Source organism: Ovis aries, chromosome X (genome assembly GCF_016772045.2).
Source record: "Ovis aries strain OAR_USU_Benz2616 breed Rambouillet chromosome X, ARS-UI_Ramb_v3.0, whole genome shotgun sequence".
NCBI classification, from domain to species: Eukaryota; Metazoa; Chordata; class Mammalia; order Artiodactyla; family Bovidae; genus Ovis; species Ovis aries.
The window spans coordinates 94,049,405-94,121,493 of NC_056080.1; positions in this window are offsets into that span (position 1 = coordinate 94,049,405).

Consider the following 72,089-nt stretch of genomic DNA (forward strand, 5'->3'; position numbering starts at 1 on the left):
CAGTAAGTGAGGTATTTTTTTTCTCTGCTCCAGGGTTATTAGCCTTATACAGCTCAAGTACAGCAGTAACTGCTGATCCAGCAAGTAAAGTGTGAAGGGAAATGAACCCTGTGGTCTCTGGGAGATTCTAATTCTTCCATTACCTGCCATTAGCAAAAGTAAGTTTTAAGTCTAGATTTGTTTAGTCAATTGGAGACTAATGGTGGGCTGTAGAGCTGCTTCTAAGGAGTGCCTAGACTGGTTATTGATTTCAAAGTAATTGAGGAGAACCAAGAGGAAAATTGTACTCCATTAACATTTTTCTCTCTCTACATGACCTTGGATAGACTAGGCATATTTTTTTGGACATATATAGGTTTGCAATATTCTAACCTAAGAGGTCCTAACTCGGACACACATGGTTCAAGAGGACAAAATGAGGCCCAGAGAACTTAACTGATTTGCCCAGTTAGTGAGATATACAGCTATGATAGGACTTGGATTTCTGGACTCTAGTCTAATCTTCTTTCCATTAGTCAATTTACTAAAAATGTATTGAACACAAATGATGTATCAGGCATTTCATTAGACATGTAGGGGAATACAAAAATGACCATTATGTTTCCTGTCTTCTAGTTGTTTCTGAAAGCAAAGTGTGTCCTAATCATAGTATGTCACTCAGAGTTTACATTAAAAATCCATATTGAATGTTATAGAAAGAAGAGAGGATGAGATTCAATTAAAAATGATTCTAGGAGTTCATATTCAAAGCTTCCCACCCCATAAAGAACAGTATGGAGGTTCTTTTAAAAATTAGGAAGAAATCTACCATGGCATACAGTATATGCATGTTCAGTCATGTCCAACTCTTTGCAACTCCATAGACTATAGCCTGCCATGAGATTCTCCAGGTAAGAATACTGGATTGGGTAGCCATTCTTCAGGGGATCTTTCCATTCCAGGGATTGACTCTGGATTCCCTGTATTGAAAGCAGATTTCTTACCATCTGAACTACCAGGAAAGCCCCAAACCACGATATGACCCAGCAATCCTACTACTGAGCATATGCCCTGAGGAAACAACTATTCAAGACACATGTACCCCAGTGTTCATTGCAGCACTATTTATAATAGCCAGGACGTGGACAAAATGTAGATATCCATCAACAGATTAATGGATAAAGAAGCTTTGTACATATATACAATGGTATATTCAGTTCAGTTCAGTTCAGTTCAGTTCAGTCACTCAGTTGTATCCGACTCTTTGTGACCTCATGAATTGCAGCATGCCAGGCTTCCCTGTCCATCACCATCTCCCGGACTTCACTCAGACTCACGTCCATCGAGTCAGTGATGCCATCCAGCCATCTCATCCTCTATCGTCCTCTTCTCCTCCTGCCCCCAAACCCTCCCAGCATCAGAGTCTTTTCCAATGAGTCAACTCTTCGCATTGAGGTGGCCAAAGTACTGGAGTTTCAGCTTTAGCATCATTCCTTCCAAAGAAATCCCAGGGCTGATCTCCTTCAGAATGGACTGGTTGGATCTCCTTGCAGTCCAAGGGACTCTCAAGAGTCTTCTCCAACACCACACTCAGCCATAAAAAGGAACAAATGTGAATCAGCTGAACTGAGGTATATGAACCTAAAGCCTGTTATACAGAATGAAGTAAGTCAGAAAGAGAAAAACAAATATCACATATATATGGAATCTAGAAAAACAGTACTGATGAACCTATTTGCAGGGAAGTAATGGAGACACAGACATAGAGAATGAACTTGTGGACACAGAGGGGGAAGGAGGGGTGGAATGAATTGAGAAAGTAGCTTTAACATATACACACTACCATGTGTAAAATAGCTAGTGGGAAGCTGCTATGTAACACAGGGAGCCCAGCCTGGTGCTCTGCAACCATCTAGAGGGATGGGATGAGGGGAGTGACACAGAGATTCAAGAGGGAGGATATATATATACACACGTATATATATATATATAACTTATTTGTGATGTTGTAAAGCAGAAAACAACACACTGCAAAGCAATCATCCTCCAATTAAATATCAATCTAAAAGAACAAAGCTTCCCACCCCAATTCTCACATAGAAATGAACGAGTTTTTATTTTAAATAAAAAGACATAACTGGCTTTTTTTTTTTTTAGTTTTTTATTTTTAAATTTTAAAATCTTTAATTCTTACATGCATTCCCAAACATGAACCCCCCTCCCACCTCCCTCCCCATAACAACTTTCTGGGTCATCCCCATGCACCAGCCCCAAGCATGCTGCATCCTGCGTCAGACATAGACTGGCGATTCAATTCACATGATAGTATACATGTTAGAATGTCATTCTCCCAAATCATCCCACCCTCTCCCTCTCCCTCTGAGTCCAAAAGTCCGCTATACACATCTGTGTATTTTTGGCTGTCTTGCATACAGGGTCGTCATTGCCATCTTCCTAAATTCCATATATATGTGTTAGTATACTGTATTGGTGTTTTTCTTTCTGGCTGACTTCACTCTGTATAATCGGCTCCAGTTTCATCCATCTCATCAGAACTGATTCAAATGAATTCTTTTTAACGGCTGAGTAATACTCCATTGTGTATATGTACCACAGCTTTCTTATCCATTCATCTGCTGATGGACATCTAGGTTGTTTCCATGTCCTGGCTATCTGAATGGGAGAAAATAATAGCAAATGAAGCAACTGACAAACAACTAATCTCAAAAATATACAAGCAACTTATGCAGCTCAATTCCAGAAAAATAAACGACCCAATCAAAAAATGGGCCAAAGAACTAAATAGACATTTCTCCAAAGAAGACATACGGATGGCTAACAAACACATGAAAAGATGCTCAACATCACTCATTATTAGAGAAATGCAAATCAAAACCACAATGAGGTACCACTTCACACCAGTCAGAATGGCTGTGATCCAAAAATATGCAAGCAATAAATGCTGGAGAGGGTGTGGAGAAAAGGGAACCCTCCTACACTGTTGGTGGGAATGCAAACTAGTACAGCCACTATGGAGAACGGTGTGGAGATTCCTTAAAATATTGCAAATAGAACTACCTTATGACCCAGCAATCCCACTTCTGGGCATACACACCGAGGAAACCAGAATTGAAAGAGACACATGTACCCCAATGTTCATCGCAGCACTGTTTATAATAACTGGCTTTTAAAATAAATAAATAAATCTGGGTACCACAAGTAGAACAGAAATATAGAGTGCGTATACCAGCTTGCTAGGGCTGCCATAACAGACTATGACAAACTAGATGGCTTAAAACAGTAGATGTTTATTTCCTAGATGTCTAAGATCAAGAAGTTAGCAAAGTGGTTCCTTCTAAAGGCCTCTCTTCTTGGCTTGTTAATAGCCATCATCTTCTGTTTTCACATGGTCTTCTCTAGGTACCTATCTGTATCTTAATCTCCTCTTCTGCTTACAAGGATGCCAAGCATAGTGGATTAAGCCTGGATCATTACCTAATTTTTATCTTAATTATCTCTCTTAAAGACAGCATTTCTACAAACAGTCATATTCCAAGATATTACGATTAGGGGGTTAGGATTTCACATATGAATTTACAGAAAACACAATTCAGCCCCATAACAATGGGGATGTGCCACTGAAGTCACAGAACAGGAATTAGACAGAGATTCATTTGATTTCCTTGAGGTGAAAAGAAAAACCCTACAAATCAGAACTACCACCCTGAATGAAGCTGGATCTGAGAGCGATCCCTTGCTCCAAGCAAGGTGCATGCGAAAACTATACCTGATACCCAACAAAGAACACAGATTCTATTTGTACTGAAAGGAAGAATTAAGTTTTAGACAATAAATAAGGACACAGGCCATGCGGATTCAGGCTTCCCTGAGAGTTCAGTTGATAAAGAATTTGCCTGCAATGCAGGAGACCCCGGTTCAATTCCTGAGTCAGGAAGATCTGCTGGAGAAGTGATAGGCTACCAATTCTACTATTCTTGGGTTTCTCTTGTGGCTCAGCTGGTAAAGAATCTGCCTGCAATGTGGGAGACCTGGGTTTAATCCCAGAGTTGGAAAGATTCTCCTGGAGAAGGGAAAGGCTGCCCACTCCAGTATTCTGGCCTGGAGAACTCCACAGACTGTATAGTCCATGGGGTTGCAAAGAGTCAGACATGACTGAGCAACTCTCACTTCGTGTGGGGATTCAATGATTTGGAGAACATTCTAAGATCTTTGTCTTGCATTGTAGGAGACTAGAGATATTGAGCAACTTTGGAACTTGTTATAAAAATTGTATATGTTACTGCAGATGCTAAAAATTTAAAGAAAACCCACCAGAAATACAGACATATAAGGTATAGTTCCTAAGGGAAAACAAAATTTTTTTTTACAAAAGCTTGATAAAAGCTTCAGTATAAATCAAGACAGTTGGAAAAAAAATGAAATAAAATGCATGATAAACAGAAAACATAAAAAGATGTAAATATTTCCAAATATACAATATCAGTTCAGTCAGTCAGTTCAGTCACTCAGTCGTGTCCTTTGCGAGTCGTGACTCTTTGCGACCTCATGAATCACAGCACGCCAGGCCTCCCTGTCCATCACCAACTCCCGGACTTCACTCAGACTCACGTCCATCGAGTCAGTGATGCCATCCAGCCATCTCATCCTCGGTCGTCCCCTTCTCCTCCTGCCCTCAATCCCTCCCAGCATCAGAGTCTTTTCCAATGAGTCAATTCTTCGCATGAGGAGGCCAAAGTACTGGAGTTTCAGCTTTAGCATCATTCCTTCCAAAGAAATTCCAGGGCTGATCTCCTTTACAATGGACTGGTTGAATCTCTTTGCAGTCCAAGGGACTCTCAAGAGTCTTCTCTAACACCACAGTTCAAAAGAATCAATTCTTTGGTGCTCAGCTTTCTTCACAGTCCAACTCTCACATCCATACATGACCACTGGAAAAAACCATAGCCTTGACTAGACAGACCTTTGTTGGCAAAGTAATGTCTCTGCTTTTCAATATGCTATCTAGGTTGGTCATAACTTTTCTTCCAAGGAGCAAGCATCTTTTAATTTCATGGCTGCAATCACCATCTGCAGTGATTTTGGAGCCCCCCCTCAAATAAAGTCTGACACTGTTTCCGGTGTTTCCCCATCTACTTCCCATGAAGTGATGGTGCCAGATGCCATGATCTTCATTTTCTGAATGTTGAGCTTTAAGACAACTTTTTCACTCTCCTCTTATGAATATTGATCAAATGTATTGATTTGATAAGAAAGATAATATTCCAATCTAAAAATCCAGCTCTTTATTGCTTACAAGAAATGCACTTATAAGCAAAATAGAAAACAGGAGAAAATTTGAAATTATTAAATATATAAAAAGATATGCCAGGAAAATACTAACCAAATTAAGCTAGTGTACCATACTAATACTGGAATATATTGAATTTAAAGTATAAAACCTTGATAAACATAAAGTATACTTCAACATGATAAAAATCATAATCTACCTAAATTCAACTTTTAGGAACTGGACAATGTAGCCTGAAAATATATGAAGCTAAATTTGATGACAACACAAAGATAAGTCAATAGGGTAGCTTTTTTCAATAGGGTAGCTTTTTAAAAATATGTTTCTCTTCAAAACTGAAAAAAAAAAATCAAATGACAAAAAATTTTGAACAATTTCATTACTATTCTTTTTTGAATTTGTGTTTGCGTCTCTGTGTATGTATGTGTGTGTATGTGTAAATAGAGACAGAAGGGAAAGAGAGAGAAAAGGGAAGCAAGAGAATTTTTACTTGCACACAATGACCATTTACAAATATCGACTGTGTTCTAGGTCATAGGTCTGTAAACTTTCTGCAAAGAGCCAGGTATCTGGTAAATATTTAAAGCTTTGTGAATTTTAAGGTCTCTTTCACAAGCATTCAACTCTGACGTGGTAGTACAAAATCAGTCATAGATAATACCTAAATGAACAAACATGGCTGTATGCCAAAAAAAAAAAAAAAATCTTTACTTAAAAAAACCCAAGCAGCTAGGTGAATTTACTCTACATGTCAGCTTGTCAACTTAACCCTTATTTCAGGTCATGAAGAAAATTTCAATACATTTTTAAGAATTGACATTTTACAAAATTCATTGCAAAAAAAAATAGCTAAAGTAGAAATCAGAAATTAAGGCTATTTTAAAAGTTTGGAAAGTAGAAAACCTGTTCTCACATCACTCATATGTCAATGTATGGCAAAACCAATACAATATTGTAAAGTAAGTAGCCTCCAATTGAAATAAATAAATTTATATTTAAGAAAAACAAATAAATAAAAAGAAATAAAAAGAAAAATAGCCATGATACTGGAATTTACAAAATGTTTAGATTAAATAACAAATCTATACGTGTAAAATGGATCTCTGCTTTCACTTAGGTAAGAGTTTGAAAAAAGATGCTTTGAAAAGATTAATAAACTTGATATATCCCTAGTAAAATAAGAATCAGAAGAGAAAATGTAAATTTCCAATGTCAGGAAAGAAACAGGTAAGCAACACCATAGGTCCTACTGACAGTAAAATGATATTGAAAGAATATAAATCCAACTTCATGTCAATAAATTTGAAAATCTATTAAATGAACAAATTGATTGAAAGACCCAACTTATAAAAACTTACATAAGAAGTGAAACATATATAGATATAGATGTGAATATAGATATATGGATAGAGATATATAATCTCACATATATTAAAAATTGATTTTGTAAATAAACAATATATGTATAACTTTTTTAAACACCAATTGTACACACACACACACACACACATACACACTCAGGCTGTTTAATTTTATGAACCATTTAAAAAAGAAGTAGTACCCAATTTATACATATTATTTCAAAAAAAGAGGATGGACTACTTCTCAACTCATTTTACAAGATCAGCATACCCCTAACTTCAAAATCTGTCAAGACTATCACTAAAAATCTATAGATCTATATCCCTCATGAACATAGGCACAAACACAAGTACAGGATACAAAGCAAAGTGAGCAAAGGAAAAAGTCACATGAGGCAAAGTACAGAGAAAATCCGGGACAAGCTTTGGAGAATCCTCTTCTACTAAAGTCACATAGGATATGCTTATTTTCTACAACAAGTTGAAATAAAATGTGTGAAATGCTGTCCACCAGAAAATCTCACTAAAGACTCAATTTCAAGGGATTTTTGTTTGTTAGTTAGTTTGCTTTTACTGTGGGTTGATTTTCTAGGCATTGTCCATCTAGCACATACATTCTGGACTCCAAAAAGGAAAGCAGATGTTCAGCATAACCACATTGTTTGCACAAACAATTTAAGCACAGGGAGCTAACCTTATCAGCTGGAGTGAAGAGAGCTCTCCCAAAATCCAAGTTGCCAAACACCAGCCTAAAGCAAACTGTGCAAGTAAGCCTTTCCAATGACAGCAGTCTCCAACTGCAATGTTAACTCTTTTCTGATCAATGACCAAGTGAGATATATCCAAGGAATAAAAAGATGATTTATTTGATTAAAATCAACCAATGCAATTTACCATGTTAACAAACTAAAATTTAAAAAGAACATATGATAATTTAGATAGATTCAGTAAAAATATTTCACAAAATTCAATATTCATTCATGGAAAAACCTCTAACAAAGCTGGACATAGATGGGAACTCTTCATACCCTTGCCCCCCCCCCAAAAAAAAAGAAAGAAAAAGCATGTATAAAACTATGGTTTCACACTTAACTCAGAAATATTGAACATATTCCATAAGGCTTCCAAAAAGAAAATGGATTTACTCAAGGCCCTAGCCAGTGAAATATAGCAAGAATATTTTTTTTTTAAGTTCTATGTTTGGGAATAGAAGAAGTAAAAAGTTCTATTAGAAGACAGCATGACGGTTTACATAGAAAATTCTGAGTTATCTATAAAAGAACCGTTAAATGGACAAGTAAATTTACAGAACAGCAAATCAATATAAAAATGTAGTTGTTAATCTACTAGCAACCAAAATTGAAAAATAAACTTTAAAATACCATTTCCAGTAGGATTGGATAGCAGGAAATATTAGACTAATTTAAGTGAAAAAATTTGTAGATCCCTACAAACATTGAGGGAGGTGACATCAGCAAAATGGTGGAACAGGAGATCCTCTACTCATATCCCCTCTCAGCAACAATAATTTGGTGGCAACCAGAGGACACAAGTGCCTTTATGGGAGCTTTGAGATTTGAGTAAGAGACTGTTTGCAGGAATGAAAATTTGAGTAGCCATTATGGCAGACAATATGGAGGGTACTCAAAAAAATTAGAAATAAAACAGCAATCTCACTTATGGGTATATACCCAAAGGAAATAAAACAAGTATCTCAAAGAGCTATTTGCACCTTCATGTGTATTGCAGTATTATTCACAATAGCCAAGCCAAGATATGGAAACAACCTAAATGTCTGCCAAAGGATGAATGGATAATAACAACTATATATAGAGAGGGGAAGTGGGAGGGAGGCTCAAGAGGGAGGGGATTATATATATATATATATATATATATATATGTATATGTATATGTATATGTATATTCCTGGTAGCTCAGCTGGTAAAGAATATGCTTGCAATGCAGGAGACCCCAGTTTGATTCCTGGGTTGGGAAGTTCCCCTGGAGAAGGGATAGGCTACCCACTCCAGTATTCTTGGGCTTCCCTGGCAGCTCAGATGGTAAAGAAACCGCCTGAAATTGGGAGACCTGGGTTCGATCCCTGGGTTGGGAAGATCCCCTGCAGGAGGGCATGGCAACCCATTCCAGTATTCTTGCCTGGAGCATCCCCATGGACAGAGGAGCCTGTGGGCTGCAGTCCATGGGGTCACAAAAAGTTGGACATTACTGAGCAACTAAGCACAGCACAGCATATATACATATATTCATATACTTATGGCTGATTCATGTAGTTGTACAGAAGAAACCAACATATTATAATGCAGTTATCTTCCAATTTAAATAACTATATATACATATTTATGTAAATAAATATATATAATATATTTTATTAGATGAAAGATTTTTTATATTCTATAGAGCTTTTCAATTTTCAAAAGTTTCACACAAATGATTTCATATATTGCCAAAGGAATCCTGACATTAACCCTCTATCCCCTACCTCCATATTGCTGCTCTCTACTTCCCTCTCCTCATAGATAACAATTAATTTGTTCTCTATATCTGTGAGTCTGCTTCTTTTTTGTTTTAGTCACTCACTCGCTGTATTTTTTAGAATCCACATGTAAGTGATATCAAACAATATTTGTCTTTCTGTGCCTGACTTATTTCACTTAGCATAATCCCTCCAAGTCCATTCATGTCGCTGCCAATGGAAAAATGTCATCCTTTTTTATGCCCAAGCAGTGTTCCATTGTGTGTGTGTGTATACACACAAATACATATATATATAAATACATATATATATATACACAAATACTTATACATGCACATGTTTGTATATATGTACCTATATGTGGATGGTTGCTGGATACAAGATACATGCACCCCAAAGTTCATTGCAACATTATTTACATATAAAATAGCCAGGACATGAAAACAACCTAAATGTCCATCAACAGGTAAATGGATAAATACAACAGAACACTCCTCAGTATGCCACTGTATATATATATATATACCTACATATATATATATGTGTGTGTGTATTAGTGAACAGTGTTCCATTGTGTATATATATATACACATACATATGTATGCATATGTGTATATATTAATATATCTATATGCACAATGGAACACTACTTTCTCTCTATATATATATATATACACACAACAGCTTCTTTATCCATTTATATGTTGATGGACAAACGTTGTTTTCCTGTCCTGGCTACTGTAAATAATGCTGCTATGAACATTGGGGTGCATGTATCTTGTATCCAACAACTATCCTGCCACAGACATAAATAAGCCCAAGTGGGAAAGAGGAATTAACCAAACAAATTCATCCAAAATAATCCAAATCTTAAAAGTGACATTTATATTAAGTTATTTTAATACCATTGTATTATGAGGTAGCTTTGTTGTGCAGCACCATTGTGTCAATAGAAAAATGAGACAGAAATTGGTATCAAAATAATATACCAGTACCATTTATAAAACTTAAAATAAAGGGCTGTCAGTGAAAACAGACATATGATCTCTGAAACTTATGTCTTTCATAAAAACAACAAAAATGCTGACATTATCAAAATCAGTGTTTACAAAACTATGTAAATTAATCAAGGCTTGTAGTAATTGAGTATTCATTAAGAACAAATAACTAAATCAGGAAATTAACAGTTAGTTTCCGCATTATAACTTTCTGTATTGCCACATCCTCTGCTTCAACTCCATGATAGTCACAAAAAATGCAAATCCACAACCACAGTGAAAATGAGCATCCTAGCAGTCACTGTAGAGAACAGAACAGAGTTAGAGATTTGTTATGACCTGAAGGGCTTCCCTTGTGGCTCAGCTGGTAAAGAATCCACCTGCAATGCAGGAGACGTCGGTTTGGTCCCTGGGTTGGGAAGATCCCCTGGAGAAGGGAAAGGCTACCCACTCCAGTATTCTGGCCTGGAGAATTCCATGGACTGTAGAGTTCATGGGGTCACAAAGAGTCGGACACGACCGAGCAACTTTCACTTTTCACTATGGACTGAAAGAATTAAAATCTGTACACTAGAAAATATCTACCTATCACAAAAGAATGCAGTAATGGGAGAACAGAAGAACAGAAATCAAATTACATACACAAAACAGCAATATGGCAGACTAAATCCTGTCTTATTAGTGATTGCTGTAAATATAGATTAAAAACATTAAGTATATGGCAGATGTTGGAAGAAATACATTTTAAAAACCCATAACTGAATCATTTACTGTCTACAAAAGACACACATTAAATCCAAAGATACAAAATTGAGTTGAATGTAAAAGTGAAAATATACACAATGCAAAAAATGACCAAAAGACAGCTAGAGAATATACCAATGTCAGACAAAATAGACTCTAGAGAAATAAACTGCTACTGAAGATAAAAATGGACATCTTATAATGCTATAAGTGTCAATTTGCGAAGAAAATATAAGGATTAAAATATATATGCACCAAAAAAGAGTCTGATAATAGGCAAACCGAAAACTGACAGAACTGAAGACATAAACAACACAGCAATAGTAGTTAGATACCAACATCCTTTATAAACACAGCACTCTCCCCCAAATCCTCAACAAAATGTTCAAACCAAACCTATAAAATGATTATGCACCATGACCAACTGAGATTTATCCCAGGAAGGAAAAAGTAGCTAAACATGAAAATCAATATATTAAAGTAAAAAAGAAAAGATTACCATCTCAATAAGGCAGAAAACACATTTGGTGAAACTCAATCTGCTACTGCTAAGTTGCTTCAGTCATGTCCGACTCTGTGTGATCCCAGAGACGGCAGCCCACTAGGCTCTCCGTCGCTGGGATTCTCCAGGCAAGAACACTGGAGTGGGTTGCCATTTCTTTATCCAATGCATGAAAGTGAAATGTGAAAGTGAAATCGCTCAGCCATGTCCGACTCTCAGCGACCCCATGGACTACAACCTACCAGGCTCCTCTGTCCATGGGATTTTCCAGGCAAGAGGGTAAAACTCAATATCCTTCATAAAAAGCTATTCAACAAACTAGGGATAAAAGTGAACTTCTTCAACCTGATTAAAGGCATCTGTAAAATCTCACAGCTAACTACAGTCATATTTACTGACAAAATCCTGAAAAAGTTCCCTCTAAGATTAGAAACAAAGCAAGGATGTTTACTCTTCCATTTCTATTCAACATTGTAATAGAGATTCTAGGCAGGGCAAATATGCAAGTGAAAGAAATAAAGACCTCCAGATTTTTTTAAAATTAAAATTTCCTCTATTTGCATATCAGTTCAGTTCAGTCGCTCAGTTGTGTCTGACTCTTTGCGACCCCATGAATCACAGCACGCCAGGCCTCCCTGTCCATCACCATCTCCCGGAGTTCACTCAGAGTCACGTCCATTGAGTCTGTGATGCCATCCAGCCATCTCATCCTCGGTCGTCCCCTTCTCCTCCTGCCCCCAGTCTATCCCAGCATCAGAGTCTTTTCCAATGAGTCAACCCTTCGCATGAGGTGGCCAAAGTACTGGAGCTTCAGCTTTAGCATCATTCCTTCCAAAGAAATCCCAGGGTTGATCTCCTTCAGAATGGACTGGTTGGATGCATATAGGACGTTCTAAGAAGCCTGAAAAGAAACTATTATAGCTATGAAGTTCAGCATGATATCAAGGTACAAGATCAATGTACAAAAATCAGTTGTATTTCTACATATCAGCAGTGAGCAATCTAAAATGAAAAGAAAACAATTTACATATGATAGCATGAGACATTTAGGAATAAATTTAACAAAAGTCTAAGATTTGTACACTGAAAACTATAAAATATTTCGAAATAAATTATACATAAAAACAAAAGGAAGTGAATCCTGTGTTCACAAATTTGAAAAGTAATCATTAAGATGTCAATACTTCAAAAGTTGATCTACAAAAAAAAAAAAAAAACAGTTGATCTACAGATTCACTGCAGTTCCTATCAAAATTTCAGCTATCTTTTCTTCAGAAACTGATAAAGTGATTCTAAAGTTCTTATGGAAAGGCAAAGAGCCCTTCAGCATCTTTCTAGGGATTTCATTTGTCTCTCTCTTGCACCGCATTTTTTTTTACATCCCACATCTTCCTCTTTCTTGGTTTACTTCTTACTTTGGGTAGAGAAAAATCTCCAATAGCTTCCTGAGAAAACTGCACAGAGAGATTAAATTTTTGAAAGTTCATAAATTTGAGAGTATCATTTACTTATACATTTAGCTTGTATATGTCTAGAATCATTTTCATTACAAATTTTCTAACCTTCATTCCATTACTTTCTGTTTTATATTGATGATATTGAAAGTTCTTAAGCCATTTTGTTTCTATTTTTTAATCCTCTGGAAACCTGAGGTTTAAATTTCACTTTGTTCCCAGTATTCTGAAATTTCACCCTGATGTATCTTAGCATGAGTCTGTTTTCATTAATTTTTGTGGGTGCTAGTCCTCTAGAATGTAAATAAACAACTTTACATTTTGCTAATTTTTCTTGAATTATTTTGCTGACATTTCTTCCCCCCATTTTATGAATTCATTTTTTATATTTCTAGAACTCATATTATTAAAATATTAAAAAAAATTTTCTTGGAGCAGAAGAGATAGACATAGTGATTCCAAGCTTCAATATTCTACCTAGCTATAGACGAATGAACATATGTATAAAAAGCTTTGGGATTAAAGATGAATAACCCATTGTCCCTGCCTTCAATGAGCTCCAAGTCCAAAGGGATACAAGTAAAAATGATATAGAAACAGAGTATTTAAAGCGCTATGGGCTATCCACTCCAGTATTCTGGCCTGGAGAATTCCATAGACTGTATAGTCTGTGGGGTCGCACAGAGTTGGACACAAATGAGCAACTTTCACTTTCACTTTCATGGGAACCCACATGAAGACAGAGTGTGACAGGAAACTTGGTTAAGGCAGTTGGAGACTAGGAAGTCTCAGAATGTGCTTCAACTGTGTCACATCTGACCATAAGCAAGAGGAACGGATTTTAATCTTTATGAGGTCACAATCATTTTGGGGGACATAATGAAATCTATGACACTTCTTCCAATAAAAATGTATATAACAAACATACACACACACACACACACACACACACACGTATATTTTTCTTCCTAACTCAGAACATGCACCATTAAGAACTCTTGGTATTAAAGGGCGAGTAGGAAAATTTTAGACAGACAAGAAGAAGAGAGTCCAAGCAGAGGAAACATCGTATCAGCATCCTATAGATGTAAAAAGCCTGTGCATTATTGGAGTGAAGGGGACTGTAAAATAATTGCGTATGATAGGAGCATAAGCTGGAAAGAGAATCAGGCATCCTATAAGATGAAGACAGAAGATAAGAACATAAAGAGGGATAAAGCATGAAGTATCTCAAATGTCAGTTATCCACTTTGTTTACTCAGAGACTAGATCATGATTGATAGAACTTACACAGGGTATGTCAATCCTCCCTTAACTCCTAAAAAATATAACTGGAAAAACTGGTGCCCAATGGAATACTAATTGATATTCTGTGACTTTGGAGTTTCATTCATATTTATTATAGGTGTTGAGTGTGCAGTACTCACATCTCAAGCTTACAGCTTTATGAGAGGAAAAAATACTGTAGTGAAACCAAAAGACCATGAATATCAATTATCTTACTCCTTAATAACCTACAGAGAAGGTCAGTCCTCGATAAGTTGTAATGGTTCTCAACACTGGCAAAAAATTAGATTTACCTGGGGAACTTCCAGATTTAAGCTGGATTTAGAAAAGGCAGAGGAACCAGAGATCAAATCACCAACATCCATTGGATCATCAAAAAAGCACAAGAGTTCCAGGAAAATATTTACTTCTTCTTTGTCGACTATGCCAAAGACTTTGACTGTGTTCAGTTCAGTTCAGTTGCTCAGTCATGTCCGACTCTTTGCAACCCCATGGACTGCAGCACACCAGGCTTCCCTGTCCATCACCAACTCCCAGAGCCTACTCAAACTCATGTCCAATGCATCAGTGATGCCATCCAATGATCTCATCCTCTGTTGTCCCCTTCTCCTCCTGCCTTCAATCTTTCCCAGCATCAGGGTCTTTTCCAATGAGTCAGTTCTTCGCATCAGGTGGCCAAAGTATTGGAGTTTCAGGTTCAACAATAGTCATTTCAATGAATATTCAGGACTGATTTCCTTTAGGATGGACTGGTTGGATCTCCTTGCAGACCAAGGGACTCTCAAGAGTCTTCCTTTAGGATGGACTGGTTGGATCTCCTTGCAGACCAAGGGACTCTCAAGAGTCTTCTCCAACACCACAGTTCCAAAGCAGCAATTCTTTGGTGCCCAGCTTTCTTTATAGTCCAACACTCACATCCATACATGACTACTGGAAAAACAATAGCTTCAACTACACAGACATTTGTTGGTAAAGTAATGTCTCTACTTTTTAATATGCTCTCTAGTTTGGTCATAGTTTTTCTTCCAAGGAGCAAGCATCTTTTAATTTTATGGCTGCAGTCTCCATCTGCAGTGATTTTGGACGCCCCCCCCCCAAAAAAAATCTGCCATTTTTTCCATTGTTTCCTATCTATTTGCCATGAAATAATGGGACTGGATGCCATGATCTTAGTTTTCTGAATGTTGAGTTTTAAGTCAACTTTTTCACTCTCCTCTTTCACTTTCCTCAAGAGGCTTTTTTCTTTTTTTTTTTAGTTTTTTATTTTTTTAATTTTAGAATCTTTAATTCTTACATGCATTCCCAAACATGAACCCCCCTCCCACCTCCATCCCCATAACATCTCTCTGGGTCATCCCCATGCACCAGCCACAAGCATGCTGTATCCTGCGTCAGACATAGACTGGCAATTCAATTCTTACATGATAGTATACATGTTTCAATGCCATTCTCCCAAATCATCCCACCCTCTCCCTCTCCCTGAGTCCAAAAGTCCGTTATACACAGCTGTGTCTTTTTTGCTGTCTTGCATACAGGGTCGTCATTGCCATCTTTCTAAATTCCATATATATGTGTTAGTATACTGTATTGGTGGTTTTCTTTCTGGCTTACTTCACTCTGTATAATCGGCTCCAGTTTCATCCATCTCATCAGAACTGATTCAAATGAATTCTTTTTAATGGCTGAGTAATACTCCATTGTGTATATGTACCACAGCTTTCTTATCCATTCATCTGCTGATGGACATCTAGGTTGTTTCCATGTCCTGGCTATTATAAACAGTGCTGCGATGAACATTGGGGTACATGTGTCTCTTTCCATTCTGGTTTCCTCAGTGTGTATGCCCAGCTGTGGGATTGCTGGGTCATAAGGTAGTTCTATTTGCAATTTTTTAAGGAATCTCCACACTGTTCTCCATAGTGGCTGTACTAGTTTGCATTCCCACCAACAGTGTAGGAGGGTTCCCTTTTCTCCACACCCTCTCCAGCATTTATTGCTTGCAGATTTTTGGATCACAGCCATTCTGACTGGTGTGAAGTGGTACCTCATTGTGGTTTTGATTTGCATTTCTCTAATAATGAGTGATGTTGAGCATCTTTTCATGTGTTTGTTAGCCATCCATATGTCTTCTTTGGAGAAATGTCTATTTAATTCTTTGGCCGATTTTTTGATTGGGTCGTTTATTTTTCTGGAATTGAGCTGCAGGTGTTGCTTGTATATTTTTGAGATTAGTTGTTTGTCAGTTACTTCATTTGCTATTATTTTCTCCCATTCAGAAGGCTGTCTTTTCACCTAACATAGGCAAAACACTCTCAGACATAAGTCACAGCAGGATCCTCTATGATCCACCTCCCAGAATTCTGGAAATAAAAGCAAAAATAAACAAATAGGATCTAATTAAAATTAAAAGCTTCTGCACAACAAAGGAAAATATAATCAAGAGGCTTTTTAGTTCCTCTTTGCTTTCTGGCATAAGGTTGGTGTCATCTGCATATCTGAGGTTATTGATATTTCTCCTGGCAATCTTAATTCCAGATGAAGTGCTTCATACAGCCCAACACTTTGCATGATGTACTCTGCATATAAGTTTTGACTGTGTGGATCATGACAAACTATGGAGCATTCTTAAGGAGATGGGAATGCCAGACCACCTGACCTGCCTCTTGAGAAATCTGTATGCAGGTCAAAAAGCAACAGTTAGAGCTTGACATGGAACAACAGACTAGTTCCAAATCAGGAAAAGAGTATGTCAGGCTGTATATTGTCACCCTGATTATTTAATTTCTATGCAGAGTACATCATGCAAAATGCCAGGCTGGATGAAGCTCAAGCTGGAATCAAGATTGCCAGGTGAAATATCAATAACCTCTGACATGCAGATGACAATACCCTTATGGCAGAAAGTGAAGAACTAAAGCACCTCTGATGAAAGTGAAAGAAGAGAGTGAAAAGGCTGACTTAAGACTCAACATTCATAAAACTAAGATCATGGCATCCTGTCCCATCACTTCATGGCATATTGATAAGGAAATAATGGAAACAGTGAGGAACTTTATAATCTTGGGCTCCAAAATCACTGCAGATGGTGACTGCAGCCATGAAATTAAAAGACGTTTGCTCTTTGGAAGAAAAGCTATGACCAACCTAGACAGCATATTAAAAAGTAGAGACATCATTTTGCCAGCAGTAGTACATCCAGTCAAAGCTATGTTGTTTTTTTTTCAATAGTCATGTATGGATGTGAGAGTTGGACCATAAAGAAAGCTGAGCATCAAAGAATAGATGCTTTTGAACTGTGGTGTTTGAGAAGACTCTTGAGAGTCCCTTGGACTGCAAAGAGATCAAACCAGTCAATCCAAAAAGAAATCAGTCCTGAATATTCTTTGGAAGGACTGTTGTTGAAGCTGAAACTCCAATACTTTGACCACCTGATGCAAAGAACCGACTCATTGGAAAAGACCTGGATGCTAGGAAAGATTAAAGGCAGGAGGAGAAGGGGATGACAGAGGATAAGATTGTCGGATGGTATCACCAGTTCAATGGACATGAGTTTGATCAAGCTCCAGGAGTTGGTGATGGACAGGGAAACCTGGTGTGCTGCAGTCCATGGGGTCACAGTCGGACATGACTGAGTGGCTGAACTGAACTGAAATGGGGAACTTTCAGAAACCATATCATGCCTGAGATCCACTGCAGACCGAATAAATTAGAATATGTAGGGTGGAGCCTGGACCTCTGAATTTTTGGATGCTCTCCAAATAAATTTAATGTGCAACTAGAATTGAGAAATACTATATTTAAAAATACCCCATAGAAGCAAATTCCTATCTACTAGTCTAGCCTCAATTCTATTACATCATTTCCATTCAATTCCAAAATAATGTTTAAAAAATTTTAAGTATGTGTTTGGTCAATTGAATTCCTTTACTAAGTTACCAAGAATGTCACATGAGGAACTATAGGGGTCATGAAGGGAGTCTGAACAGCGTGCTTAGATATCAACACGAGGACCTCCAAGCAGTCAGTCTCTGCTGGAAATGTTCACAGTGGGCTTTGCCACATTTTACTGTCTCATCTCCTTAGTGCGTTTCCTGAGGCTATAGCTCTCTTCATAACTTGCAGTTCTGTCTGCAAGAAGGCTATATGCATCAACAGTTTTTGTTAAGGGTCTTGTGATTAATTGGATAGCCTTTTAGTTGGACAGCTTCCAAAGAAAAGATTTTTTTCCCTATTTTGGCTCAGGAAGCCACAAGGATTAGTTGTGCAAAAATATTTAACATTACCAGAGCTAATAAGTCATCTATTGCCTTCAACATCATTTGTAGCATCAACTATTTTCATCTTAGTTATAAGTAAACATTTTATGGGTTTATAATCAATCAGTTCTTATATTCTGTACCTTGTTTGATCCTGAATATAGAACTGAAAGAAAAAGGTCATGCAATAATTTATATAACAAATATTTATAGACCTTACACAGGTGGCTCAGTGGTAAAGAATCTGCCTGCCAAGCAAGAGATGTGGGTTCAATCCTTAGGTTGGGAAGATCCCTTGAAGAAGGAAATGTCAACTCACTCCAGAATTCTTGCCTGGAAAATCCCATGGACAGAGGAGCCTGGAGGACTGCATTCCATTGGGTCATAAAAGAGTTGGACATGACTTAGTGAATAAACCACGAATAAATCAAGAAGTATCCTCAATGGTGAGATTAGAAAACAGCATGCATCCACTCTCAAAGTTCTCTAATTCTACTATAATGGTATGGTAATTCCACAATGAATCATAAAAGTTCCATAAGAGAGGTACCTCAAAAAAAATAAAATGTTGAATTCATGAGATATCATGATCATTTACAGCTGAGAGGGGTTAGATCCAGATCTTCAAAGGTCATAAATACCAGGATAGAAAGTTTAGGAAAGGGGAGGTTTCATTTTTGGTGGTTTTTGTGAAGGTTTTTTGTTTGTTTTTGTATTTGTATTGAAAAACAATAAAGCCCAAGACTTGGGAAGATTATAAAGTTAGCTGCAATGTATAGAATGGACTGAAGAGTTATGGGTTTTATTAAATGGTTAAAATAAAAGGTGATGTTGAGTTAACCAAGGGAAATAGAAGTAAGGATTGAAAGGGACAGATGCTAGAATCATTATAGAGATGAAATATAAAGGACATAGCATGCATTTTCAACTTGAGGTTACTAAGTAAATTATGGGACAATTAGCATTCATCTACATATTAAATCATTCAACAACTCCTTATTAGATAACTACTTCTGCATCAAGCACTGTTGTATTCTGGAGGTACAGCAATGAATATAGCAATGAACAGTCCTTGCTTTCATATATTAATAACTTCATGTACTAAGAGAGACAAATAAGTAAAACACACAATAATTTACAGTTAGTTATAAGTGCTGTGAAGGAAGTTTTGAGATGCTAGAAGAGAATATCAGGCAGTAGTGATTGATGGTTGGGGTGATGGACATAATTATCTTATGTTGAGCATTAGCAGAAGCCTTCTCTAAGGAAATGCTATTTCAGAGGAGATCTGAAGGGTAATATCAGAAAGAGCAAGCATTGAAGAAGCAGGGGAATTAAATGCAAAAGCTCTGAAATGGGACAATCTTGTTATTTCTGTGTTTGAAGAGGAAACTGATACTGTGTTTAATGAAGCTGAGAAGTTGAGTAAGATGAAAATGGTAAATTGACCATTGTCTTAGTAGCACAGATGCTGTGGTTGACCTTGGTGAAAGCAGTTCCCACTGACTAAGGAAAACAACAACAACAACAATTTGGAGTGAATTGAAAAGGGAGTGGGAAGAAATGAGGGAAGTAGATTGAGTGTGTTTAGTAGACAAAAGAAATGAGAGGGTAGCTGGAGAGCAATGAAGAACAGAAGAAATCCAAGTTCCTTAAAGTGATACAAGAATTTATATCTCATCTATATACTGAGCTGGTAGAGAGGGAGAGAAAAAAAACTGGGAGCAGGGGATGACGCCTTGTACACCTCCAGTTTACCCTCACCTTGTATCTGAGTTGGATAAATTACTTAAAATAGATTCTTTCCAAAGCTGGGCTCTATTGAGAGAAAGATGAAGTAGGAAAGAGAAGAACACAATAGACTGCACAGGGAAGTAAAGGAATTCAGCACCACAGAGGAAGGGAACAGTGGGGCAAAGCTGAGATCCGGATTATCTAACTACAGTGTAGCTTCATGTCAGACCTGCTCCAAATTCCAAAAGAACAGAGATAGTTTTATTTGCTCTAACAAAGTACTAAGTGGCAAGGTGCAGAGCAAACTTTTCTCTCTCCCTTTAAAAGTCAGATTTCATGCCAGTCAGAATGTCTGCGATCCAAAAGTCTACAAGCAATAAATGCTGGAGAGGGTGTGGAGAAAAGGGAACCCTCTTACACTGTTGGTGGGAATGCAAACAAGTACAGCCACTATGGAGAACAGTGTGGAGATTCCTTAAAAAACTGGAAATAGAACTGCCTTATGACCCAGCAATCCCACTGCTGGGCATACACACCGAGGAAACCAGAATTGAAAGAGACACGTGTACCCAATGTGTATCGCGGCACTATTCATAATAGCCAGGACATGGAAGCAACCTGGATGTCCATCAGCAGACGAATGGATAAGAAAGCTGTGGTACATATATACAATGGAGTATTACTCAGCCATTAAAAAGAATACATTTGAATCAGTTATGATGAGGTGGATGAAACTGGAGCCGATTATACAGAGTGAAGTAAGTCAGAAAGAAAAACACCAATACAGTATACTAACACATATATATGGAATTTAGAAAGATGGTAATAATCCTGTATGTGAGCCAGCAAAAGAGACACAGATGTATAGAACGGTCTTTTGGACTCTGTGGGAGAGGGCGAGGGTGGAATGATTTGGGTGAATGGCATTGAAACATCTATAATATCATATGTGAAACAAATCAGTCCAGGTTCAATGCAGGATACAGGATGCTTGGGGCTGGTGCACTGGGATGACCCAGAGGGATGGTACGAGGAGGAAGGTGGGAGGAGGGTTCAGGATGGGGAACACGTGTACCTCCATGGTGGATTCATGTTGATGTATAGCAAAACCAATACAATATTGTAAAGTAATTAGCCTCCGATTAAAATAAATAAATTTAAATTAAAAAATAATAAAAAATAAGTCAGTTTAGTGCTCCTAGAATGCAAGTGGGTTGGTCAAAAAGTTTGTTCAAGTTTTTATACCATCTTATGGAAAAACCCAAAGGAATCTTTCAGTCAACCCAATATTTCATAATTAAATACAATTTATAAAATATGTTGGACCTATGGACATGAATTTGCACTAACTCCAAGAGATAGTGGAGGATAGAGGACCTTAGCATGCTGCAGTCCATGGGGTTGCAAAGAATTGGACACGACCTAGCAACTGAATAAAAACAATAACATAAAATACGTTGGGGAACCATCAATGTTTTATTTTATCAACCAAGGACATTTTAGACATCCCTTCTTGTACATCCATCATCTCATAGAAGAAATAATATTTTAGGATCAAAAAGTAGAAAGAATCATAATATTGGGATTAAAAACAAGAAATGCCACTTCATAGAAAACTTCTCTACACTATTTTCTTATTTTATTTAAAAGCGTGTCATAGATTGGTGAAAATACCATCCCAGCCTGGTGTTAGTATGGAAATCAGCATTAGGAAATCACTGAACCAGATGACATAAAATCCCTTCCAATTCAAATTCTGATTCAGTTAATAGTAATGAAAAACTATTATATTTGAAGCAAAATAGTTTATTTTTCATGTTCTATTCAGTGATCTTATAAATAACTTTTCCCAAGTCACCTTTGCAGTTCTCCGAGCCTTATGATACTAAAACAATGCTCTGTCCCTTCTCCCAAGTCTTTAAACAGCCCAGAGCATTTACAACAACCACCCTGCCCAGCACAAAACATAAAAGCAGTTTCTACTGCTTTCCCTCAGCCCGAATTTTAAGACCTCAGTAATCACACTCCATTCTATATCAATCGAAAATCAAAACACAGATTACTTTTCAAAGAACTGAAAGTAAAAAATAAAAAAAAGATAAAGCTTCCTTGCTGAAAGAAAGCGGGGGAGGGGGGCGGGGACCTCACTGCCTAGCTTATTTGGATATTTTTATTTCAAAGTGTTCAAGTGTCCTAGTATTTACAACCACTCTTAAAGTGACACATTAAAATATTATATCAAACGGGATATTTTACAAGATGACAAAAAAAAAAAACCTTAAGTTATTTCAAACTCAAAATAGCAAAATAGTCACTCGCCTAATGAGAGCTCTGTTCTGTGGACATGTGCCTGATGATGCCTAATTCCACTGTAGGATCTGCTTTATTGAATTCCCTGCCTGAACTAATTCTATATATTTCCAATTAGCTGACCTTTAAAGCTGACATTGGAGAAAGAGAATTGTTTTCTGACAAGCTAACATTTTAAGGCTAATGGTTTTTAATAAGCAATTGGGTTTGCAGCATTCAGCTCTTGTTATGTTTTATTGGTTTTTGAGCTTTAATTTTGTATGTGTGTTTTGGCATGACTCCATGGCAGGTGCAATTTTAAAAATGGAATCAATAAGATTCACTGTGATGTATAATATGAGATTTCCAAGCTTAACTTTCAATACAAAATCCTAGACTTGGTTTATTCCAGAGCCCTGCAAAGAAAATGTGTTGATTCCTTGGGGCTTTCCTCACTGCAGCTTTTTGAAATCTTGTTCACACTCCTCAAATATCCAAGTATGGTTTCCTTTAAACAGCTCTCACTCAGAACCTACGGCCTCATCTACTCATTCTTGAAGAGATGAGGCTTATCTAGCAACACAGCATATGTACAGCTTTTCCTCTTTAAAATCTCTCTATTGCTTTCTAGAGTGTTGCTAATTAGTAAGGACTTAATAAATCTTTGTTAAATGACTGGTTGAATGAATTTTTCCTCCTTTATTTCTTCTCTGACAAAAAGGAGGAGAAATGCTTCTTTTCCATGATTAACATCTCTCTTTTTTTTTTAATTTTTATTTTTACTTTATTTTACTTTACAATACTGTATTGGTTTTGCCATACATTGACATGAATCCACCACGGGTGTACATGCGTGGTATAACATCTCTTAATGATACAGTTTATCTGATTGTAGCCCCTCCTGCCTTCTTCAAGACCTCACTTCATCATGTATTCCTAGTCTAAGTGTCTTTGATCTTGATTTCTCTATTGGTCACTTAGAGGCTGCCTGTAAGACAGACAGATGTCTCAAATTTGTTAAACTACAGTCTGAGGGAGAAGGGGAGTAGTAACTGAGACAGAGTACATGCCAGGGGTACTGTGTTGGGTGGCAATATTCTATTGCTTGATATCTGGGTGGTAGAGATGAAAGCCATATAATACCACCTTCTGTGCACTTTCTGTATTTATGTTCTATTTAACAATGAAAAGCTTAAAAGAAAAGAAAAAAATCAGCACAAGGGCAAGAGAAAAATAATTAGAACTACTGATAATCAGCTTGAGAAAGTGAGCAATTCTAATGTTGTTGTTGTTCAGCCACTAAATCGTGTCCATCTCTACGACCCTGTGGACTGTAGCATGCCAGGCTCTTCTGTCCTTCATGACCTCCGAGAGTTTGCTCAGACTCAGGTCCAGCGAGTCGGTAATGCTATCGAAACATCTCATCTTCTGTCACCCACTTCTCCCGCCCTCAGTCTATCCCAGTATCAGGGTCTTTTCCAATGAGTCGGCTCTTTGGAACAGGTGACCAAAGTATTGGAGCTTCAGCTTAAGCATCAGTCCTTCCAATGAATATTCAGGGTTGATTACCTTTAGGGTTGACTTGTTTGATCTCTTTGCAGTCCAAAGGACTCTCAAGAGTCTTCTCCACAACTTGAAAATATCAATTCTCAGCCCTCTTTTCATGGTCCAACTCTCACATTCGCATATGACTATGAGTAAAACCATAGATTTGACTAGATGAACCTTTGTCAGTAAAGTGATGTTTCTGCTTTTCAACATGCTGACTAGGTTTGTCATGGTTTTCCTTCCAAGGAGCAAGTGTCTGTTAATTTGATGGCTGCAGTCACCTCCCCACTTATTTTGGAGCCCAAGAAAATAAAATCTGTCACTGTTTTCTTGTTCTCCATCTATTCACCATGAAGTGATGGGACAAGATGTCATGATCTTAGTTTTTTGAATGTTGAGTTTTAAGCCAGTTTTTTTCACTCTCCTCTTTCACCCTCATCAAAAAAAGGCTGCTAGTTCCTCTTTGCTTCCTGCCATTAGAGTACTATATATCTGAGGTTGTTGACATTTCTCCCAGAAACCTTGATTCCAGCTTATGCTTCATCCAGCCCAGCATTTTGCATGATGTACTCTGCATAGAAGTTAAATAAGCAGGGTGACAATATACAGCCTTGACATTCCCAGTTTTGAACCAGTTCATTGTTCTATGTTCAGTTCTAATTGTTGCTTCTTGACCAGCATACACGTTTCTCAGAAGATAGGTAAGGTGGTCTGGTATTCACATCTCTGAGAATTTTTCAGTTTGTTGTGATCCGCACAGTCAAAGGCTTTAGCCTAGTCAATGAAGCAGATGTAGACATTTTTTTGGAATTCCCTTGCTTTTTCTATGATCCATTGGATATTGGCAATTTGGCCCATAATTTCCTTGATCTAGAAAGCATATTGGTAGTCTTTGACCTAAAAATCTCAACTCTAGGAATTTATCCCCAGAAACTCATTGAGTGGTGCAAAATCTATGTACAGTGGTCCCCCCTTATCTATGGTGGATGCATTCCAGGACTCCCAGTGGATGCCTGAAACTACAGATGGTACTAAACTTTATTTATATTACCTACTTTCCTATACGTGAATACCTATGACAAAGTTTAATTTATAAATTAGGAACTATAAGAGAATATCTGAATTGCCAGCATCATTACTTTTCTGCTCTGGGGCCATTACTAAATGATATAAGGATTACCTGGACACAAGTACTGTTGATACTGCTCCAGTCAATCTGATGCCCAAGTCAGCTACCAAGTTACTAATAAGCAGGATCCACTGGACAGAGTGATGATTCATGTCCAGGGCAAGACTGAGCAGGATGGTATGAGATTTCATCTTGCTACTCAGTATGTACACCATGTAAAACATTTGGATTTTTATTTCTGAAATTTTCTATTTAATATTATCAGAATGAAATTAACCACAGGTAATTGACACCATATAAAGCAAAAGAGGGGATAAGGTGGACTACTGTATGCATAAGGAAATTTCCCACAATGTCACTTGTGTTGATAATATCCAGGAAACCTGGAACAACCACTAATAAAAGGTTTATGAAGTGAATTATGGAACATATACTGCCATTATAAGTGATAATGTAAATCTGTATTTATTAATATGTGGATATATCATGCGATGAAAAGCAGGTTACCAAATAATATATAGTATGATTCAATATATGCAATAATTTATGAATATATGTATATAGGAAATCTTCCTTAAATTCTGTAATTATCTCACCCTCAAGGATTGGAATGAAAACTATGATACAGGTTCCAACTTATACAGGAGTTTCTCTTTCTGTAGATGTATTTTTTACTTCATTCCAACACAGTCAAAAGCAAGTGTTTAGATAGCAACAATGATTTGGCTAATTGTATATCATGAATCAAGATATTCCATTGTACTTGGTCCACAAGACCCTTCCATGAGTGTGTCCGATTTGTTACATTTGTCTCCCTATGAATGATAAAGTAGCTAAATCAATAGTTTTAGACACCCTCTGCTCTGCCTCTTAGGAGGGAATAAGCCAATAAGACACAACAGCCCTACTTCTGATGTGGTAATCTTCAGGAAAGAGCCCATTTACAGGTGTGGCTCTACTCTGAGTACATGAATATAATTCAGCTTCCCATTGGGAGAACTGGTATACATGTTTTGAGCCCTAGTAATAGTCTCAAGAATGAACCAAACAGTACTCCTCTTGATCACTGTGAGACAGAAAAGAAAGATTAGTAATGGAGATCCATACAACTGAACCATGTTCCAGAGTGAGACATTGACTTTGTACTAACAATAAATAGCATTAATCCCACTAGCAAGGATTTTCAATGCATGAGTTTTCTATCAAGGGCCAGTGCGTAGAGAGAAAGAATTAGTAGTGTGTGACTAAGACCGTTTCTATCTTTTCTTTTTCTCCATATGCCTAACAAATGGGGTCACATTCTAATGTCTGGTATTAAGATTTGAACCATACAGATGAGGTATGGAGAACTAAAACAAAATGCAAACCCCCCTCCCAAAAAAAAAAAAAACAACTAAGAATATAAGCATAGATAATTGTTTCCAAGTATGTGTATCAAAACAATAATGGTTATTTTTCTGCATTGTTGCTTTTATCTGTTTTTTCTGTTTTGTACATTTTTATATTTTTAATCTTTACAATAGTGAAAGTAGTGAAGTCGCTCAGTCATATCTGACTCTTTGTGACCCCATGGACTGTAGCTTACCAGGCTCCTCAGTCCATGGAATTTTCCAGGCAAGAGTACTGGAGTGGGTTGCCATTTCCTTCTCCAGGGGATCTTCCCAACTCAGGGATTGAACCTAGGTCTCCCACACTGCTGGCAGACGATTTTCCCACAAAATAAAACATAACATATTAAAGCTATTTTTTAAAGTTTTTCCTAAAAATACCACCACCTAGATCTATTTTTTTCTTTCTTTTTCTGATTCTTTTCCTCACTATTGACTCATTGTTATTCCATAAGACTCCCACTCTTACCACTCCACTGAAAATATACTCTCCAAGATTAACCTTTCCTTTACAAAATCCTCAGTCCTTATTTTCTTTGACAGCTCTCTCCAGCCTTCAGTATAGTCAATTATTCCAAGCTTTGCAAAATGTTTCCTTGGCTATTCATTCTCTTATTTTTCCCCTAACTTTATGTCTGAATCTCATCTGTCTTTTTGATTGGCTTTACTTCCTCTGCTAGCTGTGAAATGTAATCTTCAGGCTCAAGCCTGCTCCTAGCTATGTGTCAAAGCCATTGCAGCCTGCTGAATGACTGTTCAGACTGCACTCACCATTTCAAGTGTTCCCTGAACCCAAGCTCCATCTCTGCAACTGCCATTTCCACAGGGATATCTTGACATCACCTTAAACCCAACATGACTGAAAGTACATTTGTTGGCCCAAATCAGTTTTCCCTCTAGACCTTCGTCTTTCTGCCCACAAAACTAGGTCACAATTTCATTGCTTTGCAACAGTCTTTGGCCAAAAACAAAGAAAAAGCACACAGTGATCTTTACTTAGAGTGGAAAAAGCAAACAGAACAAATAGTCTGAATACAAGAAAACTTTTAAAGAGATGATTTCATAAAAGAAATCATTCCATACATCATCATGTCAATTTAAGTGTAGCCAAAAGAGTAAATTTAACTCCAGTTTTGGAATCAGTCCATCCCTAGAGAGAAATGCGCTCATTACCAATATCAACACCTTATCTTCTAAGCCCTGTGGGCTGAGAATCAGGAAGAAGCACTTCTCTTCTCCATCAGCTGTTTTCAAGTCTTTTTTCAGTGTCCTTCTTTGCCTGTTACCTTGTCATGCTCACAAAATATCTAATTCAGGTCTTGCTCATCTTATATCAAGATATTACAATTTTCAAATTTGTAACTTCATGACTGATACACTTTGCCTCCCATGTTCTGTTCCTGTTTTCATAAATTTAACCTCTAAAAAATTCTCTTTGACACTTTGCTGAATATAAGATAGAGTAGTCAGCAAAGCTGAGTATATAAGGTCTATAAAATCTGATCAGAAACTGCCTTTGTGATCTTATCCACCACTAAATTCCTTCACAAACTATATCGGATCAGTTTTTGATAAGTGTTCTGTATGAAAGAAATAAAAGCAGTGAATGGATAGGGGAAAAAAGAAAAACCTAGGAAGCAGGGATTGTGTTGTCATTCAGTTGTGTCTGGCTCTTTGCAACCCCATGCACTGTCCCAGCCCGCCAGGCTCCTCTGTCCATGGAATTCTCCAGGCAAGAATACTGGAGTGGGTTGCCATTTCCTTCTTCAGGGGATCTGCCCTACTGAGGGATCAAACCTAGGTCTCCTGCTTTGCAGGCTGAGTCTTTAACATCTGAGCCACCAGGGAAGCACCAAGGAGGGATTAGGTGGGATTTAATGAGTGTATAAAGAGATTAAAGAGCCTAGGACCAAGGTTTCAGGGTTGAATAAAGTAGGAACCAAAGAAAGAGCATAAGAAAGAGAAGTCAGTGAAGTAGAAGGAAAACTGGATCAAATGTGAAATTACAAAAGACAGGGGGAAAGATTTTAAAACAAAGATGGAATGACCAACTACATAAGATAAAGAATGATGGTAGATAATTAAGTTAGGAATGGGGAAGTCAATGCCAAAAGCAAGATCAGCAGATTGGACCCATGAAGTCTAGAGGAGGATAAGAAGAGATAGGAATTTTGGGAAGAAGAAACAGTGAAGGATCCAGAGCTCTTATATCTTATTACAGTGAGAATGACAGAGAAATTGGATTATAGACAGATAAGTAATGTGAAGGTGGAATATTATAGTATGTTTGTATACTAAGAGAAATGATCCAATAAAAGAGAAACTAATGTTGCAAGACAAAGAGGCTGTAATTGAAAGAGCAAAACACTTAGGCAGATGAAAGAAAATGGGACTGTGTGCAATTGTGGAGGGACTGCCCTTTGATAGTAACAGAGATACTTCCTTGGTTGTAAGAGAAGACAGAAGCTATGATAACATGGGGTGTGGAGATTTTGCAGTCAAAATGTGGAGCCGGCTCCTCTCCATGGCTTCCATGTTCTCAGTCAGGTATAGGACTTCCAAGAGAGAAGGTATTCAAATAAGATTTCAGAGAGTGAAAAAATTAGCTTGCTAAGAAACAACCAAAATTCAGGCAGTACTGAGACCTAATAGAGTTTTGAAAGCATTACTTTTTTTTTTTTTTATTTTGGCCTTATAGTAGAGCGGAAACTTAGTTTCCCAATCAGGGATGGAACCTGGAGCCCCAGCAGTGAAAGTGCAGAGTCCTAACCACTGCACCCCTAGGGAATTTTAGAGAGCATTACTTTATTTCTTTTATTATTTTTATTTTTTTATTTTACTTTATTTTACTTTACAATACTGTATTGGTTTTGCCATACATTGACATGAATCTGCCACAGGTGTACATGTTTTCCCAATCCTGAAACCCCCTCCCACCTCCCTCCCCATACCATCTCTCTGGGTCATCCTAGTGCACCAGCCCCATGCATCCTGTATCCTGCATGGAACCTAGACTGGCAATTCATTTCTTATATGATATTATACATTTCAATGCCATTCTCCCAAATCATCCCACCCTCTCCTTCTCCCACAGAGTCCAAAAGACAGTTGTATACATCTGTGTCTCTTTTGCTGGCTTGCATACAGGGTCATCATTGCCATCTTTCTAAATTCCATATATATGTGTTAGTATACTATATTTGTGTTTTTCTTTCTGACTTACTTCACTCTGTATAATCGGCTCCAGTTTCATCCACCTCATTAGAACTGATTCAAATGTATTCTTTTTAATGGCTGAGTAATACTGCATTGTATATATGCACCACAGCTTTCTTATCCATTCGTCTGCCAATGGACATCCGGGTTGCTTCCATGTCCTGGCTATTATAAATAGTGCTGCGATGCACATTGGGGTACACGTGTCTTTTTCAATTCTGGTTTCCTTGGTGTGTATGCCCAGCAGTGGGATTGCTGGGTCATAAGGCAGTTCTATTTCCAGTTTTTTAAGGAATCTCCACACTGTTCGCCATAGTGGCTGTACTAGTTGGCATTCCCACCAACAGTGTAAGAAGATTCCCTTCTCTCCACACCTTCTCCAGCATTTATTGCTTGTAGACTTTGGATTGCAGCCTTTCTGACTGGTGTGAAATGGTACCTCATTGTGGTTTTGATTTGCATTTCTCTGATAATAAGTGAAAAACATATGCAAAACACTCTCCTCCCCGACATAAATCACAGCAGGATCCTCTATGACCCACCGCCCAGAATACTGGAAATAAAAGTAAAATAAACAAATGGGATTTAATTAAAATTAAGAGCTTCTGCACAACAAAGGAAACTATAAGCAAGGTGAAAAGACAGCCTTCAGAATGGGAGAAAATAATAGCAAATGAAGAAACTGACAAACAACTAATCTCAAAAATATACAAGCAACTCCTGCAGCTCAATTCCAGAAAAATAAACGACCCAATCAAAAAATGGGCCAAAGAACTAAATAAACATTTCTCCAAAGAAGACATACAGTTGGCTAACAAACACAAGAAAAGATGCTCAACATCACTTATTATAAGAGCATTACTTTAAAATGAAACTCACTTTAACTTAAAGTGAAACCAGGGTGCCTGAAGGGTTAATTTTTTCCAGGTATGAAAGTGAAAGTAACACAGTCATGTCCGATTCTTTGAGACCCAGGAACTCTCCAGGCCAGAATACTGGAATGGGTATCCTTTTCCTTCTCCAGGGGATCTTCCCAACCCAGGGATCGAACCCAGGTCTCCTGCATTGCAGGTAGATTCTTTACCAGCTGAGCCACAAGGGAAATCCACATATAAGGAAGGGGTAATGAATACACAGGGAAGAAATGAGACTCACCCTCATGATTCATTACTCTAAAAAGAACATTATTTTCATTAAATTATTTTTCTAATTGTATTTTTCATATTCTCCTCTAGAAAAATCATAGGTCAGGTTATAATTGAAAAAAATTATTCTTTTTGAACTAAAAAGAAACCTGAAAGAATGGTAAGCAACAATACCTATGGGTAGAAATTAAAGGGGCTTCCAATATGAAACCATTTGTAACCTGTTTGCCAATCAGCATACATTTCCCCCTGTAAATATTGCAAAACGTCCATATGCTCACACTGCAAAAGCCCCCTTGGAGCCTTGTAATCAGGCCAGTGGACCATATTGTTATGCACAATCTAACCTGTTTCCTTCTCGGGCCCCCAATAAAGGACAGCAGGTTGATAGAACTAGAGCTAATTAGCACCTTGTTCATCTTGCCTTATGCTTAGACTGCCTAAAGGAAGCTTCTTCTTCTTTTTTTTTTTTTTTCCCCATTTGGCTGATGATAAAACAGAATCAGTTTCTTTGCTCTCTGAGCTAAGTCATTTATCAATCATAGTTCTGCAGACATACTGAAAATTAAAGAAGATATAGGTATACACACACATACATACATTGTTATGTGTAAAATGTGTTATGATATGTGTGTGTATTTGTACATATGTGTATTTAGCACCACAGTATAAAACAGGGGGGTGGGGGAAGTGGGCATAAATGGGGAGAGGTTAAGGGAAGAAAAGCCTAGAAACTGACTACAGCTATTCCTGGAGAAGCAGGGTAGAGTAGAGTTAAAAATGGACTCCCAAGTCAAACTTCCAGGTCAAATCCTGGCTCTCCCACTTATTAGGCACATGGCCCTGGGCAAGTAAATTGTCTTTTCTGGACTTCAGTTACCTTTCTTGTAAAAGAGGAATAATGATAGTAACTAAATCAAAAGGTTATTGGGAGGATTAAATGAGTTATTATTTATAGATCTGGCACTTATTAGCTGGTGAGCCTAGAGATATCATTTAACTATTTGAGATTCAATTTTCTTATCAATAAAATTTATTTGGTTTTGTAAACTTTTCCTCTCACAGGAGTCTACATTTTCTGATATTTTAGTAATGCATTTTATCAAATTTTTGAGGAAATAAAGATTATATTAGTTATAAATCTTTTTCAAAATAATCTTTTACCAATGCCTGTGTTAATATCAGCAGCCAAAAAAAAAACTGTCATTTATATTTGATTCAGGGATGTCATATGTGAACCTAGAAGGCAGAAATGTCTTCCTAAAAATGTGTCTACACTAATATTTAAGTTCTGTGAGGCCTTCAGCCAAAGTGCACAACTGACTAAGCTCAGTCTGCAAAATAGACTGTATAGCAGATGCCTCACCAACACAGCCAAGAGAAGTTCTAGAATGATCACTAGCAAGAGAGCACTTAGTCTCCTTCCTTTGTGTCTTCTGCCTCTTGCTTCATTAAGAAGCTTTGCTATAGCTCCATAAGGGCAGACTTATGTTTTACTTACTCTGTATTCTCCTGGTGAGAACAGAGACAGGCACACAATAAGCCTCCAGAATGTGAGAAAAGTGAGTGTGGAAGGGAATGAAAAGGTTCATTTGTTTATTTGTCTCATTTTTCATCTGCCTTGGTGTCAGTTCCCATAGTCTAAATCCTTTGGGTAAAGCTATATAGTAAATATTCTTTCTAATATGATGGAAACATATAATATATATGTTTGCATAATCAATTCCTAGGAAGTGTTTAGAAAGTTCACAAGAAATTCCTGATTATTTGCAATGCCTATATAACCATCTTTGCCTATAGCATAATATATTGCTTCTTATAATTTTGGTGCCCCCCCCATAGATACATATGCGTGCGCGCACACACACACACGCAATCTCTTTTTCCCAATGAGCACTCCATTACATCAATGATTAAAAAGACACATACTCAAAATGCTAACGGGGAAAGCAGAACAAAAAAATTCTGGTTTGTACTTAAGGCCTTGGGCTTTATTGTTCCATATGACTACTGAGCTTGCAACATAGCAAATACAGATTTCAAAAGATCTTTTTCATCCTCTGTTTTGTGATTTGTGCAGCCAAGCATGTTAGAAAGAATAAATAACCAGAACAAAAAGCTGACCAGCAAATAGATAGCAATTTGTAATCAGTGAAGAGAATACTTTCCTCAGGTTCCAAGATTATCTTTTTGTTCTTTTTTAAACTATGTTTTGCAGGCCAGAGCAAACATAATTGTATAGCACACAATTATAACCAAGTGAAAGCACTATCAAATAAGACTCTGAATCTTATATAGAAGAAGATGGTCAATGTATCAAAACAAGAAAGAGAAAAAAAGAAAAGAAAATAGTAATTCCACAAGAATCATTCAGATATAAAGTGTTTGGTAATTATTTTTCAAATACATTGCTGTGGCTTAACCATAATCTCAAGAAATCTTTAATGTTGCAAATAATTTGGGGATTCAGAGAGCTTGATTTCTGAAAGATAGTGTGATCTATCAAAGATCATTTAATAGAATGACTTTTATTACAGCAAAGCAAATAAAGAAAGAGTAAAGGAAAAAAGATATCTAATGCAATAGAAAGGATGCTAGACTAAGGATCACAAGATCTTAAATCTAATCTTTTTTTCCTATTTTAATAGCTTTATTGAAATGTAATTAACTATAATTCACTGATTTAAAGTATATTATTCAATGGCTTTTATATATTCACAGAGTTGTGCAATCATGACCACAATCAATTTTAGTACATTTCATCACTTCAAAAAGAAACCTCACATCCCTTAACTGTCAATTCCCCAATGTTCCCACCTACCTCACAGCCCCAGGCAACCAGTAATCAACTTCTGTCTCTGCTTTTGTTGTTGTTGTTGTTGTTGTTGTTCAGTCACTAAGTCCTATCCAACGCTGTGATCCCACAGACTGCAGCATGCCAGGCTTCCCTGTCCTTCACTATCTCCTGAAGTTTGCTCCAATTCATCTCCATTGAGTTGGTGATGCTACCTAAATATCTCACCATCTCATCCTCTGTCACCACCTTCTTCTTCTTCTTCTTCTTCTTCTTCTTCTTCTTCTTCTTCTTCTTCTTCTTCTTCTTCTTCTTCTTCTTCTTCTTCTTCTTCTTCTTTTTTGGGGGGGTCACAATTGCTGTGTTTTGTTTGTTTGTTTTTTCTATTTATTATTTTTTTTTGTTTTTGGAGGCTAATTACTTTACAATGCTGTATTGGTTTTGCCATACATTGACATGAATCCACCATGGATGCACATGTGTTCCCCATTCTGAACCCATCTCCCTCCCCATCCAATCCCTCTGGTTCATCCCAGTGCACAAGCTCTGAGCACTCTGTATCATGCATCAAACCTGGACTGGCTATCCATTTCACATATGATAAAATACATGTTTCAAAGCCATTCTCCCAAACCATCCCACCCTTGCCCTCCCCTACAGAGTCCAAAAGACTGTTCTATACATCTGTGTCTCTTTTGCTGGCTCACGTACAGGGTTATCATTACCATCGCTCTAAATTCCATATATATGTGCTAGTATATTGTATTGGTGTTTTTCATTCTGGCTTACTTCACTTTATATAATCAGCTCCAGTTTCATCCACCTCATTAGAACTGATTCAAATGTATTCTTTTTAATGACTGAGTAATATTCCATTGTGTATCTGTACCACAGATTTCTTATCCATTCGTCTGCCAATGGACATCTAGGTTGCTTCCATGTCCTAGCTATTATAAACAGTGCTGCGATGAACATCGGTGTACACGTGTCTCTTTCAATTTTGGTTTCCTCAGTGTGTATGCCCAGCAGTGGGATTGCTGGGTCATAAGGCAGTTCTATTTTCAGTTTTTAAGGAATCTCCACACTGTTCTCCATAGTGGCTGTACTAATTTGCATTCCCGCCAACAGTGTAAGAGGGTTTCCTTTTCTCCACACCCTCTCCAGCATTTATTCCTTGTAGACATTTCAATAGCAGTCATTCTGACTGGCGTGAAATGATACCTCATTGTGGTTTTGATTTGCATTTCTCTAATAAAGAGTGACGTTGAGCATCTTTTCACGTGTTTGTTAGCCAACTGTATGTCTTCTTTGGAGAAATGTCTATTTAGTTATTTGGCCCATTTTTGATTGGGTCCTTTATTTTTTCTGGAATTGAGCTGCAGAAGTTGCTTGTATATTTTTGAGATTAATTCTTTGTCAGTTGCTTCATTTGCTATTATTTTCTCCCATTCTGAAGGCTGTCTTTTCACCTTGCTTATAGTTTCCTTTGTTGTGCAGAAGCTTTTAATTTTAATTAGGTCCCATTTGTTTATTTTTGCTTTTATTTCCAATATTCTGAGAGGTGGATCATAGAAGATGCTGCTGTGATTTATGCTGGAGAGTGTTTTACCTATGTTCTCCTCTAGGAATTTTATAGTTTCTGGTCTTATGTTTAGATCTTTAATCCATTTTGAGTTTATTTTTGTGTATGGTGTTAGAAAGTGTTCTGGTTTCATTCTTTTACAAGTGGTTGACCAATTTTCCCAGCACCACTTGTTAAAGAGATTGTCTTTTCTCCATCATATATTCTTGCCTCCTTTGTCGAAGATAATACATCCATGGGCGTGTGGATTAATTTTGCCCTTACTATTTTGTTCCATTGATCTATATTTCTGTCTTTGTGCCAGTACCTTACTGTCTTGATGACTGTGGCTTTGTAGTAGAGACTGAAGTCAGGTAGGTTGATTCCTGCCATTCCATTCTTCTTTCTCAAGATTGTTGTGGCTATTCGAGGTTTTTTGTATTTCCATACAAATTGTGAAATTATTTGTCCTAGTTTTGTGAAAAATACCATTGGTAGCATGAGAAAGATTGCAATTAATCTATAGATTGCCTTAGGTAGTACACTCATTTTCACTAAATTGATTCTTCTGATCCATGAACACGGTGTGTTTCTCCGTCTATTTTTGTCCCCTTTCATTTCTTTAACCAGCGTTTTATAGTTTTCTATATCTAGGGCTTTTGTTTCTTTAGGTAGACATATTCCTAAGTATTTTATTTTTTTTCATTGCAATGGTGAATTGAATTGTTTCCTTAATTTCTATTTTTGTTTTCTCATTGTTAATGTATAAGAATGCAAGTGATTTCTGTGTATTGATTTTATATCCAGCAACTTTACTATATTCATTATCTCTAGTAATTTTCTGGTGTGGAGTCTTTAAGGTTTTCTATGTAGAGGATCATGTCATCTGCAAACAGTGAGAGTTTTACTTCTTCTTTTCCAATTTGGATTCCTTTTATTTCTTTTTCTGCTCTGATTGCTCTGGCCAAAACTTCCAAAACTCTGTTGAATAGTACTGGTGAGAGTGGGCACACTTGTCTTGTTCCTGACTTTAGAGGAAATGCTTTTAACGTTTCACCATTGAGGATAATGTTTGCTGTGGGTTTGTCATATATAGCTTTTATTATGTTGAGGTATGTTCCTTCTATTCCTGCTTTCTGGAGGGTTTTTATCATAAATGAATGTTGAATTTTGTCAAAGGCTTTCTCTGCATCTATTGAGATAATCATGTGGTTTTTATCTTTCATTTTGTTAATGTGGTGTATTACGTTGATTGATTTGTGGATATTGAAGAATCCTTGCATCACTGAGATAAAGCCCACTTGGTCAGGATGCATGATCTTTTTAATGTGTTGTTGGATTCTGATTGCTAGAATTTTGTTAAGGATTTTTGCATCTATATTCATCAGTGATAATGGCCTGTAGTTTGTGTGTGTGTGTGTGTGGTATCTTTGTCAGGTTTTGGTATTAGGGTGATGGTGGCCTCATAGAATGAATTTGGAAGTTTACCTTCCTCTGCAATTTCTGGAAGAGTTTGAGTAGCATAGGTATTAGCTCTTCCCTAAATTTTTGGTACAATTCAGCTGTGAAGCCATCTGGTCCTGGGCTTTTGTTTGCTGGAAGATTTCTGATTACAGTTTCAATTTCCATGCTTGTGATGGGTCTGCTAAGATTTTGTATTTCTTCCTCATTCAGTTTTGGAAAGTTGTACTTTTCTAAGAATTTGTCCATTTCTTCCACGTTGTCCATTTTATTGGCATATAATTGCTGATAGTAGTCTCTTATGATCCTTTGTATTTCTATGTTGTCTGTTGTGATCTCTCCATTTTCATTTCTAATTTTATTGATTTGATTTGATTTTTCTCCCTTTGTTTCTTGATAAGTTTGGCTAATGGTTTGTCAATTTTATTTAACTTCTCAAAGGACTACCTTTGGGTCTGCTGATTTCTGCTATGGTCTCTTTTGATTCTTTTGCATTTATTTCTGCCCTAATTTTTAGGATTTCTTTTATTCTGCTTACCCTGGGGTTCTTCCTTTCTTCCTTTTTCAGTTGCTTTAGGTGTAGAGTTAGGTTATTTATTTGACTTTTTCTTGTTTCTTGAGGTAAGCCTGTATTGCTATGAACCTTCCCCTTAGCACTGCTTTTACAGTGTCCAGTAGGTTTTGGGTTGCCATGTTTTCATTTTCATTCATTTCTATGCATATTTTGATTTGTCTTTTTTTAATTTCTTCTGTGATTCATTCTTTATTCAGCAGCGTGTTGTTCAGCCTCCATATGTTGGAATTTTTAATAGTTTTTCTCCTGTAATTGAGATCTAATCTTACTGCATTGTGGTCAGAAAAGATGATTGGAAAGATTTCAGTTTTTTGAATTTACCAAGGCTAGATTTATGGCCCAGGATGTGATCTATCCTGGAGAAGTTTCCTTGTGCACTTGAGAGAAAGGTGAAATTCATTGTTTTGGGGTGAAATGTCCTATAGATATCAATTAGGTCTAACTGCTCTATTGTATCATTTAAAGTTTGTGTTTCCTTATTAATTTTCTGTTTAGTTGGTTGATCCATAGGTGTGAGTGGGGTATTAAAGTATCCTAATATTATTGTGTTATTGTTAATTTCCCCTTTCATACTTGTTAGTATTTGTCTTACATATTGTGGTGCTCCTATGTTGGGTGCATATATATTTATAATTGTTATATCGTCTTCTTTGATTGATCCTTTGATCATTATATAGAGTCCTTCTTTGTCTCTTTTCACAGCCTTTGTTTTAAAGTCTTTTTTATCTGATATGAGTATAGCTACTCTTGCTTTCTTTTGGTCTCTATTTGCATGGAATATCTTTTCCAGCCCTTCACTTTCAGTCTGTATGTGTACCCTGTTTTGAGGTGGGTCTCTGGTAGACAACATATATAGGGGTCTTGTTTTTGTATGCATTCAGCCAGTCTTTGTCTTTTGGTTGGGGCATTCAACCCATTTATGTTTAAGGTAATTATTGATAAGTATGATCCTGTTGCCATTTACTTTATTGTTTTGGGTTCGAGTTTATACACCCTTTCTGTGTTTCCTGTCTAGAGAATATCCTTTAGCATTTGTTGGAGAGCTGGTTTGGTGGTGCTGAATTCTCTCAGCTTTTGCTTGTCTGTAAAGCTTTTGATTTCTCTTTCATATTTGAATGATATCCTTGCTGGGTACAGTAATCTGGGCTGTAGGTTATTTTCTTTCAAAATTTTATGTCCTGCTATTCCCTCCTGGCCTGAAGAGTTTCTATTGAAATATCAGCTTTTATCCTTATAGGAATCCTGTTGTGTGTTATTTGTTGTTTTCCCTTGCTGCTTTTAATGTTTGTTCTTTGTGTTTGATTTTTTTTAATTTGATTAACATGTGTGCTGGGGTGTTTCACCTTAGGTTTATCCTGTTTGGGATCTCTGGGTTTCTTGGACTTGGGTGACTATTTCCTTCCCCATTTTAGGGAATTTTCAACTATTATCTCCTCAAGTATTTTCTCCTCAAGTATTTTCTCATGGCATTTCTTTTTGTTTTATCCTGTGACTCCTATGTTTGGAATGTTGGGGCGTTTAACATTGTCCCAGAGGTCTCTGAGTTTGTCCTCATTTCTTTTAATTATTATTTTTTCTTTTTTCCTGTTTCATTTATTTCTACCATCTATCTTCTATCTCATTAATTCTATCTTCTTTCTTGGTTATTTTACTTTTGGTTCCCTCCAGAGTGTTTTTCATCTCATTTATTGCATTATTCATTATATATTGACTCTTTATTTCTTCTAGGTCCTTGTTAAACATTTCTTGCATCTTCTTGATCCTTGTCTCCAGGCTCTTTATCTGTAACTTCATTTTGTTTTCAAGATTTTGGATCATTTCCACTATCATTATTCAGAATTCTTTATCAGGTAGATTCCCTATCTCTTCCTCTTTTGTTTGGTTTTGGTGGGCATTTATCCTGTTCCTTTACCAGCTGGGTATTTCTCTGCCTTTTCATCTTGTTTATATTCCTGTATTTGGAGTGGCCTTTCCGTATTCTGGCAGTTTGTGTTTCCTCTTTATTGTGGAGGTTCCTTGCTGTGGGTGGGGTTGGATGGCTGGCTTGTCAAGGTTTACTGGTTAGGGAAGCTTTTCAGTATTCTGGTGGGTGGAGCTGGATTTCTTCCCTCTGGAGTGCAATGAAGTGTCCAGTAATGTGTTTTGAGATGTCAGTTTGGTGTGACTTTGGGCAGCCTGTATATTGAAGCTCAGGGCTATGCTCTTGTGTTGCTGGAGAATTTGCATGGTATGTCTTTCTCTGGAACTTGTTGGCCCTTGGGTGGTACTTGGTTTCAGTGTAGGTATGGAGGCATTTGATGAGCACCTATCAATTAATATTCCATGGACTGAGGAGTTCTCTGGTGTTCTGAGGATTTGGACTTAAGACTCCTGCCTCTGGTTTTCAGTCTTATTCTTACAGTAGTCTCAAGACTTCTCCATCTATACAGTACCTATTATAAAACATCTAGGTTAAAGATGAAAAGTTTCTCCACAGAGAGGGACACCTGAAGAAGTACACAGAGTTACATGGAGAAGAGAAGAGGGAGGAGGGAGATAGAGGTGACCAGGAAGAGAAGAGGGGTAATCAAAAGGGGAGAGAGCAAGCTAGCCAGTAATCACTTCTCTATGTGCTTTCACAGTCTGGATCCCTCAGAGATGTTCACAGTGTTACACAGAGAAGAGAAGAGGGAGGAAGGAGACAGAGGTGGCCAGGAGGATAAAAGGGGAATCAAAAGAAGAAAGACTGATCTAGCCAGTAATCAGTTCCCTATGTGTTCTCCACAGCCCAGAATAAACAAAGAGATTCACAGAGCTGAGTAGAGAAGAGAAGGGGAGGGAGGAGATAGAGATGACCTGGTGGAGAAAAAAGAGAGTCCAAAGGGGGAGAGAGCAATCCAGCCAATAATCTCTCTCCCAAGTAAAAATGGGTACTGAAGATTGGATTCTTAAAGGTACAAAATTTATAACAAATACCAAAAGTCAAAGATTAAAAATCTAGAGTAGAGGTTAGATTCTCAAAAACACAATATTAAAGAAAAAAAACAAAGTAGCAAAAGTTATAAATATATATATATGAAGTTTGCTTTAAAAATAGACGTTTTTGCAAAGTTCTGTGATTCATGGGGTCGCAAAGAGTCAGACACGACTTAGCGACTGAACTGAACTGAATAGTAGGCTACAAAAATGAAAATTAAAGGAGTAACAAAAGACTTAAAAGTTAAAAAAATTAATTTAAAAAATGATAATAGTAAAATATATCTAGGACTTTCTCTGGTGTTGTTGTGGGCAGTGTAGGTTCAGTTCATTTTCAGATAGTTCTTTGATCTGGCTTACACTTCTCAAGATCTACAGGCCCCTTTCTATTTAGTTACTGGTAACTGCAGAGTTTTATTCTATTGCACCTGTCACTTCCAAAGTGGTTCCCTCTGTTTATTTTAGCTTCTTCTGTGTGCTAGCCTCTTCAGTGTCTAATTTCCACCCTGACACAAGGGGGCAGTGGTGGTCACATTTTTTTTTAGGCTCACTTGTTCAGTCGTGCTGTGGGGAGGGAGGAACACTGCAAACAAATATCACTGGCATCTGTGGAGAGTGCTCCCAGTGTCTCGGCCACACTGGGTTTGCACCTGCTCACAGCTTGTGTGCTTTCCCAGTCTATACTGCTCAAGCTCTAGGTTGCTCTTCCAGAAACTGTCTGAGGTGGGCCCTGGGTTGAGGGCACTTCCCAGATCTAAGCCACTCAGGTTCAGGTTTTTGGGTACTCTACAAAGGCGCAGATTTGATTGGGCCTGTGTTTTGTGCTCTTCCCCAGTCTGAGCAGCTCAGGTGACCAGGTGCTTGGTGAGCACAGTCACCCCCAGTTGGGGCTGTGATTTACTGCCTCCCTTATCCCTGTCGCTTGGTTTTCTGGGTGTACAACTGGCACACCTTCTCAGGTGTGCCATGTGTCTCTTCTGGGGAACTGATCTCTGGCTACAACCCTTCCGGCGGATGTCGACCATCCAGAATCCCAAGGAGTCTTGGTTAGCAACGAAGCCTACTTGAGGTTTGGTAGAGGATGTCTCTCTGGGGCCTCGATTGCCCACTTCCAGCTCTGGCTGCCCTCGCCTGCTTGTCTTTGGTGGGGGATGACCAGTCTGCAGCTGGCTGGCTCTGCTCAGTCCTTCATTCTGTGAGCGGGCCTGGCGGTGTCTTAGGTTAGGGCTTTTTGTGGGATAGCTATCCCACAGTCTGTTTTGCTATCTCTAGTTAGTTCCCTCAGATTGCCCTTGGGGGCATTCAGGCCTGGTCCTTACCCCAAGCAATGCAGCCTGAGCCTCCCTGTCCAGTTCATGCTTACTAGTAGCAGATGTGAGCATCTGTGCTGTTTCTCTGCTAGGAGTTGCCTTTAGGCATGTAATCTGTGGGTTTTAATAATTTATTTATTTTTCCTCCCAGTTATGTTGCCCTCTGAGGTTCCAAGGATCACCACAGACTTGCCGGTGAGAGTGTTTCCTGGTATTTGGAAACTTCTCGCTTCTTAAAGACTCTCTTCCTGGGACGGATCTCCGTCCCTCCCTCTTTTGTCTCTCTCTCTCTCTTTTTAATTTATTTATTTTAATTGGAGACTAATTACTTTACAATATAGTATTGGTTTTCCCATACATCAACATGAATCCTTTTTTGTCTCTTTTTTTTATCTTTTATATTTTTTCCTACCTCCTTTTGAAGACAATGGGCTGCCTTTCTGGGAACCTGATGTCCTCTGCCAGCATTCAGAAGTCACTTGGTGGAATTTTCTCAGCTTTCAAATGTTCAATGAATTTGTGAGAGAGAAAGTGGTTTCCACATCCTATTCCTCCACTGTCTTAGGACCGCCGCCTGAAATCTAACCTTGAATCAACCCCCTAAGCAACTTTAAGATCTAAGACACACCAATTCTTCTGTTTTTGTCCCCCTTGAATAGAATGAGGTGATTAAAGGGAGTATGCATTCAACCAGTTCCTTTCAAGTTCTAAAATTAATTTTTTTTAGACTTTCAAATTTACAGAGCAGGTTGGTAGTTTACAAAAGGCTCCATATACATTATATCATTGATATTCACAACAACTTTGTAAGATCAGTTCTGTTCAGTTCAGTCACTCAGTCATGTCCAACTATTTGCAGCCCCATGAAATGCAGCATGCCAGGCTTCCTTGTCCATCACAAACTCCCAGAGTTTACTCAAACTCATCTCCATTGAGTCTGTGATATCATCCAACCAGCTCATCCTCTGTCATCCCCTTCTCCTCCTGCCTTCAATCTTTCTCAGCATCAGGGTCTTTTCCAGTGAGTTAGTTCTTCACATCAGGTGGCCAAAATGTTGGAGCTTCAGCTTCAGTTCAGTCCTTCCAATGAATATGCAGGGTTGATTTCTTTTAGGATTGACTGTTTCGATCCCCTTTTAGTCCAAGGGACTCTCAAGAGTCTTCTCCAACACCACAGTTCAAAATCATCAATTCTTTGGCGCTCAGCTTTCTTTACAATCCAACACTCAAATCCATTCATGACTATTGGAAAAACCACAAATTTGACTAGACGAAGTTTTGTCAGCAAAGCAATGTCTCTGCTTTTCAATATGCCGTCTAGGCTTGTCATAACTTTTCTTCCAAGGAACAAGTGTCTTTTAATTTCATAGCTATAGTGTCCATCTGCAGTGACTTTGTAGCCCAATGAAAGAAAGTCTCACACTGTTTTCTTTTTTCCCCCATCTATTTGTCATGAAGTGATGGGGTCAGATGACATGATTTTCATTCCTTGAATGTTGAGTTTTAAGCCAGCTTTTTCACTCTCCTCTTTCACTTTCATCAAGAGGCTCTTCAATTACTCTTCACTTTCTTTCATAAGGGTGATGTCATCTGCATGTCTGAGATTATTGATATTTCTTCCAGAAACCTTGATTCAAGCTTGTGCTTCATCCAGCCTGGCATTTCACATAATGTACTCTGCACAGAAGTTAAATAAGTAGGGTCACAATATATAACTTTGATGTACTCCTTTCCCAATTTAGAACCAGTCAGTTGTTCCATGTCCAGTTCTAGATGTTGCTTCTTGATCTCCATTTCTCGAAGAATGTTCCAGTTTCTTGTGGTCCACACAGTCAAAGGCTTTGATGTAGTCAATAAAGCAGAAGTAGATGTTTCCCAGAGGAGCCACCCGGCACCCTAAGCCAGGGGCGGCAACCGGGAGGAGCAATCCCACGTCCAAGGAGCAGTGGCTGCCTGGGCTCAAGAGGGCCTAGAGGAGCCATCCCACGTTGAAGGTCAGGAACGGCAGCAGTGAGGAGACACCCCTCATCCAAGGTAATGAGCAGTGGCTGAGCCTGGCTGGAGCAGCCATGAAGAGATACCCCAAGCCCAAGGTAAGAGAAACCCAAGTAAGATGGTAAGTGTTGCAAGAGGGCATCAGAGGGCAGACACACTGAAACCATACTCACAGAAAACTAATCAATCTAATCACACTAGGACCACAGCCTTGTCTAACTCAATGAAACTAAGCCATGCCCATGGAGTAACCCAAGACGGGAGGGTCATGGTGGAGAGGTCTGACAGAATGTGGTCCACTGGAGAAGGGAATGGCAAACCACTTCAGTATTCTTGCCTTGAGAACACCATGAACAGTATGAAAAGGCAAAATGATAAGATATTGAAAGAGGAACTCCCCAGGTCAGTAAGTGCCCAATATGCTACTGGAGATCAGTGGAGAAATAACTCTAGAAAGAATGAAGAGATGGAGCCAAAGCAAAAACAATACCCAGCTGTGGATGTGAGTGGTGATAGAAGCAAGGTCCAATGCTGTAAAGAGCAATATTGCATAGGAACCTGGAATGTCAGGTCCATGAATCAAGGCAAATTGGAAGCGGTCAAACAGGAGATAGCAAGAGTGAACGTCGACATTCTAGGTATCAGCGAACTAAAATGGACTGAATGGGTGAATTTAACTCAGATGACCATTATATCTACTACTGTAGGCAGGAATCCCTCAGAAGAAATGGAGTAGCCATCATGGTCAACAAAAGAGTCTGAAATGCAGTACTTGGATGCAATCTCAAAAACGACAGAATGATCTCCATTCGTCTCCAAGGCAAACCATTCAATATCACAGTAATCCAAGTCTATGCCCCAACCAGTAATGCTGAAGAAGCTGAAGTTGAATGGTTCTATGAAGACCTACAAGACCTTTTAGAACTAACATCCAAAAAAGATGTCCTTTTCATTATAGGGGACTGGAATGCAAAAGTAGGAAGTCAAGAAACACCTGGGGTAACAGGCAAATTTGGCCTTGGAATGCAGAATGAAGCAGGGCAAAGACTAATAGAATTTTGCCAAGAAAACGCACTGGTCATAGCAAGCACCCTCTTCCAACAACACAAGAGAAGACTCTACACATGGATCACCAGATGGTCAACACCAAAATCAGACTGATTATATTCTTTGCAGTCAAAGATGGAGAAGCTCTATACAGTCAACAAAAATAAGACTAGGAGCTGACTGTGGCTCAGATCATGAACTCCTTATTGCCAAATTCAGACTCAAATTGAAGAAAGTAGGGAAAACTGCTAGACCATTAAGATATGACATAAATCAAATCCCTTATGATTATACAGTGGAAGTGAGAAATAGATTTAAGGGCCTAGATCTGATAGACAGAGTGCCTGATGAACTATGGAATGAGGTTCGTGACATTGTACAGGAGACAGGGATCAAGACCCTCCCCCTGGAAAAAAAATGCAAAAAAGAAAAATGGCTGTCTGGGGAGGCCTTACAAATAGCTGTGAAAAGAAGAGAAGTAAAAAGGAAAGGAGAAAAGGAAAGATATAAGCATCTGGATGCAGAGTTCCAAAGAATAGCAAGGAGAGATAAGAAAGCCTTCTTCAGTGATCAATGCAAAGAAATAGAGGAAAACAACAGAATGGGAAAGGCTAGAGATCGCTTCAAGAAAATTAGAGATACCATGGGAACATTTCATGCACAAATGAGCTCAATAAAGGACTGAAATGGTACGGACCTAACAGAAGGATAAGATATTAAGAAGAGGTGGCAAGAATACACAGAAGAACTGTACAAAAAAGATCTTCAAGACCCAGATAATCACTATGGTGTGATCACTCATCTAGAGCCAGACATTCTTGAATGTGAAGTCAAGTGGGCCTTAGAAAGCATCACTATGAACAAAGCTAGTGGAGGTGATGGCATTCCAGTTGAGCTATTTCAAATCCTGAAAGATGATGCTGTGAAAGTGCTGCACTCAATATGCCAGCAAATTTGGAAAACTCAGCAGTGGCCACAGGACTGGAAAAGGTCAGTTTTCATTCCAACCCTAAGAAAGGCATTACCAAAGAATGCTCAAACTACCACACAATTGCACTCATCTCACATGCTAGTAAAGTAATGCTCAAAATTCTCCAAGCCAAGCTTCAGCAACCAAGTTCACTGAACCGTGAACTTCCTGATGTTCAAGCTGGTTTTAGAAAAGGCAGAGGAACCAGAGATCAAATTGCCAACATCCACTGGATCATAGAAAAAGCAAGAGAATTCCAGAAAAACATCTACTTCTCCTTTATTGACTATGCCAAAGACTTTGACTGTGTGGATCACAATAAACTGTGGAAAATTCTGAAAGAGATGGGAATACTAGACCACCTGACCTGCCTCTTAAGAAATCTGCATGCAGGTCAGGAAGCAACAGTTAGAACTGGACATGGAACAACAGACTGGTTCCAAATAGGAAAAGGAGTATGTCAAGGCTGTATATTGTCACCCTGCTTATTTAACTTATATGCAGAGTACATCATGAGAAACACTGGACGGGAAGAAACACAAGCTGGAATCAAGACTGTTGGGAAAAATATCAATAACCTCAGATATGCAGATGACACCACCCTTATGACAGAAAGTGAAGAGGAGCTAAAAAGCCTCTTGAAGAAAAGTGAAAGAAGTGAGTGAAAAAGTTGGCTTAAAGCTCAACATTCAGAAAACGAAGATCATGGCATCCGGTCCCATCACTTCATGGGAAATAGATGGGGAAACAGTGAAAACAGTGTCAGACTTTATTTTTGGGGGGCTCCAAAATCACTGCAGATGGTGACTGCAGCCATGAAATTAAAAGACGCTTACTCCTTGGAAGAAAGGTTATGACCAACCTAGATAGCATATTCAAAAGCAGAGACATTACTTTGCCGACTAAGGTCCATCTAGTCAAGGCTATGGTTTTCCTGTGGTCATGCATGGATGTGAGAGTTGGACTGTGAAGAAGGCTGAGCGCCGAAGAATTGATGTTTCTATACTGTGGTGTTGGAGAAGACTCTTGGGAGTCCCTTGGACTGCAAGGAGACCCAACCAGTCCATTCTGAAGGAGATCAGCCCTGGGATTTCTTTGGAAGGAATGATGCTAAAGCTGAAACTCCAGTACTTTGGACACCTCATGCGAAGAGTTGACTCATTGGAAAAGACTCTGATGCTAGGAGGGACTAGGGGCAGGAGGAGAAGGGAACGACAGAGGATGAGATGGCTGGATGGCATCACTGACTCGATGGACGTGAATCTGAGTGAACTCCAGGAGTTGGTGATGGACAGGGAGGCCTGGCGTGCTGCGATTCATGGGGTTGCAAAGAGTCGGACACGACTGAGTGACTGAACTGAACTGAGATGTTTTTCCTGGAACTCTATGCCTTTTTGATGATCCAAGAGATGTTGACAATTTGATCTCTCATTCCTCTGCCTTTTCTAATTCCAGCTTGAACATCTGCTAGTTCTCAGTTCACATACTGTTGAAGCCTTACTTGGAGAATTGTGAACATTACTCTACTAGCATGTTAAATAAGAGTTATTATCTCCATCTATAGATGATGAAATCAAAGCTTGGAGAGATTAACACATTCGTTCAAAACCATCCTGCTACTATGTTCCAAATTCAAATTTCCTCACATCAAATGCAGTGCTGTTTCAAACATAGTACACTGACTCCCCAATACTATTTATCCTCAAGTACAAAGTATCTCTCAAAAGTCAGATTTTTGTATGACACACATATGGTAAGGCAATAAAGTAGTAAAGGATTTCATGGGACTGGATATGACCTTTCCTATTAAAAAATAAAACAGTTTGACTATGAGCTACAAGTTCATATTATTCTTTCAAGGTCCTCTAGCCAATGATCAATAGGAACACACCATAGTTAAAAAACTAGGATTTACCATTCGTTGCAGTGAGAGGCAACACACACCATAGGAACTGTGGAACACCTCAGTAAGAAGATAACAGAAGGGATTGTTAGAGGATTTGGGTTTATATAGGATGATTGGAGGAAAGTGGCAAAGAAGCAGTTTTGTTCTGAATCAGATGCTATCAGTAAGTGGGGTTGTTGTTGTTGTTCAGTCACTCAGTCATGTAGACTTTTTGCAACACTATAGACTGTATCATGCCAGGCCCCTCTGCCCTTCACTATCTCCTGGAGTTTTCTCAAACTCATGTCCATTGAGTTGGTGATGCCATCCAACAATCTCATCTTCTCTCACCTCCTTCTCCTCCTGCCCTCAATCTTTCCTCCCTGGTGGTCAGATGGTGAAGAATCTGCCTGCAATGCAGGAGACACGGGTTTGATCCCTAGGTCGGAAAGATCCTCTGGAGAAGGGAATGGCTACTTACTCCAGTATTCTTGCCTGGAAAATTCCACAGACAGAAGAGCCTGGTAGGATAGAGTACATAGGGATGCACAGGGTTGCACACGCCTGAAGCAACTTAGCACTCAGGCTTTGGGACGCCAGTCTAAAAAATGGTAAAGCTGTAACAGGTAAAGAAACAACAGTAGCATTAGCCAGGATAGAGAAATATGTGATCATTTTTTATAATTTGCACAGTGTCCAACTTTGTGTACATTCAGATGTGATTACGGAGTGGATTTGTTTTTTCCCTAATCCATCATGGTCACAGAGGGACCTTGTATGATGATGTTCTGTGAATGTATTTATGTTTAACAAGAGAATACCAAGCTATGAGTGCCAGACGAGCTTGTAGAAACACTCAGGCAGAGCTCCTGAATGTCAGAGGCACCTGATCTCTTTTTCAAACCCACTTAACCATTGTATTGTTTGGCCTTGCTGGTGATGGAGGAGGGAGAATCTTAGAGAGAAAAAGAGAAAGAGTCTATTCTTTCTGAGAAAACACTTTTTCAATCACTACTGCTATGGCAAATAGTACACAAAGTTAAAACATAAAGAAGAGACAGGGAGAAAATAATTGCAATGTGTATAATAGAAAATATAAAGCTAACATATAAATCAAAAAGAAAAGCAAATAACCCAATTGAAAAAGGCAGTGAACAAAGATAGGGGTATGAGATTAAGAGATATAAAATACTTGGTACAAAATAGATAAGCAACAAGGTGATACTGCATAGCCCAAGGAAATATAGCTATCTCTTTGTAATAGGTTTAAATGTAGCATAATCTATAAAAGTATTGAATCAAAGAAAAAGAAAGAAAGAAAGGGAGGAAGGAAGGAATGGTGGACATAAATAAGCAATTTGCTGAATTGCTTGATTACATAAAAACAGATATTCAACTTCACTATTCAAGAGGTAAGTATAAATTAAAACTTTTGGACTCAGAGGGAGAGGGAGAGGGTGGGATGATTTGGGAGAGTGGCATTCTAACATGTATACTATCATGTAAGAATTGAATCGCCAGTCTATGTCTGACACAGGATACAGCATGCTTGGGGCTGGTGCATGGGGATGACCCAGAGAGATGTTATGGGGAGGGAGGTGGGAGGGGGGTTCATGTTTGGGAACGCATGTAAGAATTAAAGATTTTAAAATTTAAAAAAAAAAAACTAAAAAAAAAAAGTAATAAAAAAAAAAACAAAAGGGCAATTTGCTTCCATCTGATTGACAAAAAAAAAAAAAAAGGAAACTGGCGTAAGAGGAGGAAATGCTCTCACATTGTTGGTTAGGAGAATACAAAGTACAATTAGTTTGCAGGATATTTTAGCAATACCTGCCAAACTTTAATATGCACATTATACTTTTAGGAAGTTTTACTATAGATATGGGGCTTCCCAGATGCTGTTAGTGGTAAAGAACCCTCCTGTCAATGAAGGAGACAGAAGACTCAGAATGGATCCCTGGATTGGGAAAATCTCCTGAAGGAGGGTGTGGCAACCCACTCCAGTATCCTAGCTTATAGAATTCCATGGACAGAGGAGCCTGGTGGGCTACTGTCCATAGGGTTGCGAAGAGTCAGACATGACTAAAGCAACTGAAAAACAGCAACAAATGTCTGTTAAACTGCTTCAGAAAATTAAAATAATTAGATGGGTCTATGAAACTCCAGTACTTTGGCCATGCCATGCGAAGAGTTGACTCATTGGAAAAGACTCTGACGCTGGGAGGGATTGGGGGGCAGGAGGAGAAGGGGCAACAGAGGATGAGATGGCTGGATGGCATCACCGACTCGATGTACATGAATTTGAGTGAACTCCGGGAGTCGATGATGCACAGGGAGGCCTGGCGTGCTGCAATTCATGGGATCGCAAAGAGTCAGACACGACTGAGGGACTGAACTGAACTGAACTGATATGTCTATTTCAAAGTCTAAAAGATGATGCTGTGAAAGTGTTGTACTCAATATGCCAGCAAATTTGAAAAACTCAGTAGTAGCCACAGAACTGGAAAAGGTCAGTTTTCATTCTAATCCTGAAGAAAGGCAACATCAAAGAATGTCCAAACTACTACACAATTGCACTCATCTCACATGCTAGCAAAGAAATACTCAAAATTCTCCAAGTGAGGTTTCAACAGTACATGAACTGAGAATTTCCAGATGTTCAAGCTGGATTTAGAAAAGGCAGAGGAACCAGAGATCAAATTGCCAATGTCTGCTGGATCATAGAAAAAGCAAGAGTTCCGGAAAAACATCTACTTCTACTTTATTGACTACATGAAAGCCTTTGTGTGGATCACAAGAAACTGTGGAACATTCTTCAAGAGCAGACCACCTTACCTGCCCCTTGAGAAATCTGTATGCAGGTCAAGAAACACCAGTTAGAACTGGACATGAAACAATGGACTACTTCCAAACTGGGAAAGGAATACATCAAGGCTGTATAGACTTCTATGCAGAGTACATCATGAGAAACACTGGGCTGGAGGAAGTACAAGCTGGAATCAAGATTGCCCAGAGAAATATCAATAATTTCATATATGCAGATGACACCACCCTTATGGCAGAAAGTGAATAGGAACTGAAGAGCCCCTTGATGAAAGTGAAAAAGGAGAGTGAAAAAGCTGGCTTCAAACTCAACATTCAAAAAATTAAGATCATGGCATATGGTCCCATCACTTCATGGCAAATAGATGGGGAAACAACGAAAACAGTGAGAGACTTTCTTTTCTTGGGCTCCAAAATCACTGCAGATGGTTACTGCAGCCATGAAATTAAAAGACTCTTGATCCTAGGAAGAAAAGCTATGACAAACCTAGACAGCATATTAAAAAGCAGAGATGTTACTTTGCCGACAAAAGTCTGTCTAGTTAAAGCTATGGTTTTTCCAGTAGTCATGTATGGATGTGAAAGTTGGACCATAAAGAAAGCTTAGCACCAAAAAATTGATAATTTTGAACTGTGGTGTTGGAGAAGACTTGAGAGTCCCTTGGACTTCAAGGAGACCAAACCCGTCAGTCCTAAAAGAAATCAGTCCTGAATATTCATTGGAAGGACTGTTCCTGAAGCTGACGCTCCAATACTTTGGCCACCTGATGTGAAGAAGAGACTCATTTGAAAAGACCCTAATGCTGGGAAAGATTGAAGGCTGGAGGAGAAGAGGATGACAGAAGATGAGATGGTTGGATGGTATCACCGACTCAATGGACATGAGTTTGAGCAAGCTCCAGGAGTTTGTGATGGACAGGGAAGCCTGGCGTGCTGCATTCCATGGGATTGCAGAGTCGGACATGAATGAGTAACTGCAAATAACTTAACTGATATGGCATATAATAGAATGAATCAAAGATACAGAACAAGAAAAGTAACTTACTAAATAATATTTAGCATCTCATTTTGATTAAAATATTTATATATACATAACTTTTACATATATGTGTATCCTACATATATATGATATATGCATGTATATACTTAAATAAATATAAAACTTTCTATATATGAACATACCAATTACAAACTGTTTGCTCTAAAGACTTCCCTGGTGGCTCAGACGGTAAAGCATTTGCCTACAATGTGGGAGACCCAAGGTTCCATCCTTGGGTAGGGAAGATCCCCTGGAGAAGGAAATGGCAATCCACTCCAGTACTCTTTCCTGGAAAGTCCCATGGATGGGGGAGCCTGGTAGGATACAATCCATTGGGTCGCAAAGAGTCATACAGGACTGAGTGACTTCATTTTTTTTTTTTCTCCTCTAAAGATCATGGGTGAAGTTGAATTTGGGAGAATATAGGGTGGGCAGCATGGTGACAAGTATAATTTTTCTGTATACATGTCTATTTTGATTGAAATTTTTATAAGAAAATATTATTCTCATAATAAAAAGCTGAATAATAAAATAATATCTTAGGAAACATCTAGCTAAGATGGAGTAACAGGGAATGAAGTTATCTTCCTGGCAGAAACCACTAAAAACACTGGATAATATATACGAAGCAGTGGTTTTCACATGTTGGAGATAAGGTCCAGCAAGAGCAGAAACAAAATGAAACCTTACTTCCTGTATGGGAGATATCAGGCTGTATCACAGAGAGAGAGAATGTAAGTGGAACTCAGTGGCTTTCTTAAGCTAAGAGAGAGCTGAGAATCTAAAGACGGAAAGCAGTGAGGGTCTCTTCAACTCCTTATCTGAGCACTGATCAGTGCATGAATATGAGAATATTACCTGAGGCTGGAGAAAGACTCACTGGAAAAGAGCAGAAAGAACGGTTCTTAGAGCTCTCACAGGAGAGGAAATATTTCCTATTCCTACAACTCAGACTGAAATACCTTGTGTTTCAGATGGCATCAGGTAGTGTCCTCAGAGGGCATTGCCTCTGTACTGGACAAAAATCAGTATTAGGCTGTTAGCTTGTCTGGTCCTGTCTAATGAAGCTTACAAACAAGCCTCAGAAGAATCAAATTGTTTCCAAGTAAATTTAAAGCAACTCAGGTTTAATTTTGAGAATAATTTTAGGGGACAAAATATAGCATCAAAAAAAAAAAAAAACCTATATTGTCTGGCATCAAATAAAAATTTACCAGGAATTTAGGTAATCAGGGAAATAGGACCAATAATGAAGATAAAAACCATTCAACAAAAACAGACCAGAAAATGGCACATGTGATCAAATGATTAGACAAGAACATTAGAACATCTCTTGCAACTATATTCCATGTGCTCAAGTCACAAGAAGAAAGGCTGAACGTGTTAAGTAGACAAATGAAATATATAAAATAAATCTAACTTCTAGTAATGTAAATTACATGTCTGAGATTAAAACTAAAAGCTCACACAAAAATAAATAGATAACCTGAACAGCATTATATCTATAAAAAGAAATGATAGTTTTATATAAAACTTTCATACAAAGAAAATTTCTGAGCAAAAGACTTCTCATGGGAATTCGGACAAGTATCCAAACAATAAATGATACAAATTTTACACAAACTCCTCCAGAAAATTTACAGGGGGAAAAAATCATTCCTCATTATATAAGTCCAACATTACCTCAATACAAAAACCAGACAATAGGATTACAAGAAAAGAAAACTGCAGACCAATGTCCTTTATGAGAATAAATTCAAAAAATATTAACTAGTTTTCAAATAAATTTAAAAATATGCAAAATATATAATATACCATGACCAAGTGAATTTTATGTAATGTTGGATTAACATTAGAAAAATAATCAATGTTATTCAACAATCAATATACCAGAAAATAACAAAACATATGATCATCTCCATAGATGCAGAAAAAGCACTTGACAAAACCAATATCCACTCCTGATAATAGAATTAGAAAAGGACTTTCCCATCTGATAAAAGATATCTATTAAAAAAGCTAAAACTAATATGAAATTGATCAAATGCTTTCCTTCTAAAATAAGGAAAAGATAATTAATGCAGACCACTTCTTTTCAATATTAGTGTTTCTAATCAATGCAATAAGGGAAGAAAAATAAATAAAATTAATTGATAATGAAAAGGAAGAGGTAACACTATTTATTAAGAGGCAGCCATATTACCTAGGTAGAAAAATCTTAAAATCTACTAAAAATTTCGATAATGAGTGAGTTTGGCAATATTGTGGAATACAAGATCCATATACAATAATCCATGATATTTCTAAGGTGAAAATTAGAAACTAATAAGACTAAAAATATGAAATACATAGGAATAAACTTGACAAAGGATACAAAAAAATGAAAATTTGAATAGCTGAGATGCATATTATATGTATGGGTCAGAAGACGCAATATTGTTATGATTTCATTCCTCCCCCAAATTATCTACAGAATCAGTGCAATTCAATGAAAATCTCAGCAGTTTTTTTCAAATTAAATGAACAAGCTAATTCTAAAAGTTACGTGAAAATTAAAAAGACCTAGAATGCTCATTAAAACTTTAAAAAAGAAGTCCAAAATTGGACAACTAATACTATCTGATTTACAGATTTATTATAAAGGTATGGTAACCAAGATGGTTTGGTATTGTCATTAAGATATACACATAAATCAAAACAGAAGAATATGGAGTCCAGAAATTGACCCACACAAAATGGTCAGTTGATTTTGACAGTTTCCTAAAGATAATTCAGTGGAGAAAGGATAGTCTTCTCAACAAAAACACTAAAAAAACCTAGATATCATATGCAAAAAATAATAGTAGCAATAATAAACAACTTTAATCCATATATCACACCATATACAAACATTTACTCAGAATACATCATAGATAGAGATATAAAATATCCAACATAAAATTTCTGGGAGAAAGTGTAGGGCATTATTTTTGGGAACCTATTTTTGGCAAAGATTTCTTAAATATAATGCAAAGTCCTAAAATATAAAAGAAAAAATCAATAACTTGTACTTCACGGCAATAAAAATTTTTCTTCGAAAATGGTTGTTAAGAGAACAAAAAAGGCAAGTGAAAGATTTAACAAAAAGGCAAGTGAAAGATTTAAGAAACTGTCTGCAAATATCTCAAAGATTTCCCTCACTCCTTTACCATGTGAAGACACAGCCAATGGGCACCAGTTCTGAATCAGGAAGTAGGTCCTCACCAGCCACAACACGAAATCTGCTGGTGTGATAATTCTGAAATTCTCAGTCTTCAAATGTGTCAAAAATAATTTCTGTTGTTTATAAGCTACATCGTCTGTGGTATTTTGTGTTTTTCATTATCTTTTTTATTCTAAAGTTATTGATGATTCAAAATAAATGTCAGCACTTGGGCTAATACCATCATTTAATGACTGTTTTTATGACTTTGCTATATAGCATATTTTCAAAATGCTCTTAGATTTAGCTATAGCATCCTGAACAGACTTGTCTTTGTTCAGTCACTAAGTCTTGTCCAACTCTTTGGGATCCCATGGACTGCAGCATGCCAGGATTCCCTGTCCTTCACTATCTTCCGGAGTTTGCTCAAATTCATGTCCACTGAGTTGGTGATGCCATCCAGCCATCTCATCCTCTGTCGTCCCCTTCTCCTCCCACCTTCCATATTCCCCAGCATCAGGTTCTTTTCCAATAAATCAACTCTTCACATCAGATAGCCAAAGTATTGGAGCTTTAGCTTCATCATCAGTGCTTCCAATTAATATTCAGGATTTATATCCTTTAGAATTGACTGATTTGATGTCCTTGCAGTCCAAGGGATGCTCAAGAGTCTTCTCCAGCATCACAATTTGAAAGCAACACAGAGTCGGACACGACTGAGCGACTGAACTGAACTGAACTGAACTGAGACATTAAACACCATAATTAGTAAGCTTTATGTAAGGGACATTATTTTAGATAATTTGAGTAGGAATGATTTATCCAATTTAAAGGCCTTAATGAAGAGCAGAATTGAAGCTTTCTTGAAGAAGGAAATTCGCCTGTGAATATTACCTTCAACTTAAGCCCAAGAGTTGAAGGCTGAACTTCCTGATGGGCTGTGTTATGGATTTCAGATGTGCCTAGCAGGCCCCCAAAATCAAGCAAGGCAATTTCTTCTAATAAATTTCTTTAGACTGATAGATGATAAATACATAGATAGATGAATGATAGAAACATTAAATACATAGACACATAGATAAATATAGATATATCCTACCATATTTATATTATAGTATAGATATGGTTCTGATTTTCTGGTAAAACCTGATTTGTGCACTCAAAAATAGAGTATAGAAATAAAGAAATAGAAACTTTAAAAAGAACTAAATAAAATTCTGCAGATGAAAAGAACAATAGCTGCAAAACTTAAAAATTACTCGAGGGGGGTTAAAGCAGTTAGAAATATTCACACTGGTTCCAAAAAAATAAAATAAAATGCAAATAGAGCTATAAAAAGAAAAGAGATTGAATTAGAAATCAAAAACTTCCCCCACAAAGAAAAACTCAAGTGCAGATGACTTCCCTGATGAATTTTGTCTAACTTTTAATGATAAATAACATTATCCTTCACAAACTTTTCCCAAACATATGAGGATAAATTATATCCCAACCCATTCAGTAAGGCCAGTATTATCTAAATCCAAAATAAGACAAAGCTTACTTGTCTTATAAAACCACAGACCACTAACTCTCATGGGCATACAAGCAAAAGTCGCTAGCAAAATATTTTCAAACTCACAGAGCAATATTTGAAAATGATTATACACCATGAGCAAGTCAGATTTATCCAAGAAATACAAGGTTGAATGGGATTCTCCAGACAAGAATACTGGAGTGGGTTGCCATTTCCTTCTCCAGGGGATCTTCCCAACCCAGGGATCGAACCCAGGTCTCCTGCATTGTAGGCAGACGCTTTAACCTCTGAGCCACCAGGGAAGCCCCGATAAATACTATCCTTTGCAAACTTTTCCCAAACATATGAGAATAAATTATATCCCAACCCATTCAGTAAGGCCAGTATTATCCTAAATCCAAAATAAGACAAAGCTTACTTGTCTTATAAAACCACAGACCACTATCTCTCATGGATATACAAGTAAAAGTCACTAGCAAAATATTTTCAACCTCACAGAGCAATATTTGAAAATGGTTGAACACCATAAGCAAGTCAGATTTATCCAAGGAATACAAGGTTGGTTTTCACATGTGAAAATTAAGGTATCATAATATATTAACAGAATCAAGTCCCCAAACCACATCTCAATAGACACAGAAAAAGCTTTTGGCAATCCAATATACTTTCATGATTTAAAAAAAAAAAAAAAACTAAGACATTTTGCCAAGAGGAAATGCAGATGACCAATAGACACATGAAAAGATGCTCAACATTGCTAATCATCAGAGAAATGCAAATCAAAACCACAATGATCTCACACATTTAAGAATGGCTATCATCCAAAAGAACACAAATAATAAGTGTTGATGAAAATTCAGAGAAAATGGAACCATTATACACTGTTGGTGTGATTTAAATTGAGGCAACCACTGTGGAAAACTGTATGGAGATTCCTCAAAGAAACTAAAAATAGAACTACCATATGATCCAGCAATTCATTTCCTGTGTATATGTCCAAAAAACCGAAAATGCTAACTTGAAAAGATACATGCATCCCAATGTTCGTAGTGGCATTATTTACAATTGAAAAGATATGGAAGCAACCTAAGTGTCCATCAACAGATGAATGAATAAAGAAGATGAATTTGATACAAACACACACACATACCACACACACAATGGAATACTACACTGTCATGAAAAATATTAAGTTTTTGCCTTTTGCACAACATAGATAGACTTGGAGGACATTATGCTAAGCAAAATAAGCCAAATAGAGAAAGATAAATACTGTATGATATCACTTAAATGTGGACTCTAAAAAATACAACAAACTAATATAACAAAAAAGAAGCAGATTCACAAATATAGAGAACAAACTGGTGGTTACCATTGGGAAGAAGAAAGTGGAGAGTAGCAATATAGGGGTGGGGTTAAGAAATATAAACTATTATATATATATATATATATATATATTTAGTTTTTTTATTTTTTAAATTTTAAAATCTTTAATTCTTACATGCGTTCCCAAACATGAACCCCCCTCCCATCTCCCTCCCCACAACATCTCTCTGGGTCATCCCCATGCACCAGCCCCAAGCATGCTGCACCCTGCGTCAGACATAGACTGGCGATTCAATTCTTACATGATAGTATACATGTTAGAATGTCATTCTCCCAAATCATCCCACCCTCTCCCTCTCCCTCTGAGTCCAAAAGTCCGTTATACACATATGTGTCTCTTTCCCTGTCTTGCATACAGAGTCGTCATTGCCATCTTCCTAAATTCCATATATATGTGTTAGTATACTGTATTGGTGTTTTTCTTTCTGGCTTACTTCACTCTGTATAATCGGCTCCAGTTTCATCCATCTCATCAGAACTGATTCAAATGAATTCTTTTTTATGGCTGAGTATTACTCCATTGTGTATATGTACAAGTTACAATATATATTGTACAACATATGGATCATAGCCAATATTTTATAATATCTATAAATGAAGTATAACTTTTAAAAACTGTGAATCACTGCATTTTATACCAGTTACTTATATAACATTATACATATACTATGCTTTGATTTAAAACAAATGAGTCTTTTGCATCCAGTATATTATGGCTAGAAAGATGTGTAAATATTTCCCTTAAGAAAGAAGGGGGAATGGGAAAGTGATGCAATAATTAAATATATCCTATGTATACAGTTATTATATATAATTATTGTTATGTCTTAATTTACACTGATATGCCTAAGATTCCTATTCCCCATTAGTTTACTTCTGAGTTACCAGTTTATTGGATATTTGAATGGTTCTGATATATTTATTTACTATTAATCATTTCATTTCATGCAATATATTATATATATTCCTGCTGAATTTATGTCCAATTTTAGCAATAATTTGTCCACTTACTTATTAAGTAATCACTATTCTGAGAAAAACAGAATTAAGATATTTAAGTCAACACATATATTTAAGTATTCTAAGTATTTTAAGTGGATCATCTTATTCTCTCCAAAGATGCTTTTTTCCCAGAAGTCACAAGGGCAAATAAGCAGATTTTTTTCCAATGTTGTACATTGCTGGCATCTATTTGATTATCTTACAAAGAAATATTGAGGGAAATTACCACTCACTATTAAGTTATGCATATTTTAACAGATAAATGTACCTATAAACTAAATGGAAAGAAAGAAAATCCCAAAACACTCCAAAACAGCAAATTCTCCCCTCAGTAAAATACATTCTTAGCATAAACAAACAGAAAATTTTTAAAAAGCCAAAGAATCCCAAATAGGATAGATTTTTTAAAAACCATGTAAATAAACTGTATCCTCACTAATACCTTCATTTATACCATAAGGTTATGACAAAGTCATTTCAAAATCTATATTACATTAAAGAAATCAGGCAATTCAACCTGCCTTCTTTTCATCACTGCACATATACTTACAAATAGATTTGAAGATACTTCCTAAATGTTTTTTATGTGATGCTTTTTTTAGACACAGAAAGCAAACGAGCATTTTCACATAAACTTGTTTTTTAATAAGTTGGTGGCTGATGGTGCAGGTGTCTGAAGGAAATTCAAGAGGCTCCCAGCATTTCTTGGGGCTTGTCCACCTAGAGATCTATTGTAGGATACAAGCACAGGACTGGGGCCTCTGACTCCCATTTCAATACCAAAAACTGAAAGAGCTGCTCTGATTTTCCTACAGTCAGATATACAAGGACTTAAGCTATAAAAAAAAAAAAAAAAACTTCCAAATGATCCAACTATGATTGCTATTTTTCGTCAGAACCAGCTCTAAGTAATTCTCATAATATTTTGCATTCCAAATTTTAATAGGTAATGTTTCTCCTAAACAAAGCCCCAGAATATTTTTTATATGAAGCTTGAGTAGAGATTTATAAATTACCCATATAAGGCTGTTTCAATATTTTGGAAGATTATGATACATTATAACAATTATATTGAATTCAAGGTACTTTTTGAGTGGTGGTGGGGGTATTATCTCATTCATTCCAGTCACCTCATTTTACAGATTTTACATCCCAGAAAAGAAATGACTTCTGGCAATTCATATGGCCAAACAGTGAGAAAACTAATAGTAGAAACCAGATCTCCTGCCCACAATCCCACTAATCCCTTATTCCTTGATCTTTCCACTATACCACCTCATCTACTGTTGAGATCAAAGTTTAAAAAAAAAATGGCTGAAATGTGTCCAAAATAGTTTCTTAATTTTTGAACTAATTTTTCAATTCAAGCTTCTGAAGAGTATAAGAAAGGGCATTTTATTTTATAGCTAATAAACTAATTTTTTTTTCTCAAGTAGAAAGGCAGAAACTAAGTTGACCAGTCTCGTGCACAGTATCATTTTCAAGCACATCCTTGATTGAAAAAAAAAAAAAACTGAAAGAAACATGAACAACACTATTACATGAAGCATATGACAAGTTGGTAAGTGCTTTCGATCCTTCAAGCAGGAAGGAAAAATGGAGTAAATGATCTCTATAAAACTGTAGAATACTACCCATGCCCTCCACCCAGGGTAACTACCTTCTGCATACAAACAGAAAGGGAAATCAAAATAAAGTAAGCACTTCAGTCATGTATAACTAAACTGAAAATATATAGTATATGGTGCTGTACATGAGAATGTCAAGCGTGAAGTCAATCGCCACAATGAGAGAGCCAGCTAACTAAATCAGGGAGAAAAATGGGATTACAAAACGATCTTGAATAGCACTTTGGGCAACCAATTACAATAGACTAAGTGAGGTTATATACAGGTTCACAAAGACAAACATAATGCAGTCCACAATAGAAAGCAGTACCTTAACATAGTCTGTTAAATAAGATTTGGGATTTTAGTTGACAGTTAACTTAATATGAATTGATTAGCAATTAAAAAAAAAAAACAAACAAAAAACAAAAACTAGGGGCTTCCCTGGTGGCTCAGTGATAAAGAATCCACCTGCCAATTCAGAAGACATGAGTTTGATTCCTTGTCTGGGAAGATTCCATATGCTGCAGAGCAACTAAGTCTGAGAGCAGCAACTACTGAGACCAAGTGCCACAACTACTGAAGCCTGTGCACCCTAGAGCCTGTGTTTCACAACAAGAAAAGTCACCACAATGAGCAGCCCACACACTGCAACTAGAGAGTAGCCCCCATTTGCCACAACCAGAGAAAAGCCCGTGCAGCAACTAAGACTCAGCACAGCCATAAGTAACAAACTAAAAAAATAAATAAAAATTATAAAATAAAACTAATGTGATCTTAGGCACATACATTGAAATCTGATATCCATAATAGGAGAAAGACTAGTTTCACTCTGTTTAACACAATTTTGAGTAAATTATTTAACTTCCCTGTGCCTCAGTAGCCTCACTGGCCAAATGAGAAAAAAAAATGCCAAACTCCTAGTACTGTTGTAAGGATTAAATGAATTAATACATGTAAAGTGCTCCACATAGTACTTGATGCTCAATAAAATATATCTTCTATTATTATGATCATTATTTATTATTATTGTTAAGTACATTCTAAAATATTGAATTCAGTAACACACTTTATTTTTTTTAAGGGGCACAGATCAACTAGGAGCTGTTCAGTAGAAAGTAGTCAAGAAGGTGAAGGGGAAAAAAACCTTAAAACCACATCAAATAAGGATCATATGTCAACCAGCACATTTAACATAAAGAAAAAATGATTTTGAGTATTGTAGAAACTGTCACCACATATCAGAAGGGCTATCAAGTGTAAGAGGAAGCAAATTTCTTCTCCAAGTCTCAAGACAGTGGGTAGAGCTACAGGGAGACAAAATCTGTTTTAATACCTTAAAGACTGTTCTAATCAACAGAACTGTCCACAGATGGAGTGGGCCATCTTAAGAAGCAGAGTTCAAGCATTACTTGCATGCTTGTTTGGCTAGGATTTTGAAGACAGTGTTTGCATATCAGATGGTTGGGTAGGCCTAAATGACAACTAAAATTCAGTTCTTTTCCAAACATGAGGTTCTGTAACTTTATGTCAGTTCTCCACACTTTGGTAGACAAGCCAGTACAGTGAGATGCAGCCCAAAAATTTTCTGAGAGAAGAGGATTCCCATTATCATACCACTAGTAACACTCTCCAATGCACCACTGAGACCATGGTTAACCAGATGAACCACATAGCCAGATACTTAGAACTGCAAAATGTGGTAATCCACAGGGGGAAAAAATCATAAATATATGAAAAGCTGCTCAAGCTCTCCAAAATCACAAAACAATGCATATTTAAACTGTTATTTAATTGTTAGCATCATTAAAGCTTAGTGATATTAAGGGCTGGAAATGGATGCAGAGAAATAGGAATCCTCATGTACTGTTGATGGGAAAAGTTGGCATTCCTCAGTATCTATCCTAGAACACTAACAAAAAGCAAATGCAGACATTCCATAGCAGTCTTATTTGTCATAATGAAAAACTACAATATATCCAGATATCCATCAAAATGTTAAGGATTAATAAAATATGGTAGACATATCATGAAAGAGTTTAAAAGAAGGAAGTAGATCTATATACACTAACTTGGACAATTTATAAGACTCATATAACAATGAAAAATGAAAGTAGGCTGTGTAAAAATGCTTACAATATGAGACAATTTAAGTTAAAAATACACACACACAAAAACAAAAAGCAAATAAAATATTTCTACAGAAACATCCATATTCATGTAAAGACATAGAAAAATTCCTAAAAGATATACAGTAAACTGATGAGAAGGAAAAGTCACTAACCCAGTGGTCAAAGGTACTTTAGTATAATATGTAATGCTTAGAATTTTTACAATGAGAATTTTTCATGGCTTGCTTGCTTAATTAAAAATAAATATTTAAATTGGAAAATAAGAGAAAACTAAGGCTGGTAAAGACACTAGAACTCACTGATCTAGCTAATTCACTTTACAAATGAAGAAAATTGAGGCTTAGACTTGCTAAGATAGTTATTCAAAATCTTACAGGTATTTAATGGTAGAGTCAGAAATATAGAACATTGTATATAGGCTTGAGTCAAGAATTCTGGATCTGGGTATTAACTCTACATATTAGGTATATGACCTTGGGAAGCCCCCTTTGTATGATTCTTAGCTTCCTCTTGTGTACATTGAGGGTTGATTACTCAGGATTTATTCAGCTACAAGAAACAGAAGCCCAACTTAAACTAATGGAGACACAAGGGAAAGATGTCATCTTAAAAAGAGAAGAGTGGAGCAGATCTTAAGCATCACTGCATTCAGGCATGTAAATAATGTTCCCCAGACCAACTGTATCCTTCTGCAAACTTCACTATTCATGTGGCTCTGGTGGGATTGTCAATCATAGTACCTTGCATTCCTCTGTGTGTTAGGGAGGGGATATTTACCCCCCCCACCCCAAAAAAAAGAGATGTCACAATGAAAAAATGGAGAAGAAATTTGAATGGGTATAAACAGAAAAGATTAATTGCCTACTAACATAGTATTGATGAAAGGAACAAACGAAATTTAAGGGATGGAGGAGCCTGGCAGGCTACAGTCCATAGGATCACAAAGAGTCGGACAGGACTGAAGTGACTGAGCAGAAAGCACATTGCACACACTATATCAGTTCAGTTCAGTGGCTCAGTAGTGTCCGACTCTTTGCAACCCCATGAACTGCAGCACTCCAGGCCTCCCTGTCCATCACCAACTCCTGGAATTCACTTAAACTCACGTCCATCGAGTCAGTGATGCCATCCAGCCATCTCATCCTGGGTCATCCCATTCTCCTCCTGCCCCCAATCCCTCCCAGCATCAGAGTCTTTTCCAATGAGTCAACTCTTAGCATGAGGAGGCCAAAGTACTGGAGCTTCAGCTTTAGCATCAGTCCTTCCAAAGAACACTGGGACTGAACTCCTTTAGAATGGACTGGGTGGATCTCCTTGCAGTCCATGGGACTCTCAAGAGTCTTCTCCAACACCACAGTTCAAAAGCATCAATTTTTCAGTGCTCAGCTTTCTTCACAATCCAACTCTCACATCCATACATGACCACAGGAAAAACCATAGCCTTGACTAGACGGACCATAGTCGGCAAAGTAATGTCTCTGCTTTTGAATATGCTATCTAGGTTGGTCATAACTTTCCTTCCCAGGAGTAAGTGTCTTTTAATTTCATGGCAGCAGTCACCATCTGCAGTGATTTTGGAGCCCCAAAAACTAAAGTTTGCCACTGTTTCCACTGTTTCCCCATCTATTTCCCATGAAGTGATGGGACCATATGCCATCATCTTAGTTTTCTGAATGTTGAGCTTTAGGCCAACTTTTTCACTCTCCTCTTTCACTTTCATCAAGAGGCTTTTTAGTTCCTCTTCACTTTCTGCCATAAAGGTGGTGTCATCCACACATCTGAGGTTATTGGTATTTCTCCCAGCAATCTTGATTCCAGCTTGTGCTTCCTCCAGCCAGTGTTTCTCATGATGTACTCTTCATACAAGTTAAATAAGCAGGGTGACAATATACAGCCTTGATGTATTCCTTTTCCTATTTGGAATCAGTCTGTTGTTCCATGTCCAGTTCTAACTGTTGCTGCTTCCTGACCTGCATACAGGTTTCTCAAGAGGCAGGTCAGGTGGTCTGGTATTCCCATCTCTTTAAGAATTTTCCACAGTTTATTGTGATCCACACAGTCAAAGGCTTTGGCATAGTCAATAAAGCAGAAATAGAGAGTTTTCTGGAACTCTCTTGCTTTTTCCATGATCCAGCGGATGTGGCAGTTTGATCTCTGGTTCCTCTGCCTTTTCTAAAACCAGCTTGAATTCCATATATATGTGTTAGTATACTGTATTGGTGTTTTTCTTTCTGGCTTACTTCACTCTGTATAATTGACTCCAGTTTCATCCATCTCATCAGAACTGATTCAAATGAATTCTTTTTAACGGCTGAGTAATACTCCATTGTGTATATGTACCACAGCTTTCTTATCCATTCATCTGCTGATGGACATCTAGGTTGTTTCCATGTCCTGGCTATTATAAACAGTGCTGCGATGAACATTGGGGTACATGTGTCTCTTTCAATTCTGGTTTCCTCGGTGTGTATGCCCAGCTGTGGGATTTCTGGGTCATAAGGTAGTTCTATTTGCAATTTTTAAGGAATCTCCACACTGTTCTCCATAGTGGCTGTACTAGTTTGCATTCCCACCAACAGTGTAGGAGGGTTCCCTTTTCTCCACACCCTCTCCAGCATTTATTGCTTACAGATTTTTGGATCACAGCCATTCTGACTGGTGTGCAGTGGTACCTCATTGTGGTTTTGATTTGCATTTCTCTGATAATGAGTGATGTTGAGCATCTTTTCATGTGTTTGTTAGCCATCCGTATGTCTTCTTTGGAGAAATGTCTATTTAGTTCTTTGGCCCATTTTTTGATTGGGTCGTTTATTTTTCTGGAATTGAGCTGCAGGTGTTGCTTGTATATTTTTGAGATTAGTTGTTTGTCAGTTGCTTCATTTGCTATTATTTTCTCCCATTCAGAAGGCTGTCTTTTCACCTTGCTTATACATATATATGGAATTTAGGAAGATGGCAATGACGACCCTGTATGCAAGACAGGGAAAGAGACACAGATGTGTATAACGGACCTTTGGACTCAGAGGGAGAGGGAGAGGGTGGGATGATTTTGGAGAATGACATTCTAACATGTATACTATCATGTAAGAATTGAATCGCCAGTCTATGTCTGACGCAGGATGCAGCATGCTAGGGGCTGGTGCATGGGGATGACCCAGAGAGATGTTATGGGGAGGGAGGTGGGAGGGGGGTTCATGTTTGGGAACGCATATAAGAATTAAAGGTATTAAAATTAAAAAATAAAAAACTAAAAAAAAAATAAACAATAACAGCAAGCTGTTCATAGGAGATGGATTTGGAGGGGAGGGGCTAAAGGTCTCTCTCATTTGAATACCACATCTGCATGAGGACAACTCTCTTTTATAAAAAGAAAGATTTGGTAAAAATAGATACCTAGTGAGGAGATGCTAGATAGCACGGAGAGCTCAGCTCAGTGCTCTGTGATGGCCTAGATAAGTGGGACGTGTGGAGTGAGCTCAGGAGGGAGGGGATCTTTGTAGAGTTGTAGCTTATTCACTTCATTGTACAGAAGAAACTAACACAATATTGTAAAGCAATCCTACTCATATATATGTATTATATATATGTATATATATAAATCAGTAAATTAAATACTGGCAAACAAATTAAAAATAAATTAAGATTAAAAAAAATAAAATAAAACCAGCTTGAACATCTGGAAGTTGAAGGTTCATGTATTGCTGAAGCCTGGCTTGGAGAATTTTGAGCATTACTTTACTAGCGTGTGAGATGAGTGCAATTGTGCAGTAGTTTGAGCATTCTTTCCCTTGCTTTTCTTTGGGATTGGACTAAAAACTGACATTTTCCATTCTTGTGGCCACTGCTGAGTTTTCCAAATTTGCTGGCATATTGAGTGCAGCACTTTCACAGCATCATCTTCCAGGATTTGAAACAGCTCAACTGGAATTCCATCACCTCCACTAGCTTTGTTCGTAGTGATGCTTTGTAAGCCCCACTTGAGTTCACATTCAAGGATGTCTGGCTCTAGGTGAGTGATCACACCATCGTGATTACCGTAGTCATGAAGATCTTTTTTGTACAGTTCTTCTGTGTATTCTTGCCACCTCTTCTTAATATCTTCTGCTTCTGTTAGGTTCATACCATTTCTGTCCTTTATCGAGCCCATCTTTGCATGAAATATTCCCTTGGTATCTCTAACTTTCTTGAAGAGATCTCTAGTCTTTCCCATTCTGTTATTTTCCTCTATTTCTCTGTATTGATCACTGAGGCAGGCTTTCTTTTTTTTGTTTGTTTGAAAATATATTTTTTCTTTTTTAATTTTAATTTTTTAATATAAATTTATTCATTTTAATTGGAGGTTAATTACTTTACAATATTGTATTGGTTTTTCCATACATCACCATGAATCCACCACAGGTATACGCGTGTTCCCCATCCCGAACCCCCCTCACTCCTCCCTCCCAGTACCATCCTCCTGGGTTATCCCAGTGCACCAGCCCCAAGCATCCAGTATCATGCATCAAACCTGGACTGGCAATTCATTTCACATATGATATTATACATGTTTCAATGCCATTCTCCCAAATCATCCCACCCTCGCCCTCTCCCACAGAGTCCAAAAGACTCTTCTATACATCTGTGTCTCTTTTGCTGTCTCACATACAGGGTTATCATTACCATCTTTCTAAATTCCATATATATGAGTTAGTAGAATTCGCCTACAATGCAGGAGACCCGGGTTCAATCCCTAGATCAGGAAGATGCCCTGGAGGAGGGCATGGCAACCCACTCCAGTATTCTTGCCTGGAGTATCCCTTGGACAGAGGAGCCTTGGTGGGCTATAGTCCATGGGGTCGCCAAGAGTCGGACATGACTGAGTCGACTGACACTTATACTGTATTGGTGTTTTTCTTTCTGGCTTACTTCACTCTGTATAATAGGCTCCAGTTTCATCCACCTCATTAGAACTGATTCAAATGTATCCTTTTTAATGGCTGAGTAATACTCCATTGTGTATATGTACCATATCTTCTTGCTATTCTTTGGAACTCTGCATTCAGATGCTTATATCTTTCATTTTCTCTGCTTTTCACTTCTCTTCTTTTCACAGCTATTTGTAAGGCCTCCCCAGACAGCCATTTTGCTTTTTGCATTTATTTTCCATGGTGATGGTTTTGATCCCTGTCTCCTGTACGATGTCACAAACCTCTGTCCATAGTTCATCAGACACTCTATCTATCAGATCTAGTCCCTTAAATCTATTTCTCACTTCCACTGTATAATCATCAGGGATTTGATTTTGGGCATACCTGAATGGTCTAGTGGTTTTCCTTACTTTCTTCTTTAAGTCTGAATTTGGCAATAAGGAGTTCATGATCTGAGCCACAGTCACCTCCCAGTCTTATTTCTGCTGACTGTATAGAGCTTCTCCATCTTTGGCTGTAAAGAATATAATCAATCTGATTTTGGTGTTGACCATCTGGTGATGTCCATGTGTACCGTCTTCTCTTGTATTTTTGGCAGAGGGTGTTTGCTATGACCAAGTGCATTCTCTTGGCAGAACTCTATTAGCCTTTGCCCTGCTTCATTACATATCCCAAGGCCAAATTTGCCTGTTACCCCAGGTGTTTCTTGACTTCCTACTTTTGCATTCCAGTCTCCTATAATGAAAAGGACATCTTTTTTGGGTGTTAGTTCTAAAAGGTCTTGTAGGTCTTCATAGAATCCTTCGACTTCAGCTTCTTCAGTGTTACTGGTTGGGGCATAGACTTGGATTACCGTGATATTGAATGGTTTGCCTTGGAAATGAACAGAGATCATTCTGTCATTTTTGAGATTGCATCCACATACTGCATTTTGGACCCTTTGTTGACTGTGATGGCTACTCCATTTCTTCTGAGGGATTCCTGCCCACAGTAGTAGATATAATGGTCACCTGAGTTAAGTTCACCCATTCCAGTCCATTTTAGTTCACTGATTCCTTGAATGTCAACATTCACTCTTGCCATCTCCTGTTTGACCACCTCTAATTTGCCTTGATTCATGGACCTAACATTCCAGGTTCCTTTGCAATATTGCTCTTTACAGCATTGGACCTTACTTCTATCACCAGTCACATCTACAACTGGGTATTTTTTTGCTTTGTCTCCATTCCTTCATCCTTTCTGTAGTTATTTCTCCACTGATCTCCTGTAGCATATTGGGCATCTATCTACCTGGGGAGATTTTCTTTTGGTATCCTATCATTTTGCCTTTTCATACTGTTCATGGGGTTCTCAAGGCAAGAATACTGAAGTGGTTTGCCACTCCCTTCTCCAGTGGACAACATTCTGTCAGACCTCTCCACCATGCCCACTCCTCTTGGGTGGCCCCACAGGGCATGGTTTAGTTTCATTGAGTTAGACAAGGCTGTGGTCTGTGTGATCAAATTGGCTAGTTTTCTGTGATTATGGTCTCAGAGGGCCCTCTGATGCCCTCTCACAACACCTACCGTCTTACTTGGGTTTCTCTTACCTTGGACATGGGTTATTTCTTCACAGCTGCTCCAGCAAAGCACAGCCACTGGTCCTTACCTTGGATAATGGCTACCTCCTCATGGCTGCCCCTCCTGACCTTGAATGTGGAGTAGCTCCCCTCGGCCCTCCTGCGCCCACGCAGCCCCTGCTTCTAGGACGTGGGGCACACACTGCACAGTGCTACACAAACAAGAAACGGTATTTAACCATATATCTAACCCCCTAGCAGCCTATAATTTCCACCCTCCCATATTGTATCTTTACCAATAGCCTCACAATGATCCTCTTTCTCCCTGATGTTTCTGTCATACGCTCCCTTCTTTGTAATTGTTCCATAAGATCCATTGTATTTTTATTAAAATAATTAGAAAATGTTCACTATAAAAATGTTCTTACTTCAAACTTTGGAAGTAAAGGAGTGAAAACCGTGCAAATTTTGTAGATATTAACAACAACATTGACAGAAATTATCAGTCATTGTTCAGTCGCTCAGTCTTGTCTGACTCTTGCGACCCAATGGACTGCAGCATGCCAGGATTCCCTGTTCTTCACCATCTCCCTGAGCTTGCTCAAACTCATGTCCATTCAGTCAGTGATGCCATCCAACAATCTCGGCCTCTGTCATCCCCTTCTCCTCCTGCCTTCTATCTTTCCCAATATCAGGGTCTGTTTCAATGAATCAGCTCTTCACATCAGGTGTCCAAAATATTGGAGTTTCAGCTTCAGCCTCAGTCCTTCCAATGAATATTCAGGATTGAGTTCTTTTAGGATTGGTTCATTTGATCTTGCACTCCAAGGGACTCTCAAGAGTCTTCTCCAACACCATAGTTCAAAAACATCAATTTTTCAGCTCTCGGACTTTTTTAATGGTGCAACTTTCACATCCATGCATGATTACTACAAAAACCATAGCTTTGAACAGACAGACCCTGATTGGCAAAGTGATGTCTTTGCTTTTAAATACACTGTCTAGATTTGTCATAGCTTTACTTCCAAGGAGCAAATATCTTTTAATTTCATGACCACAGTGATCTTGGAGCTCGAGAAAAGAAAATCTGCCACTGCTTCTAATTTTCCCCTTCTATTTGCCATGAAATGATGGGGCTTGATGCCATGATCTTTGCTTTTTGAATGTTGAATTTTAACCCAGCTTTTTCACTCTCTTCTTTCTTAATGAGCCTGCCTCCTTAAGAGGCTCTTTAGTTTCTCTTCACTTGCTGCCATTAGAGTAGTATCATCTGCATATCTGAGGTTGTTGATATTTCTCCTGGCAATCTTGATTCCAGCTTGTGAGTCATCCAGCCCAGCATTTCATATGATGTACTCTGCATAGACGTTAAATAAACAGGATGACAATGTATTGCCTTGTCATACACTTTTCCCAATTTTAAACTAGTCAGTTGTTTCATATAAGGTTCTAATTGTTGCTTTTTGGCTGCATACAGGTTTCTCAGGAGACAGGTAAAGTGAAAATGAAAGTTAGTCATGTCTGAGTCTTTGCGACCCTATTGACTATACAGTCCATGGAATTCTCCAGGCAAAAATGCTGGAGTGGATATCCTTTCCCTTCTCCAGGGGATCTTTCCAAACCAGGGATCAAACCCAGGTCTCCCACATTGCAGGCAGACTCTTTACCAGCTCAGCCACAAGGGAAGCCCAAGAATACTGGAGTGGTTAGCCTATCCCTTCTCCAGCAGATCTTCCTGACCCAGGAATCAAACCAGGGTCTCCTGCATTGCAGGCAGATTTTTTACCAGCTGAGTTACCAGGGGAAGGCCGAGACAGGTAAGGTGGTCTGGTATCCCCATCTCTTTAAGAATTTTCTACAGTTTGCTGTGATCCACACAAAGGCTTTAGTGTAGTCAACCAAGCAGAAATAGATGTTTTCCTGGAACTCCCTTGCTCTCTCCATGATCCAACAGATGCTGACAATTTGATCTCTGGTTCCCCTGCCTTTTCTAAATCCTGCTTGTATATATGGAAGTTCTTGGTTCAGATACTGCTGAAAACTACCTAGAAGGGTTTTGAGCAAAACCTTGCTAGCATGTGTAATAAACACAATTGTCTGGTAGTCTGAACATTCTTTGGTACTGCCCTTATTTGAGATTGAAATGAAAACTGACTTTTTCCAGTCCTGTGGCTACTGTTGAGTTTTCCAAATTGGCTGGCATATTGAGTGCAGCACTTTAACAGCATCATCTCTTAAGATTTGAAATAGCTCAACTGGAAATCTATCATCTCCACTAGCTTTGTTTGCAGTAATGCTTCCTAAGGCTCAATTGACTTCACACTCCAGGATGTCTGGCCCTAGGTAAGTGACCACACCATCATGGTTATCCCAATAATTTAGACCTTTTTAGTATAGTTCTGTACATTCTTGACACCTCTTCATAATCTCTTCTGCTTCTGTTAGGTCCTTACTCTTTCTGTCCTTTATCAAGCCCATCCTTGCATGATAGATGCAAGATTAGAGATACCATATTGTTCTTAGCTTCACTCCAGTATCACCATAGCTTCCACTATGTGGAGGAAATGTCATAAATAATTATCAGCTTACGCAATAAACATAAATTCTTGAAACTTCTCCAGGAAGAAAGCCCATAAAAACCTAGGTGTCTTTTTTTTTTCCCTCTTTTCATGTGTGCACTAAGCACAGCAAAATTTTGAGGCATTCACCTATATTTTTCAAGTCATTTCCTTCCTACCTGATGTTCCTTAGCTCTCTAGATTTTGAGGGAAAACAAGGATGGAGATAGAGGCCTAAACTAATGTCTCTCTATAACTCTGACAACTCTTAAAGGTTGCAAACACTATCACTTTTTCCAGGTACACTGTAGCATATTAAACTGTTAGTGACAGTCGCTATTAGGATAGCATATTGAAAATACAACAACAAGTTGAAGGCAACTCAAAAGACAGCAGCCAGAATGATAGAAATTTCAAAGCTAACATACTAACTTTAATTTCTTAACCTCAGCCTCATTTCCCATTTTTTGCTACTAGTTCCTTTCCCAAGTTAAAAATTATATTCTAGTGCTTACCTGGTCAGTCAACAATGGCTATAACAAGAATGAGAAAAATTTCTGAGTCTTGTACCTTAAAAAGCACTTATATGCCATCAACTCATTGATTTTCATAGTAAGATTTGGTGAATTAGTGAGGCAGGGAATATTGTTGCTGTTTTGAGATAAGGAAGTTGAGGTTCATATATATGAAGTGACTTGTGCAAAGTCACAGGGATAGTAAATGCAAAAGGCCTACCTTGGCTTCCAATCTAGTACTATTCCTATGACATCATCATGCCATTCAACAGACATTTGGACACCTGTTGTGCACAAAACATTGAGAAGAATAAATGGTATAGAGTATATGAGGAATTGCCATATATTCTTTAGCACTTAAGCAGACAGAGTTTAAATAACAGAACATTCTGAAAAATTAGCAAAGGAAACCTTGGTTTATCTTATTCACTACAGTATGCCCAGTGCCCTCAATATGCCTGACATACAGCAGGCGCTCAAT